The following is a 72,089-nucleotide window of genomic DNA, read 5'->3' on the forward strand; positions in this document are numbered from 1 at the left end:
ACATTACAAATAATGATAGAACATACAACAGAATATTTTCATCGGTTTTTTGCTAAATCTTGTAAAGCCAACTCATGTTTGCAACTGATGAATGAATATAGTTTCAACATGAATATTGGTTGATATTTTTATTTATGTTAATGTGTAAGACAAATGTGAAACAACAAAAACATTTCTCACAACTTTGGTATGTTGGTGAACCAAAGCAATTTACTTGCTGAATCGGGTAATAGTTTCAAATAATGGAACAATATTTCCTCGAGCTTTTGTACTATTCACAATATAACGACTACAAATACGCTACAATTTTACCTTAACCTGCATTAACATTTTCTTTCTTTTTTTTTTTTTTAAGATTTTATTTATTTATTTAACAGAGAGACAGCCAGCGAGAGAGGGAACACAGTAGGGGGAGTGGGAGAGGAAGAAGCAGGTTCATAGTGGAGGAGCCCGATGTGGGGCTCGATCCCATAACGCCGGGATCACTCCCTGAGCTGAAGGCAGACGCTTAACCGCTGTGCCACCCAGGCGCCCCAAACATTTTCTTTGTCATCTTCTCAACCATCAACGAAACAATAAATCAAGCCCTGGTTTGTAGTCTTTGCAAACACTCCCACCATAGCTGATTCCAAGGGATAAGCATGATGTCACTGAATATGGACGTGGAAGGATGTGTAAACCTCAAGAACACAGATAATAGTGAATGTAGTAAAGTAGGAAGTGATGAGTTTTGAGTATTATTTTTGTTTTAATATAATTTCATCATAAAAGTATATAGTTCAATCTCAATAATAGCTGTGTTTACCCACTAGCTTGTAAAATTGCTGAGCATTTAACAATTGTTTTTCACGGGCACTCCACTGATAGTAATCTCGTATTGGATTTGGAGATTTTTGTTTCGCAGCTTATGTCAATTTTCCCGAAGTCTTCAGAAAAGTCTTGTTGTTACCGAAGGCAACTGAAGGCAGTTTCTATGACCAAGTTGGAAGTTAAGTGGTACAGTGTGAACAGTAACTGCCTACTTTTGCTGCTTTAGAGACATGGAGAGGTGATCTGAAGAAGAAAAAGGAGTACTCCAGAGCAAGACCCTGTGAAAGGTTTGTAAAGACCAGATTTATCATTCAAGTCATCGGTCCCAGGGAATTCCCTGAATAACCTGTCATTAGCTTGATTTCTCTGCCATCCAACAACATGTGAAGCTTAGGACTCGTCTCCATAATTATCTGCAAGAAAGAAGGATGCATTTTCATGGCCAGAAATTAATCATTTTTAAAAAGCTTTATTGTGGTATAATTGACATACAATAAATTATACATGTTTAAATTGTACAGTTTAAGTTTTGACATATATAGGCATCTGTTAAACTATCACCACAATCAATATAATAAACATCTCTATCAGACCCCAAAGTTTCTCATGATCCCTTGTAATCCCTCCCTCGTGCCCCACCTTCCATAGCCCTCAACCCTCATCCCTAAGCAACCACTGGTCTGTTTTCTGATAGTAGAGTTTGCACTTTCTAGATTCTTATACAGACATGATCATATGGTATGTACTCTTTTTCATCTGTTTTCTTTCACTCAGCATAATTCTTTTGAGATCCATCCATGTTGTTATACAAACGTATCAATAGTTATTTTTCAGCACAGTATTCCATTTTATGGATATACTACAATTAACCTTTTCTTCATTCACATATCGAAGAACATTTGAATTGTTTACAATTTTGAGTATTAGAAATAAAGCTGACTCGAAGTTTTGTGACAAGTGTTTGTATGAACATATGCTTACATGTCTCATAGGTGAATAAATACCTAATACCGGAATTACTGGGTTACTTCATAGGCAGCCATTTAAATCATTAAACCTTGAAGAAATGGCTAAACTATTTTCCAGAGATGTTTTGCCAAAGATATATGATTTGGAATTACTTTATCACAATCTGTTTCTTGACTTTATACTATTACCTGTGTCTTTCGGAGGGTTGAAGTTTTTAATTCTGCTTAAGTCTAACTTATCTCCGTTTTTGCAGTTTTCTGGTGGGTTGTGCTTTAGTGAGATAACCAAGAAGTCTTTGCTTAATCCAAGGTAACAAATATTTTTCCCTATAAGTTTTTCCATAAGGTTTACAGGGTTAGGTTTTACCTAACAAGATTTCCATTCATATGGTCATTGTTAGTATATCAATTATATACAGACACATTTTGATTTGTAGATATTACTTAAATTTTATATTTAGGTCTATGATCCACTTAATTTTTGTATTTTGTGTGAGGTATGGCTCCAAGTTTATTTTTTGCATAGGGATATCTAGTTATTCCAACACTCTCTCTTGAAAAGATACTTTTGCCACTAAATTGCCTTTACACTTTTGTCAAAAATCAATTGCCTGTATGAGCGTGGGTCTGTTTCTGGAATCTCTATTTTATTCCACTGATGTATGAGGAGTACAGCTCCCAGCCAAAATTCTATGTGTGATCATTCAGGCCCAACCATAGGCAATTACAAGGCTTTGTGCAGCACGTGTTATGGGGGAGACTGTCCTCCCCGCATCAGGCTTGGTGTACAGCCACTTCAGTATAGTCTCTGGAAGGAACTGCAGTTAAGGACACAACCCTCCCACCTTTCTCCTGGCCAGTCATACTCATTCGCATATCTGCGTTACAGCCCTGGCACTTCCATTCCAAGGCTTCCTTATCAGAGCCAGGACTGAGACACTTTTCTCCACTCCACCTCCACTGAGACCTATTTATGGAGGAGTGTGTGGAGGTGTGGGGAGTTTTGGCTGGGGGACTTTTCCTCACTCTGACTCAGTATGTTTCCATTTCCAGCCCTTCCTACCTTCCAACCCTGATTACTCCAGGTCCCTACAAAAGGCAGGAGCCTTTCTTTAGAGCTCCTTAGCAGTGATACAATTCGTCTCCTTTGCGTTGCATATCATCTGACCCATGCCCAGTGCCATCTGCGGGGAAAAACAGACACTGGACAGCCAGCTCTTTTCTCCTTTGCCTCTCAATGCACTGTCACACAGAGTGGATACAAACTCGATGGTTACTTCAAGTTTGTCTCATTGTCCTAATTGGCCACCTTGATAACTGGCAGCCTGACAATCTGTTTGTCTATGGTTATGCCAATACCATATGCTTTTCCATTGCTATAGCATTATAATAAACCTTGAGATCAGGTAGTGTTAGTCCTTCTTTTTCATAGTCACTTATGTCCTTCTTCATGGTCACTTTGGATATTATATGTCCTATGCATTCCCATATGAATTTTAAATTCCATTTTCCAATTTCTAAAAAATCCCACTCTCCAAGGATTTTGATTAGAATCTATAATCATTCGGGAAAGAATTGAGATCTTGACAAAATAGAGATTTATCACCTATGAACATAGTATACCTTTCCACATATTTAGGTCTTTTTAAATTTCTCTCTGCAACTTTTTGTAGTTTTCAGTGTATAGGTCTTACATATCTTTTGTTAAAATTATCTTTAAGTATTTAACACTTTTGAAGCTATTATAATTTTCTTATTTTTAGTTTGTCCATTATTAGAGAATATATATATATATTCACTAAATTATTTATTTTTATATATTATCATGTATCCTGCAACACTGCTAAGCTCATATAGCAGCTTTTTATATATTCCATAAAATATTCTAAATAAATTACCAAGTATTTTTGTAATTAAAGACAGTTTTACGTCTTCCTTTGTAATCTGGATGACTTACTGTTTTGTCTTGATAGCACTGACAAGAACTTCTAGAACAATGTTGAATAGAAATGGTGAGAACAGAGATCCTTGTTTTATTCCTACTCTTAGACGGAAACCATTCAATTGTTCACCATTAAGTATATTACTTGTACGTTTCCCTAGATGCCCTTTAGCAAGTTCTCTTCTATTCCTTCAATGCTGCAAGTTTTTAATCAGAAGTTGAAACTGACTCTTGACATTGCTTTCTCTGCATGTATTAAGGTGATCACTTGGTTTTTCTCTTTTTAGTTAGTTAATATGATGAATTATGAATTATGCTATGTGACTGATAAACCAGTCTTGTATTTCTGGAATATAAATCCCTCTTTGTCACCACGCATCTTCCTTTTTATGTTGCATTGGATTTGATTTGCAAAACAACATTGCTTAGAATTTTGCATCGATCTTCATGGGAGAATATTGGTGTACAGTTTTCTTTCTTGTAACATCTCTGTCTTTGGTATCCGAATAATGCCTGTCTTATTGAATAGGTTAGGAAATATTCCCTTTTCTTTCAAATTTCTGAGTTTGTATAGAATTCATCTTATTTATTTCTTACGTGTTTGATAAAATTCACCAGGGAAGGCATTTGGGCCTGGCATGCATTTTTTCTTTTTTCTTGTGGTCATGTTTTCACTAGAAATTGAATTTCTTTCATTAAATATATATCATGAATATATATATAATGATTGAATATATATCAGGTTATATCATGTATTCAGGTTATGCATGTCTCCTTGAGTAAGCTTTGATAGTTTATATTTTCAAGAAATTTGTCAATTTCATCCAAGTTGTTGAATTTATTGGCTTAAGTTGTTTATAATAAATCCTTGTCATCCTTTTAATGGCTGCCAGAGCTGTACTGATGTAATCTCTCTCATTCCTGATATTGGTAATTTGTGTTTTCTTTCCCTTTTTCCTGATCAGTCTGGCTAAAGGTTTATACATTTCACTGATATTCAAGAATCATCTTTCAGTTTCATGAATTTCTCTATTGTATTCTGATTTTTGTTTCATTGATTTCTGTCTAATTTTATTATCTCCTTTCTTCTTACTTCAACCTTAATTTCTCTTCTTTTTCTAGTTTCTTAAGATTAATGCCGAGGTCACTGATTTGAGACCTTTCTTCGTTTAAAATATATATATACATTTGTGCACCAAGTACAGTTTAGTGATATCTCACAAAGTTTGATATGTTGCGATTTCATTTTAGTTAGTTCAAAATACTTCCGATTTTCCTTTTGATTTATTCTTTAACCCGCAGGTTATTTAGAAGTGTATTATTTAGTTTCCACATATTTTGGGATTTTTCCAGAGTTCTTTCTGTTATTGATCAGAGAACATACCCTATAGGATTCGAATCCTTTAAATTAATTGATCCTTATTTTATGGCTCAGAATATGGTCTATCTTGGTAAATGCTCCATAACACTTGAAAAAAAATGTGCTCTGCTGTTCTTTCGGGAGTGTTCTAAAAATGTTATTTATGTCAAGTTGGTTGACAGTGTTATTCAAACATTCCATATCCTTATTGATTATCTTTTTATCAGTTACTGAGAAATGCAGTAACTATTGATAACTATTTTAATATTTTTTGTATGATAATCCTATCATGCGTGCCACTTTTTGGTGAGTTTTGATTCATTTTCTCTTCTCTCTGGATTGTATTTTCTTGCTTCTTTGCTTGTGTGGTCCTTTTTTTATTATAAATTTTACCTTGTTTGGGTACTGGATAGTTTTGTATTTCCCAGCTACTGAGGCAGGACCTTCTTTGTAGTCTTGTATCCTTCTGAATTATGAGGATTTGCATTCTGCCTTTTGGGAACAGACACTACCCCTCTGTGTAAGCTCTGATTACTTTTCCCTGTAATGCTTTCAGAAGTTTTTCCCAATGGCTTCAAAAAGTTTCCTTACATGCATATGCTAATCAGAGCTCTGGTGGATGCTTGAGGGGAACCATCTGTACCTCTCCAAAGTTCTCTTTCCATGCAGCTCTCTCCTGGCTGGTATTCTGCCCTGTGAACTCTAACTTCCTTGTCTTCCCCAGACTCCCAGCTCCATCTGCTCAACTCAGGGACACGTCTAAACTGTGTGGATACTCTGTTCTGCAATCCAGCTTGGAAACTCTCAAGGCAGTAAACTGGGGTAACTGTAAGGCTCACCTCATATATTTCTTCTCTCTCAGGGGTCACTGCCTTTCATTCCCTAATGTCCAGTGCCTTGATTGCCACTGTCTTATATATATTATCTGTTGATGTTACAAATGAGACAGGAAATTCAGACTCTGGCAAAAGGCAAAAGCTGAGAAATATTCACTTTAATGTCATGAAAGATATCAATATTTTTCTCTATAGTTTGTAATTTTTGTCTTATTTAATGTATCTTCCTTTATTTTCTTCTGTAAGTTTTAAAGTGCCGCCACAAATATTTAAATTTTAAATCAACTTAAGAAGATTTTATATATGATTTGAAGTGGAGAATTAAATTCATTTACTTATTTCTCTCATGGTAAACTTGTTTATTCATTACCATCTATTGAAGGGAGTCTAATTTCCCTACTGATATGCCAAGACAGTTCTGTCATATACCAAGATCTGACATATGCAAATATCTGGCTTTGAAATTTTTATTGCCTCACTGGTTTATTTTTCTATTATTGATGCTCTTTGGTGTTTATTAAATATTTAAGTTTAGAATATTAGAGAAGGATAATATAGGTGGTATGATCACATCTTTTTGGTCATTTGGTCATAGGTTTTATGCTACCAAAAATTTCTAGAATTACTTCACCATATTTCCCTGTGGTCTTCACTATCTTTGTAAATGTATATCTGAAAGTGTTTATTTATTTCCTCTTCTGGAAAAATCCTTAATGGAAAGGATAGGGAAAATATGTTGATCTTTTCTTAAGTTAATTTCTTCAAACTTATCCTATCACATAGGATTCCAATAACAATAAAGTCCAAGAGGCCCATCATTCTTCTGTTAAGAATGTTACCAACTTCCCATACATCTCCAAATGATGGAGTTGTTTACTTCGTTCCCCTCAACATTGCCCACTCTGATTTTCTATTGTAATTTTCAGTTCTATTCTTCCTTCTGTTTTCAGTAAGATGATGTAGTTGGTTTATTTTAATTTCTGTTGTTATTAGTAATTATTTCAAATGCACAGAAAAATAGGGGTATAATATATGAAATATCCATGTACTTTCTATTCAGAATTCTCAAATGTTAAGGTTTTCTCATATTTGTTTCAGATCTCTCTCTCTCCTCTTTCTCTCTCATTTTTATTTAAAATTGAAATCGTATGAGTTCACTTAAGATCAGTCCTCTCTCCTTTCCTCTGCAGAGGAAACTACTGTCCTGAAGTTAGTATATATATTTTCAGACTGTATCCTCTTCTATTAAATGTACCCATCCACAGTTACTTGGTGTGGTTTTGTTTAAAATGTGGATAAACTGACACTAGTCGAAACGAGATCTTGGTAGTTCCGTGTCATGGCAAGATCCCCAAGACACAATAGACAATCATTTTGCCCATTACTGAACACGTGCATTTTTCTCATCTTCTCTCTCTTCTTTCCTTCTCTGTTCCCTCTCTCCCTTTCTTTTTTACTTCCTTCCTCCATCCTTCCATCTGTCCACCCATTTTTTTTCATTTATTCATTAAGACATCCAATTCCCACTCTCAGTTTATGTTCCAGACTTATTTTATCCTACTTCTGTGCATGTGTGCTTTTTACAAAATCCTGGACTAGTCTTGCCTCTCCCCAAATATGTTCTGAACTCATCTCACCAGGTTATTGCTTATGATCTTCCCCTAACTTAAAATTCTCTTTCTCCATGTCACATGCTGTCCTCATTCTTTAAGGGCCAGCTCAAATGTCATTTTTTCTATCAAGTCACTTTGGATCATCTTAGTCATAAAAACTCTTCTCTGTATTCCCTGTAGCTCCGTATCATACCGTGTAAACTGCACACCAATTCTGGATTTGAAGCTCAGCTCTACCTCTTCCTATCTGTGTAATTTCAGAGAGTTAACTTGGATAACTTTGGGTCTTCAATATCTCATGTATAAATGGGGAAAATAATTCCTGTATCACAAAGTTTTTAGGCTGGATCAAAATAGCTAATATGGGGATGAAGAGATTGAGACAAGTAGGAGGCCTAGCAGGGTCCCATAACATGCTCACTGAATTTGAGAAGACCTACAGAAAGAAAGAGAAAGTCTGTGTGATAAATGTGAAGTGAGAGACATGCCTCCGCTATTGCTTTGGTCAGCTTCAGTTCCTGAGTGCCCTGGATTCTATGATCATCTTACCAAGCTTTAAAATTTGTAGACACTTAGTCCCTAAATGCAAATTAACTACTTCATCTGCTATTTAATTAAAGTAACAGCAATCTTTTCCAGCTCTGGATGAAAAAGTGAGTGCACTGGATCTACTGAAAGACAGAAAGCTAATCTCCAATATTATGGGATTTTCAGCATAAGTTTTGACTATGGATGATTTCAGATGTTAGAATATATCCTCTGCCTAAAATGCCCGATCTCTGTCCTGAGTAAATGAGTGTGTGGGGAGAGAAAGATGAGTCCTGTGAATTCTAGGTTCTAGCTTGGCAGCTGGGTGTGGTTATTAAATATAAGGAAGGCATGAAGAGAAGAAGGCTTTAATGATATATTAATAAGGAACAAAAACAGACTCTGGCAGGAACTTGGATAGCTCTGGATTCCCTGCCTGGCAATAGGGGTTTGTTTTCTTGGAACTGCCTCAAAGTGAGTGAGATCCAACCACTTACATTTTTTAGTTTCTCCATTCAGGTTTCAAGTCTCTGGAAAACAGAATGTGATTGGCCCAACCCAACCTATCGACTTTGTTCATTCAGGTGAAAAGAAATGCCATGGGCCAGGCAGTCACTCCAATTTACATCTGCTTCAAGAGAGAGGGTAATTCAGTTTTCAGGCATATTAAGTTTGAGGTCCCCACAGGGGAAACTTTCAGGAGGCATTTGGTTACATGGGTCGGGAGCTAAGGAAAAATCAGTGCCAAAAGTAAAGATATTGGAGCCAACAGCATATTGAAATCATAAGGAATTTTGAATTTGTGTACAGACTAAGAAAAGTGCTACAGACAGAACCCTTGAGAATATTTTAAGAAGCAAGTAGGGGAAGATGCCCAGGGAGACTGAGAACAGTCTAAAAGCTAAACAACAAGGAACATGTGAGGGCTGCAGTGTTTATAGACATGCAACAATGGCCTAGAAATTCCTCCATTCCAGAAATGCATCCTTCTTTGAAGTCTTACAAGAAATATTACAGGTGAAAAAACTCACTGTCTATTTTCCAGGAAATATTATCCAAAGAGCAATCTTCGAAGTGTCATCCTCCGGGGTACAAAATAAAAGATGATGGGAAACCCAGGTTTTAATTTTGTTCTGTTTCCTCAGATTCTAATCAGCCATGGCCATTCTCTTATCATCCTTTCTGGATTTTCTCTTTTGACAAATATTTATAGTGGAAAATCAGAATAAATAAAAAGGTGCTGATAGGAGAGAGTGGAGTTGAAATGTTTCATCTATAGCATTAGTAAGCGGGTAGTAAGAATCTGGGATAGCAAAATAACCCTCCAGTGAAAACCTTCGAGAATTCAAGTAGATATGGGGAAAAAATACCTTATAAATTAAAAATAGCGTGGATTTATTTTTCTGTGTAGCTCTACAGGATGAGAGTGATGTTCCCTAGTAAGATTCTGTTGATTCTTTACACATAAGGGATGGCAGTAGCAATTTTGACCTAAGACATTGTTTTCCTATAGAAAGTGATAGGCATTTAAAAACATTTCTTGCTTTTTGTCACAAATCTGGGAAGAGACAGAAGCTAAACTTTAAAGTTCAATCAATGCATCAGTTTTCATAATAAGTAACTAGCCAGTTGCTTGAGTTTAACCACCTTCATGCTTTTCTTCTTTGCACAGGCTTGTACGTGTCAACACAATCATGTCAGTGGGAGAAAATCTGACATGATCAAAATATTCAAATGGATTAAAAAGAGAACCTGTAAAAGTTCAACCAATCCAAACCCTCGAAGCACAGTATTTATAGTAGAAAAAAAAAAGAATAAATATTAATATTCACTCCTGAATTCTAGGTGAGTGTGGGATGTGTGAAAAACCTGACTACACCTACAAAATACTCAAACAGCAATTCTTTGAAAAAAATTTTTTTTTTCATTTCAGTTCCTGTGACTTCGTTTTCTCTTTAAGAGTTAAAAATACTTTGAGACGTTTCTTACGTTGTTGGATGGGACCAGACTTGTCCTAAAGGTTAAATTTTGCCTCAGAATCTTCTGTAAGAAGTTATGATGTTTTGAAAAGTCTATTTTTACCCATAAGATAACCAAACAATATCATATAATTTCATAATGGGCACTACCATATTACTTTTGACATACCCTAAATAAGGGATTATTGGTATTTAACCTATTAACACCAAAAGAACTTTTGAAAACACTAAGTTTTCAAAAACCCACTGCTAACCAGTAGCTGATACTTTAGGTAAATATTTATTGATTAGGAATTCTGTCCCCTATCAATTGTGAGTTTGATTTGGGGGGCTAATCCCTGATTAGGTCTTTTAGTATATCTTTGTTCTTGGCTACAAATACAAATATTAACCCTTCTCCATTGTATGGCAAATAGTTGGCCCTGGATGCAGAGCCAGGGATTATGGAAAACTCTCTGGAACTCCGTATCATGTTTGGAAAATAATCATTTATATGAGTCAAATGATGAATACATAGTACATTCTTTGCATAAGATAAAGTTCTATAAGTCAAGGAAAAGAATCAAAGAAGAGTTTTGCTTGTCCAGTGTCACTTAACCAGTAAGGGAGAGAATGGGGATGCAATTCCCTGAGCAAGGGACATATCACTAAATCACACTGCTTTCCCCAGCAACTGACATTTGATATTGGCTTACCTTCCAATTATCATGATATAATAGCAAAACAGCATAGATTCCAAAGTTAGGAAAACTTGTATGTGAATCCTCAATCTGACATGTATTAGTCGTTTGGCTTAAGAAAATTCTTTCCGTTCTCTGTGTCAGCTTCTCAGCTACAAATTCCTTAAACTTAGATAAAAATATTTACCTCATAACACTGCTTAAGGATAACCTGAAATAATGCACATAGTGTTTTGTACAGTGACCAGCACATACTAGGTCCTCAACAAATACTCGTACACACACAGTCTCTCCTCTCTAGTGAAAGGAAAACGTATGTTATTCATTAGTCAAGAAATTTGATTGTTGGTGACAGAAACCCAACACAACCCAAGCAGAATAAAAAGGAGCATGTATTGCTCACATCATCAAACTGTGGGAGAAGCAGGCAGCCTCAGACATGAGGTCCTGGAACCAAGAACTTGAGCACCACTAGTACCCTTTCCTCTTTCCAGTCGCTGCCCTATTGGCTCAGTTCATGACACCCCTCCATTTTGTTAGAAATGTAGCTGTTGGCAAATCCTAGGTCACATTTCCCTGCTCTACCACCACAGAGGCACTGAGCCTACTTCCCTAATCTCACTAAAACATCAGTTTCCAATTGGTCACTCCACTCAGGGACTAATCAAATGGGGAGGGAAAGTAGGACTCCATTAATGCTTCAACTTTTGATATTGTGCTCTGCCTCCCAGACCTTGACAAAGGGACTTAAGTCAATATGGAAGCCCTCACTATTAAAACATAACCAGTCATAATGCTGAGCAAAAGAGCTAGCTACAAACAGACATAGAAAATGTGACACCAAGTACGTAAACTTTCAATCACACAATATAATACTTTCCTAGTACTCAAGGAATATTATATTACAGATCCTATTACATCGGAAGAAACTAGAACAATGTTTTTTTTTTTTTTTTTAATTTAGCCAAAGCCTCAAACTTACACTTAAGGGGGAAAAAAAGGAAATGTAATTGTATCTCTTAATAGAAACCATTCCCAGAAGCATTTTCAGAAGTGGTGGGCGGAATGTTGGTCAAACACTAGATGTCCATTACATTTTGGTTCTTATTTATTTTCTACAAGCTGACATAGTTTCTTAAATTCAGCACAGGTATGGAACAGGATAAACTTATCTTACTCGGCTTTAAGCTATTATAAACCCTCATTGATACAGTTGTTCTTCTTATTCAATAAAGAAGGCCCATTATCATCATCATCATCATCCAAAGTACACTACTAGGTATTGAAATAAAGGCTGACTTGTTCAAAAGATGTTAAAATAATTAGTAATCCCTTGAGACAACAAAAAAGTGAGACACTTGGTCATCAATTTCTAAGGAATATAGACAACTTTTTTGTGTGTGTGTGAAAAGATCTAGAGCTGGGTAAATATAAGAAAAGATACAGCCTTCCGATTATTATTATTTTTTTTTAATTAACTGCTGTCTGCCAAAAGAGAAGAAACAAACAAGATCCTTGCTTTATCATGAAAGAAAACAGAGGGAAATAAGAAAGAGGTTTTTATGTGAGTGACACTAACACATCTTTTACATGGTTTAACAAAATACAGAAGGGTGATAGGTGGGTGTAAGTATTGTGCTTACAATTTGCATGAAGGAATTGGCACTCCTCATTTTAAGCAAACATGACATAAAATTCAATATTAGCTACTAAAGAAGACACTTATATTTTCCTTTTTTTTAATGAAAAGACTCAAAGTCAGATTATTTCTAAAAAGACCTCCTTAAGCAAATTGACCATTACTTAAACAATTTTTTTGTCATGTATTATCTGCCCAGCTCCATGGACACATACATGCTTCATGTTCTTACCTTGAATTGAAGGCACAAAACTAAAATATAGGAAACATAAGATTTGAGTGGAGCATAAAAACTGTCAGAACTCACTCTGTGAGGACTCAGATTGGGACAGATACAGAAGGTCAAATGACTACACATTAGGGATCCAGCAGGAACAAAAGCATCAGTGTGGAATGAGCATGGCAGTTGTTCAAAAGCCTATTAAAATATGACTCAATTTACAGGAATTTGACACTCTTACAATGCGCTAAATATACTGATTTTGTCTAGCGTATCTTTAAATATAATGAAAGGATTAAAAATGCATACAACGAGCAACTGGTTCCTTTCTATCCATGTTGTTTACTCCATGCCTTCACATGAGAGAGGGGGTCACGATCCTTCAGAAAATAAGATCTTTCTGCCTGTCTCAAGGAAAAAGCTGCTAATCTGTAGTTCCAACTTTGGAGCTATATTCCGAAGCGACTCACGATAGATCTTTCTAGCACTGCATATCATCAGCCTTGGATAAACTCTTCTCACCTTACAGGCTTCCCTATGATGGTCGGGATGAAGAGATTGTCAACTTCTCAGAGCAGTATCACATCTGTTTTGATTTTTGCTGTCTCTTCAGAGCCTCCGACGGTAGGCTCTGGCTCATGGTAGGTGCTGAATCAAGTTTATTAAATTAATTTATTGATTAATGCAAAAGTAAACAAAACAAAACAAAAAAAGAAACAAGAATGGCTTTTCAAATCTCCTATTGAAAGAGATCTTCCCTTGGCATCTATCATGCACCAAGTCAAGAAGGATTTCATTAATGGACATTACCACATGGCAAAGCATTTTGTAATGTGATTAGGGGACTTTTGCTTCTAAGACACCTGTTTGGATCCATCCCAAGCAGATAGGGGCTGGACATTACTGCTGCTGATATGAAGGGAGCTTGTAATGGATTAGAGTCTAGAGCCCAAGGAACAGGTGTCCTTGCCATAAAATTAGCCATAACTATGAACCAGAGAGGTTAGAAACTGAAAGATCCTCTAAACAAAGACTTGTATGTAATCTAGGCAAGTCCTAGAGAGGAAGTTCATGGTCCCAATGTAGTAGCTAAATATGGTACATAGAAGATGTTTAGAGGACTGGAGTTATTAGACCCAATTCTGTCCTTGAGTATTCTATCCCTCATTTTGGAGTTATTAGACCCAAATGCTATCCCTGGTAATTCTAACCCTGATTTTGACATGATCTGACTTTTTTGCTATGACAGAATATTCCAAGCTCATCTTCTGCATTTCTTGCCCCAGACCTGGAATTACTCATTTCTCTAAAAATTCCCGGTTTCTTTTAGAGGGAAATTGTATTTCAGCATCACAATCTGGGTAATAGTAATGTTCAATACTATTTCATTTGGGCATTGTTTCTAGGTCTCTTCAATGGAAAGAACTAGAAAACATACCTGTATTTAAAACAAATGACATCATGAGATCATACTGATATTTGCAACTCAAATTCGGGATTACAAAATTTTTACTTGTATCCTCTTTTATATTACATCTATGTCTCCTTCTTTCCAAAAGGAGAATCTTCTCAATGACATAGGAGCTGACAGAAATAGTTTATCCCACCGTTAATCATCTCTTTTTTCCTTCATTACATGTATAACAGTCTCAGAATAACAATACTAATGCTATGCCACCAATGTAATTACTGAGGACAGGTAAACATGTTTTGCCTATGCTCTTCCCCATTCTCTCCCATTTTTAATGGTTGTTCCATATCTACTTTGTCTGAACACATGATCATTACCTACCAAATGCTCTCTGTTCAACTCATTTATTCTTAGTTCTCCTGGTAACTATTTAATAGTCAATCCCAGAACTTATGACAATGTTTCTAATCATTTTGACTTTCTGAAGTTTGTTCTCTAGCAATTCCTCAGGTGTCCATGGGAAAAATACTTCCGGAGTTCTTAAATAATTGACAACTTTGTGTTTGCCTTTTTGAAGTTACAGTCAGTTGTGCCAGACATAAAATCCTTGGCTTACATTTTCTTGAGTATCATAAATATGCTACCTCATTTTCTTTTGGCATAACGCATTGCTGTCAAAATGTTTGATGTCGGTCAGATTTTCTATTGTTTTCTTGCAGTGCTTGAAAACTATTATTGGCATGCTCCTGGGACTTCCCCGTTCTGATTCCCTCCCCACATTTATCTGCTTCTTTTTATTCTATGTCTCTCCTGTCCCTATCTTGCTCAGTTTTGATTTTCATTTATTTTCTGTCATTCCCCCTGTCTCTTATGTAAAGTTCTATCCTGGAAAGGATGCCTGGCTGGTTCACAAATTCATGGGGTGCTTGGCTGCTCCAATCTCTTCTGACCCTCCTTAGCACAGTCTCCTTGCATACGCCCCTTATTGCACTAGGCAAACCCTTCCCAGTTTCAGTGCTGTTTTCAAATCAGCCTGCAGTAATTTACAGTGAATACTCATAGTCTTTGGGGGGAATTTTCTTCTTTTTACATATGTCAGATAGATTCCCTCTGTTTTCACCCACTCAGAGGTTTATCTGTTGGTTGGCTGTTGATACATTTTGGCATTTGTAGAGTTTCTCTGTCACCTGGTTTAATTGTATATGTTGTTCATGGTTTTTTGGGGTTTTCACTGTTTGCTTTGCTTTTGCTCTCTAGGTGTTCTCTTTTTATGTGGAGGAGTAACAAGATTGGAAAACAATGCTGCTATCACAGTAGTCCATCCCACTAAGGCATTAATTTTAAGTGACTTATGGGACTTAAAGAATTCTAAAAAAATATTCTTATCCTTTCCATCAAATTATATTGTGGAAGACAGTTGTTCTAAGCTAGAATCAGGATAGAACTTTAAAATGCCTGAATTACCAAACCAAGCTGGAGTTACTCAATAAGCTTTGTACCATAAGAGTTGGGTATCATATCACTAATATCTTCAGAGGCAACAAGACAGAGGAACATGTTAAGTGAGCCCATGTGAAACAAGGCAAACAAATCCAGAATGAGGGGCATTCTGCAGAACTGACCTGGATTTTTTCCAAAGAAATGGTACAAAAACAGAATATGGGAGGGGCACCTGGTTGGCTTGGTTGGAAGAGCCTGAGACTCTTGGTCTCTGTGTCGTGAGTTTGAGCCTCACATGGGGTGTAGGGATTACTTTAATAAAACTTAAAAAAAAAAAAACAACAGAATATGGGAAGGAGGGACTACACTAGATTGAAGGAGACATAAGAGCGTAAGAACCAATAGCATTGGTATACTTTATAAAATAGCTTTTGATCTGTGTAAGGTGTATTTTAATGAGCTGTTACTCCCTTGTGGATGAGAGATGCCAAAGAGAGGAGAAGGGGAAAGGTCTCTATCCGAGATTATTATCTTGTAGAAGGAAACTTTGATTCTCTAACTGCCGTAGATGGAAAGTTGCAAATAGGGGAATTCAAAGGGCCCAGATAGAGTGGGCAACCCCAAGGGGTCTTTTGACACATCTTTCTCTATTGTTCAAAGAGGGGAATTCATCTTCATAAAGCACTTTCTGGGACGCCTAGCTGGCTCAGTTGGTGGAGCATGCCACTCTTGATTTTGGCTCAGGTTATGATCTCAGGGTTGTGAGACTGAGCCCCAGGTTAGGCTCTATGCTCAGTGCGGAGTCTGCTTAAGATCCTTTCTCTCTGCCCCTCCCCACCGTTTGTACATGTGCATGCACTCTCTCTCTCAAATAAATCAAATAAATCTTTTTTTTAAAGAGATTTTATTTATTTATTTGGGAGAGACAGAGAGGGTGAGAGAGAGAGAATGAGCAGTGGGAGGGGCAGAGGGAGAAAGAGAAGCAGACTGCCCACTGAGCAGGGAGTCCAATGCGTGATTTGATCCCAGGACCCTGAGATCATGACCTGAGCCAAAGGCAAATGTTTAACAAACAGATCCACCCAGGCACCCTTAATTAAATACATCTTTTAAAAAATAGAAAGCATTTTCCTTTTTTTTTTCCTGTTTGTTATTTTTTAAAAAATAATTTCAAACTTAAAATTTGCAAATGTAATTCAAAGGTTTTTCCCCCTGAATGATTAGAAAGGCTGTTGCTCACATAAGGTCACACTACCCCCTGAATACTTTAGCTTATAACGCAGACAAAAATGTTACATATACATGTATAACCATGGCATAGTCGTTAAAATTTGGAAATGAACATTTATTCATTATGACATGTAATCGTCAAATCCCATTCACCTTACACCCAATTGCTCCAGCAATTTCTTTATTGCAAAAAGATCCAATCTAGGATTACATGTTACCTTTAGTCTTTTTTTTTTTTTAAAGTTTCTTTCAATCTAGAAGAGTTCCTCTGTCTTTCTTTGACTCCCTAATCTTGATAGTCTTGAAAAATAGAACACATTTATTTCTATCTATGGCTTTTCTGGCTTTGTTGTTGAATAACTATGCTGTTTTAGGAGGGTAATTTCTTCATCTGGAATGGTATTTTATTCATCTGTAAAAGGGTTGAACGTGGTGACCTCTAAAGCCCTTTCCAGCTTTAAAATTTTAAGGATTTGCCATAAGCTTACTCTGTTCCACTAGACTGATTTCATGACTAAATCCAGTCATTCGTCTTACAAAATAAGAGTTTGTGAATATTTAAATGTACATCTATTCATACTGCCAGAAGTTATCATCGATGGCAAATCAGCAGCTTTCCATTTAAAGGATAGCATACACATATCTTTAACAACTTCTCAATTAAAAGAAGGTGATGTCAAAGGCAGAAAGAGACAAAGAGTTGTTTCACAACAAGACTGAGTCAATAAATTTAAGCCCAAGAAACTAAAGGCATTATTGAGAAATCAGAACCTTTTGACTGCAGCTGGATTCCAGATACACCTTTTACATAGCCACTCTACTTTTTCCACCAGAACTGCTTCTAACAGGAAATCTTCATGTCCTGGGGCAAACATGAAATCTAAAAGAAGACAACTCCCCCTTCTTCTCACCATTATTTAGAGGACTCTTCAGATTACATTCAACTTGAATGCCAGAAAGGAAGTTACCCCCTCTTCAAATAGAATGCTTCCATGGCCTCTCACCTTGCTTGGGCACCAGTTTCATATCAAGCAGTGGTGGAGTGCAAACAAAACCAATCCTCAGAGCTGCTGGCTTCGTTTTACCAGTGTGAACCCAAAGCATGCTATCCTATTACAGCTCTTGAAAAAAAAAGGGGGGGGGAAGGGGGAAGAAAAGAAAAAAGTGGTCTAAATCAAATCAATCCCAACCCACACACACTCCCTCAAACCATAACACAGAGTTACAATCTCAAGGTGGTCGAGTGGTTTAACCACAAATATCCTGGCAGCCTTGTGATCGGACTCTTGGTTTGCACAGCTGAAATGGAATGGCTGGGGCCCCTGGTTAACAAGAGGAAGGAAAGATCTATAACAAATGGGGTCCCACTATGGTCAAAAGTGGTCAAAGCTGCCTTCAGATAGAACGGGGGTGAAGGGTGAAGGCAGTCTGTGCCTGAGGAAAAGAAGAGGAAAACCCAGTCATTCAGCAAATATTGAGTATACACAGGAAATGTCTAAGTTGGATGGGCGTAGTAAATGGAAAGGAAATAGGAAGATGAATAAGACATGAATATTATCCTCTAAGCTAGGCATGACACAAAGTAGAAACTGCTAAGTGCAACAAGAAATAGAGAAAATCTTATAGAAAAAGCATGATACCTGGCATTAGTGGACTATTAGTAAATGCATGACAGATGGAAAGAAGGAAAGAAGACCAAATAAAAGTGCTCAGTTCTGGCTTTGGGAAGGGAAATGACAGAGAATTTATACTGAGTGATAAAAACAATACTAAATTAGACCCTAAACTGATGAAGAGGAAACCAACTTGACTGCAATTCTTTAAATATATGTATATATATGTATGCAGCCACTTGGTTTGAAATAAATTGTCTTGGATCTGTGTCACACTGGGTGAAATGTCTCGCCCACTCACCAGAGGAAGACAGACCTGCATATGTGGGTGCCTCTGTCACTCAGAATGCAGCAGAACCTGATTTGTTTCAAGGAGCAGACTTCCTTATCCAAAATGTGAGGTTGGCTCCTATCCTCCAGGGAATCCAACCCCAAGGCATCAATAGATAGATAGATCACTTCAGCAGGCTGGGTAATGCCACCTACCCATCTGGAGCATGCCCTCCTTGCTTTCGGACTCTTCATCCTACATCATACTGTGGGACTCCATCACTACTATCTCTGTACATCCAAATCCTATTCATACTTTAAGGCTTGTTTTATGGTCAAATCCTCTTGGGAGCTTCTGTAATATTCCAACAGGAAGTAATCATTATGAAAATTTCCTAGCACCTTGTCCCTGCTTTAGGACTCTTAATATATGCTGCCTTGTTTCACAGCTTTTGGTACATGTCCTACTTTCTCTATAAGGCTTGGGGGGCACAGGATCTGTCTTACTTGTTTAAAATTTTTTTTTATTTAAATTCAATTTAGTTAACATTAGTGTATTATTAGTTTCAAGGGTAGAATTTAGTTATTCATCAATTGTATATAACACCCAGTGTTCATTATATCAAGTGCCCTCCTTAATGCCCATCACCCAATTACCCCATCTTCCCACCCACCTCCCCTCCAGCCACCCTCAGTTTGTTTCCTAGAGTTAAGAGTCTTTTATGGTTTGCCTCCCTCTCTGTCCCCTTTTGTCTTACTCATTGTTAACCACCCAACACAAATCAAGACTAAAAAGGACTGCATAGAAGTTCAACAGATTTGGTAACAGGTGAATAATTTGGCCGATTATGTAACCAGGATAAGCTAGCTTGTGCTTCTGTACAAATAATTCCAAATTTCAGTGACTGAAAACAGCAAAAAGTTATCTTTCATTTGTAATGCAAGTCCACTGTGAATTTACTGAAGGTTCTTCTCTACATCATTCTGACTCAAGTACCCAAGCTGACAGAGCCTGTGCTTCCCAAAACATCAGCAGTTACCATAGCAAACAGAAGGGAACATGATGAGTCAGGTGACAATTTGTAAAGCCTTTTGCCTGGAGGTGACATATATCATACATCAATATGATCATATTCCATTGGCCAAGGCTAGTCAAAAAGGCATGTCTTATTTCAAGAGAATAAAGAAGAAATACAATTATACTATGTGTCTAGAAATTCAGTAAACAGCTCTAATGATTACAAAAAGGCTCATAAGGAATTAACTTTTAGTCTCCAAGCTTGAGCTTCTCATTCAATAGGTATAGAGAGATGGCAGCTCCTACCAGACTACCAAAATCAAACTCTAAAATAATTTACCTAGACTCCTGAAACAAAAATCACAAGATTCCATCTTACTTTTTTAATATTATAGATAGCTACAGAGTTAGATAGGTAGACAAATAGGTAGATAGAGATACATGCATAGGTACGAAGATTCTTTCAATGAAATGGACCTAAGAATTCATTAACTTTATTGTATATGTAAGTAGTATGCTATCACTGGAAATAGATACATAGTTCTTAGAGAGTGAAACATGAAACCATGAGAAAGCACTATATTCAATTTTCGAAAGGTTAATTAATTAAACATTATTTAATGAATGATGTTATTATTATTATTAGTTTTTTGGTGTGTGTGCCATTTATTGAGAGCGTAAACCTCAGGAAAGGCAGAAGTAGAGGAAAAGATTGTTGATACGGTTTATTGTAAGGCTGAATGATTTAACCTTTGATGGGAGGTCTGTCAAAAGGAGGAGCCTATGATAAAAGATATCATTTTGCTAGTGACCTTGAAGGTAAGTGTTTGAACTACTTCCAAACAAGCACCCAGAAGAATTGAGAGATTTCTAAGATTTTTTTTTCTGTCTTCAGTTTAATCCCAAAGAAAAATACACATAGATACATGCATTTCTGGATCCAGGGATGAGGAAACAAAATTGGAGGATGAATAGAGAAGAGAAAGGAGAAAAAGAGCTAGGAGCAAGGCACTGGACTGACCAAGACAGTTGGTTTAGAATTTCAGACAACTCTCCCAGCGTTACCAACTTTTGGAGTAGAAGAAAGTTCTTATATAGAATCTGGGAAACAAGTGGATCCTTGAGGGGAGATAAATAGGACTAGAAAGTCACTTAACAGGCATGGAGGGGAGAAATACTGTCTTAGTGTTCAAAATGCTTTGTATCATATTGATTTATTAAGTATCATATAAGGTCCCCAGGTCAAAGCACCAAGTATCCCTAAAGCTAAAGCCTCCAAGTTCCTAAAAATAAAAATTTTTTTAATCCACCCATGGATTCAACTAATTCAAGAAGAAATAAGGATGGAATATCTTCAGGTGTTCCCAGAGTCTCTTTATTTGCTTCTAATATCTTTAGCTACATTCATTAAACCAATGTCTTCATATGTGTATCTCCCTCGAGAAGCCTCAGACGCTCCTGCAGGTCTGCTCCGTAGAACCTGGTTCCATGTTAGGACTCATCATCCCCTTTTGATATTCTGATTTTTTCTGCAGATTTATTTTGAAAAAGAAATGGATTCTACTCTTCAAAAAATGTAAGTACCGCAGTTCTAAAATGTTGCTTAGGGCAAATTAATTTCTTGGCTCACAAAGATCATAAGGAAGATGTGGAAAGAAGATGCATCCCAAAGTAGGCTGGAGAATTTAGACCAGGGACCTGGCTCTACTTTCTTCTCTTCTGCTAGACTGAGTTCCATGGATGGGCCTTTTGAGACCAATGCTAGCACTAAGGTGGAGCTGTAGGCATTCTGAATGCCATACTGCTTCAACGCAATGGCTCTCAGACCTTGTGACGTCATGAACCATGGCAATACTGTGGCCACTCTGACTACATACTGCTACTACTATATTGTAGGTGTGGTACACAGCTGTCGCTTGTGGGGCCCAATTATAATCAGCAATACTGCAGGGCTTCAGTCACATAATTTTATGGGTCCCTGCCTATACAAAGAATTTTGATTTCTTAAGATGTATTATAAAATTCTCCATCCCCTGGGAGGTATAGCTATTTATCAATGAAGACAGGATACTGAATACGGAAGAATTCCTTAACGTATTTGTTTATTGTTCAGTCAAGTGTGTTTGGAGATTCTTATACTAATACCTGAATTGCCTCAGAAAAGCTTCCAGCTCCTAAGTGAACGGTTTGATAGTTTTGAATATTGGGGTTGTTGCTAAAAAGCATGTGCTTTCCTATCTTTCTACCCAGAACTTCCTGGGAAGGAAACAAAAAAAAGAGAAATGAAATTCCACATCACTACTATCCTCTTAGCAGAAAACAAAGCCTTTCTTCATCCACAGCTTCATTTTCACCATCTAGACCAACTCAGTTCACCTGCATGTGATGAATTCCGTGTTTTCTATCTAATCACCGCTCTACCTCACTGTTCTGGGTGAGAAGAAGCTTCCAGCTCTAAATGAAATGCTTCCGCTGAAGCTCAAGGCCAGAAGAAATGCTGGCACTGAGCATGTAGCTTTTGCCAGGTGACTTCCGTGGGCTGTGGTCATTTAATTCTTGATAACACTTGCGATGGGCATTATTAACCTCAGACTGTAGATGAGGAATTTGACTCTAAGATAATTTATCAGGCTAAGCGAGGTCTGTTCCTCCCACTTGACCACTGCATTTGTTCAGGTCTGCTGTTGCCTAGAATGTGAAGGGAGGGGTTATAGGCAGCTGTAAATAAACATATATGCAGACAAGATCATAGCAATTTCTTTTGTTTTTTTTTTTTAAAGATTTTATTTATTTATTTGACAGAGATAGAGACAGCCAACGAGAGAGGGAACACAAGCAGGGGGAGTGGGAGAGGAAGAAGCAGGCTCCCAGTGGAGGGGCCTGATGTGGGGTTCGATCCCCTAATGCTGGGATCACGCCATGAGCCAAAGGCAGACGCTTCACCGCTGTGCCACCCAGATGCCCCAAGATCATAGAAATTTCTTAACTACCAGAGAGCAGTATTATCAGGTCTTTGGTTGTCTTAATGTACTTGAGCTTTTGTATAGAGCTGTATATTTCTGTGTGAAAATATGTTTCTGGTGAAATTCTTGGGATTTACTCAGTGGTAAATAAAGCTAGAGTGAAAACTGGGTTATACAAATGACTGAGAGCCCATGTTTGTTCTTGGGAATCAATAACACATATTCGAAGACCCATCACAGAAGATGCCCTATTCCTTAAAATGCTAACTTCTTTCAGCCTGTAATCCTGAATTACTCCTAGACAGGAGTAAACTAAGTCACAGTCAACCTTTCCTAAAGCTTAGACCAACGAAGGGTCTAAGCAGCTCAGGTTTGAGCGCCAGAGAGATGTACTTACTAGGTCTACGTCCACCCTTAACAGACCATCCTTTCCTCTTTTGATTTCCTTAGATAAGATCTCCACACAAGCTTCTCTGGCTAGAGATTACTTTTGAACTACAGCTACACATATACATGTACATATACACACACAAGCACATACACATATATGTGCCCCTCACACATGTCCAATATATCCATGTTGAAATTCAGTTCACCCCTTAGTTTCAATCATCTTTGCTACAACTACCAAGTTTTTTCTCTATGTAGAAAATTGATGTAGGGTAAAGAACATAGAATTTTGGTACAAATAGCTTACATATGGATCATACTTTATAAAGAGATTTTATTTGCATTATCTCATTGGATCCTTATAACAGGCTTACTAGTAGGTAAGAGAGATGTTACTAGTTCATTTTTAAACATAAATAAATGGAAGCTCGGATCCATGTCCAGTATTACATACAATGTAATACAACTGAACTGAAATCCAAATCATCACAATATAAATTCAGCACATATTTTTATCATAATTCTTTCTAAAAAGTTACTGTGGTCCTGATATCGGTATCTGTATCTTTATCCATCTATCTATCTATCTATCTATCCCGTTCCTCTTTGTCTATCAATCAACCAATCACCCTATCTATTTATTTGTCCCTTTATAATCTAGCTGGCCAGCCTTATATTTTACTGTGCTTGAGGTTTTCCCAGGATGCCAGCAATGTTCCTGTTTATCCATTTTGGTAAAGAAATCACCTCATATTTGATTGGATTCACAGACCCCCAGCCCAGTGTCCTACTGATGGCCCTCAGGACCAGAAGTCTTCCCCACTCTCCTCAGCCACTGAGCTGCCTTCGGCCCACCAGTGTTATGCAGAAAAATTAAATACAAGTCTTTAATTTAGCAGATCCACCCACAAGGTTCCAGAAGCTTAAGTCAGCATGAGTCTTGGGGAAAATATCACTCTGGAAAAAATAGTACATGTGAGAAAAATACTGTGAATTTAGAAGCATTTGTTTTACAAACTACAGATGCAGAGTGAAAGAAAATGACATCTCGCTTTGATATTAAGCCTTCCTCCATAACACATCCATCTGCAACATGTTTTGCAGCCACTTCCCCGCTAAACCTCACGGCACACAGATCTGCACAGGAGGTACAATACAGATGACCCCGTTTTACAGATGGAGAGAACAGAAATACGCAGAGACCAGGGGAATGTCTCAAAGTTTCAGGCAGTTCTCAGACATCTGGCGTTGGACAGGAGTAAACTAAGTCGCCGTCACCCTTTCCTAATGCTGGAAAGGGGAACGGTGTTGGTTCCAGGCTTTCTTATTTAAGAGAGGCTTGTTGGCTGAGAGCTGGTTCAAAGGGGACTTACCCTGAAGCCACTATTGTGTAGCAAAACCTTAGTCTTTCGTAGATTGTATGTTTATTTGGGGTAGGTTTGGGGGAAGGTGGAGCAGCGGTTTTATTATGGAGGGAGCCTTGAAATGAAAAATGCGAGACTCAGCTTTTGGTCAGGATCCTGTCTCCTTTGGCAGGTTTCTTTATCGCTCTGTGCTTCAGTGATCTCATCATTAAAATAAAGGGATGGACAAGATCAGTGGTTCTCGAAGTATGATTCTCAGACCAGCAGACTCAGCATCACTTCGGAACTTGCTAAAAATGCAAATTCTCAGGCCTCACGCTTTACCAAGTGAATCAGAAATGCTGGGGGTGGAGCCTGAAATCTAGTTTCTGAAGCCTTCAGGTGATGCTGGTGTGGATGCTAAAATTTGAGGACAACTGGATCAAAACTTCTCTAAAGGCTTCTATCACTAAGATTTCGAGTGCATCATGTTATTGACATGATGAATTGTATCTTATAGGTAATTTAAAGAATATATTTGGCTCAGGGTGCCTGGGTGGCTCGTGGGTTAAGCATCTGCCTTCAGCTCAGGTCATGATCCCAGGGCCCCAGGATGGAGCCCCACTTCAGGCTCCCTGCTCACCGGGAAGCCTGCATCTCCCTCTCTCTCTGCCCCTCCCCACTGCTTCCGCTGTCTCTGTCACTTTCTCAAATAAATAAATAAAATCTTTAAAAAAAAGAGAGAGAGAGAGAGAATATTTTGGGCTTTTCAAAACACATACTAGTCAATTTTTAGGCTATGTGAAGAAAGTAGGTGTTAATATTCTCTCTACTTTAGTGCCAGAGAAATCGAGGTACAAGCTTCCAGAAGCTATAGGGATGAAGATGTGAACAACTACAGTGTAATCTCTCTCTTCTCCCCCCACCCCCAAATAAAATGTACTTAACTTTTCTTTCTGCAACTCAGTTTTCGGAACAACAGTCGACCAAAATAGAGAATGAGCAAGACATGGAACTCAGGGCTATTCTCCCATTTAATGACCTTAGCAAGATGGTACTAGTTGTTACCTTGCAGTCCCTGGGTAAAATCTGGCATAATATTAGTTGCTGGTTTCTACCTCTCTACAGTGATAGAAAGATACCTGAAATAATGTAAACCAAAATTTTTATAGCTCCTCAGAGGCAAGATATAATTTAGCAACATTTCATGTGCACAGGTTTTGCAGTGAGGCACCTGATTCGGGCCTTTGAAATTTCCTCTTTCCTTTAAGAACATAGCCTGACAGGTAGTAGGTGATGAGCAGATGCGTATTGAATCACATTGGTCTTTGCAGACTTCTGTGGGGTATACAAAGACCAGTGTTCCATTCCACATGTAACTAAAGGAACATGGCAAATTGAACCATCAGCCAGATACTCCAAACCTTGTCAGAGAACTAACAGTGAAAGAAATAGCAAACATTTAATCCAAAGAATCAATGGTATTGGTGGAAAATGAATGGGCATATTCAAACAGAAGAGTAGAAGATCTTCCATCTAGAACATGGAACAATGGATATAAAGAACAGGAGGGAAGATGTCTGACTCTTCTCAGTAACTGTGAGTTTACAGTTACCAACGTTTGTGCAGTGGGAGCAGATTGGAGATCAATACAGTAGAAGTGATTTAAAATGTTGGAAAGGTAATGCTGGCAGTTGAGTTGGAGGAGAGGAGAATCTAAGAGCTTGGGTTATATGCTTGTGACACTTTGCCTTCTGTTATTATGCCCAATTCATTCTCTTCAGCTCTCTGCCCTATTCTGAGCCTTGGAAAATTGATATCTCAGACTTTATCACCTGGGCATAGTTCCCTTTTGACTTCAGATTGGGTTGCAAAGTGGAAAATGCAGGTAAGAATTTAGGGGGTGAGAGAAGAGAGCACATCGTGTATTTTTTCCACCTCTACCACTGACCCACCACATAGGTGAGGATCAGACAAGGGCGGGTCTTGTTGCAAAAACCCTCTGCCATCCACCAAATCTTGTCAGATCCTTAGAACATCATTCGTTCCCTGTGCCCCTTTGGGTCTGGGGAGGTAACTCCTTCAAATGTGAACTGCTTTCTGAGCTAATCCTGAGCTGCTTTATCCTTTGCTGGTCCTTCTAAACTTGTCCACATCTAGACAAACAGTCCATTCAGCAAACTCTCTTCAGTTACCCTGTGGGATGCCATCTGATGAGCTGGTTGGTGGCCTCAGAGCAAGGGTTTTGAATCTTTAATCTGCATTGGAATCATGCGGAGGGCTTGCTAAATAGCAGATTACTGGACCTCACCCCCAGATTTCTGACTCAACGGATCTGGGGTGGGGCCTGAGAACTTTCACCCCCCAAAATTCCCAGGCAATGGTCTGGGGACTATGTTTTGAGAAGAACTGCCTGATAGTCCTTCCCAAATGTGGCCACAAATAAGAATTACTTCCTGAACCACATAAAAATATAGATTCTTGAAATCCCCTCTGGATCTCCTAAAATGGAACCTGGAAATTTGGAGACCCGCAATGTGTATTTCCTAAATTTTCTCAGATGAATACGATGATGTTAGATTCGCTCTCCAAGATGCTTTGAAACTCTGAGATAATGAGAAAATGAGCTGGTGCTTACTCTCTGACCTTTGACTTGAGAGTTATGAGAAGGCTCTGACCCTGCCTGAGAAAGGAACAGGAAACGTGTTCCTCCCCTTCCTCCAAGATCCAAGTCATCAACTTCAACTTTGGAGAGGGGTGGCTTCTCTGAATACCTTAAGGAGGCGTGATCACCTCATTCTCCTTTGTTTCACATCAGAACATGGCACACACCTTTTGAGTGAGTGCACCCATCACACTGCATTGGCGCCGTTGGCTCTTAGAGCTGTCTCCCAGGGAAGACTGTGAGCGCCTGGAGCATAAGGGTTGAATCTTACCAGTTTTGAATGGCCAGCACTTAACCTCTAGCACATCTTTGTACCATTAAGACAGCTGGTCTGGCACAGAGTAAGTTCTAGGAGTGGGGATGGGAGGGAAGATTGTTGAATAAATGAATGAAATGGTGGAATAAATGAGTAGACGTTCTTCCTCGTCTTTTCTATGACGTCAACACAAAATAATGATAAACCTTTATTTTGCCCTCCGAGGCTGAATTTGGCAAGTAACTTTGCTAATGCAGAGGGATATGGAGTGAGTTGGATGGCCTCATAGATCTTTTCTGTCTCTTAACTTCTTGGTTCAACAAATAATTGAAAGGAATCAATCTCCCCCTGACTGACAGTTTTGACAGCTGCTGTTATCGGGATGTCAGTGGGTAATCTGTTACTCTCCTCGCCAACTAAAAACTGAACAGAGACATATGCACTGTCAGTCTCGCTCCTCTGATCTCACTCCTGGTGCCCAGTTCCCCCACTCCTGCCCTTCGGGATTCTTCCCTCCCCTCATGTCAGGGAAGTGCCTTTACATTCGGAGCAACTCTGAAACTCCTCCGCCTCCAGCTAGAAGCTGGATTAGAGCTCGTCTTCTCTGAGTATTATTACAGTGGAGTCTCTGGCTTCGCAAACGAATAGGGCTTCATAAATGTAAAGCTGTTCAAATAATAAATGCATCTTTTCTCTATGCTTAGCCAAGGGAAGTGGATATTAAAATGAATAAGAGTAATGATAAAAAGGGAGCTAGCAGCATGGGTATAATTAAACCGAATAGCTCACATACACACACAAAAAGCTCTGAACATTGACTTCCTCTGGGGCACACCCCAGTACACCCAGACCTCGCCTCAGAAAGGTATGCACCACCTGTCATCCTAACGTAAAGCAAACACCTACACTTACCCTCCCGTCTGCAATCAGGAAACAAATTTGACTTCCTGAGTCAAAAACTCTTTCAGCCCCTGGGAGAAATTTAAAAAAACAAAAACAAAAACAAAAAAAAACTCTTTCCTACCCTCAGTATTCAAGACACCCAAATGCAACTCCTTCCATTGATGGGATGACAGGTACTAAAAGATGAGGGCCTGATGCAGGAGTATTTGATTTGTATTCAGTGTTATAAGCGCATTTCATCTGTGCCAGTAAAAGTAGCCAGCAGCATCATAGGGGCATTTTGACCCTCAGAGCTGCTCTACAGATCCCCTGGGGGGTCCTCTTCTAGAGAATTCACTGGGAAGTATAAGCCTTGTGCAGGCTCAGGCACTCTGGGTGGGGCTGCTACCATCTCCACTTTCTCCCCGGAGCCATTTAAAACCCTACAAAGAACCAGTCACTCAGACTAGGTTACACCTACCTCCCTGTCTCAAGAGCTCTGGGTCCAAATCACCCCTAGGATGAAAACTGGGAAGCATTTCCTCATTACCCTTCGTAAACCGATCCTGTGAGAACACAGTCTCTAGGTTATTTTTTCATTTGGAAACTTCGTGCATTCGTGTAACCCTTTTCCTTCAAAGAAGTTATTTACACAAAGGTCTTTCCTAAGATTCTTATTTTAGGGAAACAACATATTCACTAGAAAATTACCATGTGTATAATGTGTATGACTTTGTTATACACTAAGGAAGTCCTTTTGCTCTTTATTTTGTTTTTCGGTACTTTCAAGACCCATGTATCTTCCATCTAGAACAGCACAGGAGGAAGCCAACACATTTCCAGGGACCTCGGGGAGTCAATCTCTGTTTCCAGCTGGCTTCTTTCATGGCCCTTCTCAACCTGGGACAAAATACTGCTGAGGTCGAGCCTGGCTTGGTAAGGATTTTCCCTTCTGTTCATTCAGTATTCATGGTCAATTGCTTGGTCTTCAAGCTGCTAGTTTTATAGAAGAGAAGGTCCTTCGGAAAAAGACAGTGCTTTAAAGGCCCTCATTATAATGCCGCATTTGACAGCAGAGTCGACAAGCAGAGATAAGAGATTTGTCTGATATCATTAAAAAAGCTCAAGTCTCATTATTTCACCTTTTGTTAGTTATCTCCTTTTCTCTTGTCATTGTTACATCTTTTGTGTCATGCTTGGTATTCACAATAGTAACTATATGTATCGTGGACTTGTGGAAATACTAAGCCTAAAATGAAGCAGAATTAATTGCTCAGAGTATAATGTGATCTTCCTTACCATGTGAGTGATCTTGAGAATGCACTTGCCTTCTCTAGGTCTATTTGTCTCAGTTAATAGGACAAGTGGAGCAGGGGTATTGAATGTGCCTTCAAGCATGAATTCTCTCTGGGTTATGCTCTCAAAGACTGATAATTATCAAGGTGGTCGTTGTCTCTAGTAGCATGGATAAACAAGAGTTAAACGAGTGTATTTAGCACTAAGGATTAGTATACATGTGTTATGCACACAAAATGATCTCTGAAAGCATATTGCCTGAACATTTAATTAATTTTATATTATGATTTATTTCATTCTATAAGGGTGAAATAAATAGAAATCTTAGACTTGGAAATTTGAGTCCTGTGTTCCACTCCAGCATTCCTATTTAATTTTACTGTAGGCAAGTCACTTAACTTCAGTGAGCTTCAATGTCTTCATCTGTGAAATGACAGCAGATGTACCAATCTAGGGATACATCTATCAGGGAAAGAGGAGAAATTTTATACTACCTTTCTCCAAGTGTTCTTCTAATTCCACCATTCAGTGAAATCTGATCTAACTCTCTAAGTACACATACCTTTACATATGAAATATCTAGATTATTTGAGCATAAAGGTAAAGGGTGGGGGTACAAAAGAAGACAGAGAACATGATAACAACAGGAGAAGTTCCAGGGAGTTCCCTCCTTGGTTGATGAAGAGGAGCATTTGTTGAGAACACAGGGAGAGCATGATGGAGGCAGAAAGAAGCCAGTGTTAAAAATAGACAAGGCAAGAAACAACAATTGTTGGAGAGGATGTGGAGAAAGGGGATCCCTCCTACATTGTTGGTGGGAATGCAAGTTGGTACAGCCACTCTGGAAAACAGTGTGGAGGTCCCTTAAAAAGTTAAAAATTGAGCTACCCTATGATCCAGCCATTGCACTACTGGGTATTTACCCCAAAGATACAGACGTAGTGAAGAGAAGGGCCATATGCACCCCAATGTTCATAGCAGCAATGTCCACAATAGCTAAATTGTGGAAGGAGCCGAGATGCCCTTCAACAGACGACTGGATTAAGAAGTTGTGGTCCATATATACAATGGAATATTACTCAGCTATCAGAAAGAACGAGTTCTCAACATTTGCTACAACATGGACAGCACTGGAGGAGATAATGCTAAGTGAAATAAGTCAAGCAGAGAAAGACAACTATCATATGATTTCTCTCATCTATGGAACATAAGAACTAGGATGATCGGTAGGGGAAGAAAGGGATAAAGAAAGGGGGGGTAATCAGAAGGGGGAATGAAACATGAGAGACTATGGACTATGAGAAACAAACTGAGGACTTCAGAGGGGAGGGGGGTGGGGGAATGGGATAGACCGGTGATGGGTAGTAAGGAGGGCACGTATTGCATGGTGCACTGGGTGTTATACACAACTAATGAATCATTGAGCCTTACATCGGAAACCGGGGATGTACTGTATGGTGACTAACATAATATAATAAAAAATCATTTAAAAAAAAAAAAAAAAAAAAAAAAGAAAGAAGCCAGTGTTAATGTGAATCTTCTCTTCTTAGGACTTCTGCTTCCTAGAGTCTGAATCTGGTTCGCTTTAGAGGCAAAGAGCCCCTGGACAGCTACAGTTGGGTTCCTCATCAAAACACTGTTACAATCAGAGAAAGCCATATTCTTATAAGGTCGAGCAATAACTTTATAAACCCTGAATTTAAACATTGCAAACTCTTCATTTAAACCAAATTAATTCATTTACATTAATAGTGATTTTATCTAAATGACTTATTGACTTTTTCAATAAAGGAAAAACATAGAAGGGAAAGCCTAGTAAAGACTTACATCTACACACCGAATTATAGTTTTGTGGTACTGAAAGATATTTTTTAATATAAAACCATTAAACGACATTGAAAAGGTAGAAGAAGTTATTACCAAAAAATGATTATTTCTTAATGAACACCACATAAAAGTAACAAAATTTGTCTTGGTTTCTGGCTTCAGATACAACCACACACCAATAAGCTGAGGGCTCTTGGGCACGAGGTCGGCACTGACATAAATTAGTTTGCTTAGAAAGTTGTCACAGTCTCACACTGGGTGACACGTACACACCTACCCAAACCATCAAGAAGTGGGGGCAGAAGTACCGGGCATACTAAGATAATTTTTTTCACAAGGCCAGTAAGGATAAATACACTAAATTACCCAGGAGTGCTCTTCACCACTGGAATAAGTCACCTTTCCAGTATAGAAGATACATGTTGTTGGGAAGTGTCCTTTATGCAGAAGGGTGTGGCAGCATAGTCTACTTCTCCACTATTTTTTTTCTCCTCCCCTAGCCATAATCCCACTCCTTATGGCAAACAGGCACATTCTGATTTGGTGCAGAGGGCAATGGAAGTCAGCATCCTGTATTTCAGGACCCAACTGCCATAGATTACCTATTTACTATGTGAACAGCCTGAAAATTATTTAGATAATAACAGAGCACAATTAACTACACAGAGGTATTTTAATCAACCACGAGTCAGCATGTGTGGTCGAAAGACAATCTACTTGCTTAATGACCTTGAGCAGGTTACTTCCTTCTTCAGAGTCTCAAAGGGATTGAACCAGCTCAGGGGTGCTGAACATTAAAATCCCCTGGGAACCTCTGAAAATTGCTGATGCCCAAGCCCTGCCACCACACCCCCAGTAAATCAGAATCTGGTGGTGGGGTCTGGGTGCTGGTGTGTTTTGAAAGCTCCTCAGGGATTCTGATGTGCTGCCCAGGCTGAGAGGCACAGGTTTCTTCTCAACGCAAGCAGTGGAAGGCATCAATGACAGGAGAGAATCGACCTTGCAGTTCAACTTTGAACTCTAGGGTATAAACGAGAAGGATATTTGGAAATGGACATGTATCTGTTGGGCCTACTCATGGGGCGCATACCGCACAATCTTGCAACTGGGCAGATGGCAAGTTGAAAACCCAAAACCTGGGGTGCCCGGGTGGCTCAGTTGCGTAAGCATCTGACTTGACTTCAGCTCAGGTCATGATCTCAGGGTTGTGAGATCAAGTCCCCCATCGGGATCCACGCTCAGCATGGAGTCTGCTGCCAATTCTTGAACTCTGCCTCTCCCTCTGCGCTCAATCTCTCTCTCTAAGATAATAAATCAATAAATCTTTGAAAACCTAAAAACTAAAGTCTCAAAAGATCACTTGATATGTTTGAGGAAAACCAAGATTGCTGCTTCCGATGGTAATACTCAGATCTTAAAAGTCCTTTTTTTTTTTTTTTTTTAGCTTTTCATAAGTGAAATTGCTTGAGAAATAATACACCACCCAGCAAAATAGCACCCCAAAAGTGCTATTGCCTCATTCTGGCAAGGAAAACTGTGTTTTCCCTTAGGCCTTGCTTCGTAGGCTGGAGTTGCCATGGGAAGCAAGGCTTTATTGGGATGCCAGAACAAACAGGCTCTGAAACCACCCCAGCACAACGTAGAGAGCTGCCTATAAATCAAAGAAAGCCCTAGGGTCAAAGCCACTTAGACACACACACACACTCACACATACACATACTCCCAGAAAAATATTACAAAGGAGAAGGTGTGTCAGGGAAATCCAACTAAAATTACTGCACGTAAGTAATAATAACCGAAATTTATGTGTCCCTTTCATCCACAGTTCTCAAAAGACGCAGAATGTGCTAATATCACTTGTCTTTTGAAAGTTTTCCAACGTTCGGAGGGATAAAAGAGGAGGGATTCTGCATCTGAAGTCAGGCAAGTAAAAGTGGCTGCGAGGGGTCATCTACTCCTTTCTTCTGGTGTCAGGCACAGTTACAATGAAACCAAGTCATTTCTCTCCTTCCCATTGGCAGCGTCAGTTCTCCACCATTCCAGAGTATCATCTTCCACCTACTCTATTTTTCTCCAGGGGACTTCCTACAAGTAATCATCCTGCTAGGATGAAATTTTAATGCAATCTCTCCTAACACAACACTCATGTGCCAGTGTGAGCTTTAGGCAGGTTAACAGCAAGCCGGCCACCTCTTTTCTCCATTCTTCCCATTTGCTCAGTTTCCTTTTTAACCATGAATGCCCATGATTCCACTAAAGAGTGAACTCCTTTGACTCTAGGGAAGAGTACTTTATTATCCTTAGAAACCTGGCAATACCCAGATAGCCTTGATATTTAAAAAAAAAAAAAAAATTCTATACCTACCCCGTATTTCTGACATTTGTGTTTAAGATCACATGATTCTCCTTTACCACCTATAAAAATGTGGATAGCTCGTCCCTATCCCCAGCTAGAAGGAGCTCAGTAGATATCAGTTCCCCCCACTTCTTTCCCTGGGGCAGCTCATTTTTTTTATTTTAATAATGCTAAATTGAAATGTAAGATTAAGTTTGGAATCTGTACAAGAAAAGTTTTAGACAAGAATCCCACTTTTCCATTTAATGAGGGATTATTTTGTTGCTTAAAAGACGAAGACATTTGCAAGAAGGAGATCTCCCCACATTGTAAAGCTGCCTGGATGGTTTTGCACTCACACGTTTGCCCTGTCTGTCCCCAGCTTCTGCAGCTGCCGCCCCCACCTAAAAAGTACGGATCCAGTCCTGCTCAGAGCTCTGGGATTGGGGCTGACTCTAGCCATGTGGTTGATTTAATCTAATTCAATACCCTGGAGTATTACCTCAAAAGACATTCATTGCCAGCCTAACCCTGACATCAAGCCCTTGTGTTAATAACTTGCTTTCTGTCTCATGCCTGACACCCAGTCAGCACCAGAACCCAAGTCTCTGTCACCGAACTCGTGCCTGATCTCCATTCTTTGTAAATCTCAGCATACCAGCCTCCCTAGGATTGCATTCTTTTGCCATCTCCCAAATTCAATACCTTCTAGCTGATGTGAAGACCATAGAGAGCTAGTGATCATGGAGGAATTGGACGGATGGGAAGCAAACTTGGAATAATTCCTGAGTCCTAGTGCAGACTCTTGCAAATGCCTTCATTCTATTCTCATTGTGCCTGCCTTTTGATTGAATATTAGTCAACATGGAACTTAACCAGAATATAAACTCTCAGGACTAGTGTGTGTTTTTTTCTTCTTTAAACTCTTTATTCCTCCTTATATCATCCATGATCAGAATTGTGTCTCCTGTCCCTCCTTATTCTATCTCAATTTCTCCCACTCAAGAATAGAGGCAGCTATGCTGTCAAGAAAGATATCCCGCACTACTTGTCTGAGTGAGTTCTAATTTCTCTATTCATTGGCAGAGAGAATTCGGGCAAGTTCCTTTACCTCTATGAGCTTCCCATAAATATGTCGGCTGTTTTCTCCTTCTTCTCTAATGTTATGAGAACAGAGTGGTAACACATGCAAAATCTTCTTAAATATTTCCTCAGAAAAACTTCAGAGCAACTTGGTGGGGGGAGGGGTTCTTTCCTGCCCAGTACTGCTTGGCTTTGTTTTCGTCACCGTCTTTAAACCACAGTTTGATGATCACTCATATAATGCAAAAATTTGGTACCTGTATTTCTTCCTCTGCTGTGCATTTTTCGCAGGTCTTTGACCTCAGCACTTTAGCTTAAACTTCAAAGAGGTCCTAAGCTAGTGGGAGAACTTCAAAGTCTTCCTACAGGGTCAATTAGCACCTATAAAATTTATCTCTGTTCTCCCTGATGACTATTAAACCCAAGTAGGGGCTAATGAGGACTGATAACCACCATCTCCTAAGATTGCTGTTTTTCAGTGGAGAATAACCCTTAACTCTCTACATGGACTCTCCAGTGTGTGATTGGTTTAGGATTCATTGACTATTTTAGATTTGAGGTTCTCTTCACGATTCTTTCAAAGAAGGAGCTTTCCTGGTTACCTGTGTCTCTGCTAACAAGCATAGCTTAGGTGCCTGCCTGGCCCTTAAAATAAGTGATTAAGACTTCCTGATGAAATGAGAACTCACCTCCCAGATGTAGGTGAAGTCCTAAAATCAAGTGGGCACATCAACAACAGGCACACTGTCTAGGTCGTAAGGCAAGACTGAGATCAAATCTTACCTCTGCCATTTTGTAGTCTCTTGATCTTGAGCAAGTTCATTGGCCCATCTGTGCCTTTGTAAGATGGAGCTAATGAAAATACCAGAAGCTGTAGTGAGTGAAAAGGATGAATACAAAATACTCAGGAATCACTAGCATTTGGTGACCCTGTGAATGGATTTTTTTTATTAACAATGGCAAATGATATTTAAAGCCAATGGTAAAAATGTTCTTAAAGTTTGAATTGTTATTATAGTTAAGGGATCTTTCCTTATATGAATATCTCTCTCAAATTATCATGTAATTATAGGTATATATTTCTATATAACATAGATAAAATGATTCAATGCAGAAATTTGCTTTGGGTCTTATTTATACCTTCTAATTATAAAATTAGCACATTCTAAATCTGTTTGGGGAAAACCAAAAAATATAAAGGAACAGGAAAAAAAAAAGAAAAAAGAAAAAAACAACTCCACCTATATACAATTACCCAGACATCTGTTATTTTGTCACTTTCTCTTTTAAACAATTTTTACCATCAGGAATACTACTGAAATAAAAATAAAAACAAGTGTTTTGGATATATATGGAATTTCTGATAAATGTAAGAAAATTACTGGTTATTTTGTTCATAAATATTTGGCTCTTTTTATCATCATTTCAACTTTCTTTCGATTCTTCAACCTCTTCAGAGCAGGTTTCTCACCCCTGACCATACATTAGAATCATCTGGGGAGCTTCAGCAAGGGACTGAATTGAAGGTCAGCCTTCACCCCGACCTAATTATGAGAGGAGTTGACAGAGGGGTGGGCATTTGCATTTTTTAAATTTCTCCAGGTGAGTCTAATTTACATCTAAGTTCAGGAAGTCCTGCTTCAGAGGGACTGACCGAATCCTTCACAAAGGGAACCCATCTTTCCCATCTGAAAACAGTGATGCTAAACCTTCCTTTCAGAGCTGCTGTGCGGCCAAACCAATCTCTCCTTAGGGTCAAAACTCCTGGAAAAGCCATCAGAACTATAATCCTTGGCTCCTTTGCTTGGCTTCTCTATACCCTTCCTTCTTTATCACTGTTCTTTGGAAGGTTACAGATTATCACCTATCAGTATATTTCACAACTTAAAAAAACAAAGCAGTTTGCACATTCTTTTTTTCCTTCACAGCATTTTCCTTTCAAGTTCTCCACCCCCAAACTCTTAATCTTCATTTAGTTCCTTTAACACTGCTCTCTCCTGATTTACAAGGCAGACTGATATTAGGAAGAAAAAAAAAGAAGTGTTCTGGAAGAAGCCGTGGTGAGTTTGGGTCTCGGCCCTACCAGCCACCACATGATGGAAGGACTGAATGAGTAACACACTGTAAGCCCGCGGACCCTGTGTAGTGCATCCTGGGAGGAACTGTTGTTCACTCCCTCTTTTCCCTCTCCTACCTCTCTTTCTGATTCTTTCCTAGAGAAGATGGATACTTTTATTCACCAGAGTGCTGTGAGAATGTTTCCTAGAGAGAAGATTCTACTCCACAGGGGGAAGCTGACTGCAGTCCCTGCTCACTCTTCTGTGAGGATAAGCCACATCATAGAGAGAAGGAGGACATGGAAAAACAGAGAGTGAGAGAGTGATGGACTATGGTAATTTCTCAAAGTCCTCTTCAAGAGAATGTAGTCTAAAACTGCATTCGTTTTAAAGATTTCTTCACATTTGGATTTTGGTTTGGTTGGTTAGTTGCTTTGGGGTTTGGGAAAATGTGTGGATGGGCAGAAGCTGTCCTCAGGGCAGCCAAAGTTTATTCCTCTTCTTTCTGAAAACAGACTTATTCCAAGGGTAGCAATCAAAAGAGTTTCCTGAGGGCTTACTATATGCCGTTCTAGATTGGTAAACCTCAAAATGGCACTCTAAGGGAGGATGTATTCTCTAACAAAAGAAAACTACTTGTATTTCCCATGTATGGGGCATCATTTTCTACCTCAAATCCTTGTTTATGCTTCTTTTATAGACTTTCTCGTCATCATCTCCTCAACACTGAATTCCAAAAAAACTTCAAGTCTCGATGGGAATACATTTCTCTTCTAAATGCTCATAACACTGACCTATAGTTCTCTTCTTATCTAATCTCTTTTTTTACTTTCATTTGAGCTCCAATGTCTAAGAATGTTTTATAAGTTCTGTTAGACTAGACTATAATCTTCATGATGTGATTTTATAGCTATGCTTAGCTTAGTGCCTGGCACATAGCACGTACTCGATAAATATTTTTGAAGTGGGTATTTTATTTATTTGTACTTAAACCTATAAACCAACCAGCCAAACTGGTACTATTATACATTAAAATACAAAACATCTTTCTACAAATACTAGAATAATGAACAAAGGAGCAGTTGTAGTAAAACAGCACGGGGGCAGAGGAAATCAATGAAGCACGTTGTAGTTGAACACTTTACCGTAACAATTGAGGTTATTAACAAGTAAAGCCTCACAATCTCAGAAAATATAAATAATCCTTCCTCACACATCTTTGTATTTTTACTTCCTAGTCTTAAGGTTAGATTTTAAAACCTAAAGATATCTAAATTAATATTATATCTAATTACCTCTAGCCAGAAACATCTTTTATCATGTTGTCCGTAGCAGCCAATGTTACCGAAACCTCTTTGATTAGACTCCAAACTTACCCCCTCAATGGACACAGTAAGCATAACAAGAAACAGAATATCAAGGCAGAGATATGAGACCCTAAAAGACAAATCCTAGAAGTAATACAGCCACTGCCCAAATTGAGATTGAATAATATACTCATCGTCACACATCTTTAGGCTATAGGTTCACAGAGTAATTTGGGAATAAATCCATTATTTGCGGGATACTGAAATACTTAGTGGATTACTTTATTATACTAAGGCTGTCCCCAGCAGTTTCTAAGAGGGACTCCAACTCGCTGACAGAATTTTGCCGAACAGGGTCTGGCGCTGCAGGGATTCCTGTCCACGGTTGTGGAGCGGATTGTTCCAGGTCTGATTGTTCTAGGCTTGGGGGCGGCAGGTCTGACTGTTCCAGGAATGGTTGCTCCAAGACTGGCTGTTCCAGGTCTGGTTGCTCCATACTGGAAGGTTTCCAGAAGTGCTCATCAGGCATCCTGGTGAGAAGAATAGAAGCCTGGGTATTCTGTAGTTGCTGAGCTGTTCTGAGTCACAGTCTTGCTATTCTTTGGCCAGTTGTTTTTCTGCCACCTCTTAACATTTTATTCTCTGGTTCTAGAACCAGGTCTTAACCTGCATATAGTTAAGGTTCAGAATGTTGGAAAGTTCTTGCATCTTCTGGAGACTGAGGTATTTCTGTCTCTGAAATCTGTCATTGAGGACACATGGCTGGGTTTGAGAGAACACTTTTTTAAAAAAAATATTTTATTAATTTATTTGAGAGAGAGGGAGGGAGAGAAAACACAAGCAGGGGTGGGAGGTGGGACAGAGGGAGAGGGAGAAGCAGACTTACCACTGAGCAGGGAACCTGATGAGGGGACTCAATCCCAGGACCCTGGAATCATGACCTGAGCCAAAGGCAGATGCTTAACTGACTGAGCCATCCAGATGCCCCATGAGAACAGAGTTCTGATCTTCTCTTTCTTGCCCTGGGCCATATCTTCCTTTTTCACCATGCTCTCCCCTATAGAAGTGGGTAGTAGTTTTACTCTGGGACTGGTGGAAGAATCAGGGCTGCCCTGAATAAGCAGATCCATGGAGAAGGAAGAAGAGAGATAGTCCCTGAGTGGGGTGTCTCAGCAAATGAGATTTGCAAGGATGCATAATTTTCTTCAGGCCCATAGATCTCAGGCATTGGAGAAGAGTCCCTAGAATTTGGTGCTTCGGGCAGTCAGGCATTGGTGCTGAGCTGGACGCACACTCATGTTTCCTTGTGAATTCTCAGTTAATCCTGTCTCTCGATAAATATATTTTGAATTTAATGATACTTCCAATACCCCATAGTTGTCATCTTTTTCTCTATCCCTTTAATGAGATTTATAAGGGTATGAGTGAAGTGTAGCTTAGACATTAGCATTTCTCCTGGTAATAATGCTTATTATTATTATTATTCTAATTCTTATTATATGATATGGAACAATTTTTACATAGCATTTCTTGAAAGTTATGAAAACAAAACATTCCTCTTAACTTTGGCTAAGCCATGTTGAAAAAATAAATAAATAACTTGATTAGAGGATCATAAGAGGAAAGCTCTTTTTTAAATTTTAAGATTTTATTTATTTACTTGAGAGAGAGAATGAAAGAGAAAACACAAGTAGGCGGGAGGAGCAGAGAGAGAAGCAGGCTCCCTTCTGAGCAGGGAGCCAGATTCAGGACTCGATCCTGGGGATCCTGGGACTCTGGGATCATGACCTGAGCTGAAGACAGACGCTTAACCGACTGAGCCACCCAGGTGCCCCAGGAAAGCTCTTGATAATTCCTAAAATAGTTGTCTAACACACTGTTGTATAGATGAAGAATAAATACGCAAAAGCGCAGCAACTTGGGTGGAAAATGAAGTTCCGACTTCCGTCTCCTTTGGTATTTAATATTGCTCAGACATATGACTAGAAACTAAAAATTTCATTGTTGATTATTATATTTAATAATGGTTCTTAATACTGACAGAGTTCTTTACACTGATTAATCACCTCTCACTCATGGATTAATATCCAGGATAAGAATGGAGGACACAAGAACATAGACAGGTCCAGTTGTCTGAGTTTATCCAGAAGTGTCATGCTAATATTGCAATAAGAAACCAGTATGAGTATGCTTGATGGCATAACCATTCATGAGCTTTTTTTTTTTCCATAATAGTAATGTTGAGCAGAACAAAAAGCAAAAAGAAAAAGATACCACTATACTGTTACTCAGTGACTAATACCTCTAAAATGTGTGTAAATGTCCTTCTATTTTTTCTATATTCATACAGTCTATTAATACAATGTCCAGTCATATTTGTTTAAAACATCAGGATTATTGTAAACATCCAATTTTATATTCTGCTTTTGCACTTTAATAGCATGTATTTTTCCTTATCAGTATGTATTATTGGAAAACATAAGTTGTTTTTTTTTTTAAGATTTTATTTATTTACTTGACAGAGAGAGACAGCCAGCGAGAGAGGGAACACAAGCAGGGGGAGTGGGAGAGGAAGAAGCAGGCTCCTAGCAGAGGAGCCTGATGTGGGGCTCGATCCCAGAACACTGGGATCACGCCCTGAGCCAAAGGCAGACGCTTAACGACTGCGCCACCCAGGTGCCCCAGAAAATGTAAGTTTTGATGGCTGTACTGTATTAGAATGTTTGGATAGATTATAAAATTATTTATTCAGTTTCTCCACTGGTCATTTCAGTTGTTCCAGTATATTTTAAGTTTCTGTCACAAATGATGTCTCAATGACTATCTATGTGCCCAGATTTGTGCGTACTTGACTGATTACTTTCTTAAGTTTTACTTCTAGATGTGAAATTACCAACCACTATTTCCTTTTCTGTTTGGTAAACCTACAAAACTAAAGGAAAGATCATGTGAGCAGTGATCTTTAGCATCGTGATTCTTTACTGGGATTGATGTTCAGAGCATGATATGATGTAAAGAGTTGTGACCTAGAAGCCAAGAGAACTGGCTTCTAAACCTACAATGACCTCCAGCCCACAGGTGGAGCAGGAGTTCTTGCTCTGTGCCACTCAGGTGAAGTGTGGGACTCTTCTGAGTTCCTCATTTTAGACCCATTTGAGACTCATCCGGTGGGACTTGTTAAACAGAAATTTCTGGGCCCTACCCCAGGAGTGCCACATTCAGAAGGCCTGGCTGGTGTATTTGCATTTCTAACAATTCCCAGATGTTGCTGATGCTCCTGGCCTGAGGACCACATGTTTGAAAGCAACTGAACTAGATCACCTGTTTAGAAAAGGGACCAGGATGGTGAGGATGCAAGGGAAACGCTTTCACTTATTTAAAATAAAACATAAAATGTAAGAATCAAAGCAAAACCTTTATCTGGAAAAGTACAGATAAAAGGATCACCAGATTCTCTCCCCTTTAGTCCTACATGCCCTTGGGACTCCTGATGATTTCTTTGCCCATAATGCTGCACCTCAGAGATGAGGAATGTGTGCTCCATAATAGAAGAAGCCTTGCCTATTTCATTCGCAACAGCATCCCTAGCGCCTCAAGTACTGTCTGGATGGAAAATAGGGGGAAAAAATAGAAGGAAGGGAGGAAGGGAGGAAGGGAAGAAGATACAAAAAGGCGTTAAAAGATTTCTTTCAGCATTTCAGTAGCCAGGACATGTTTTACCAGCTACTGTACATTTTAGTTTTTAAAGGTTTCGTGTGGATTTCAAAGGCCAATAAACTCATATGTAATGCAATTCAGATCCCTTCTCCTCCAACCAAATTGTTTTCTTCAATCACTCTGTTACAGAGATGGAGAAAATTGAAAGTTGGTGAGGTTGACTTGCCCAAGGTCATGTGGCAGAGCTGAGACAAGTTCTTTCCACTGCATCACGCTGGAATTTCTTAAACACTCCAACCAGACTTACACCTTTTCTCTAAAGAAAGCAAGAGAGAGTTCAGAGTCCTTATTTTTAAACCTGCATTAAATGGAAACCTTTGGAAGAGCAGGTGCTGGTAATGTTATGAATCTGGCTCAGCAAGGGAACACTGAGGTCATGATATTTTTCACATTTAGTAACTTCAAAAATATAGGGATGATGTAAACTTCCAAAGACTTGTTGCCAACCTAGTGATACTGGTAACTTTGGGCAGGAGGTTGTATCATTGGTCAGGGCAAAAACATGTGTGGCCAATGGGCTTTCTCCCGTCAAGAGAGATGCTCCGGTAATGCTTTCAGATGGCTGTCTTGGATTCACATCCTGCCTACAGTAACACTAGCAAGGCTGCTTAAGTTTCCTATTAGATACAAGACAAAAATATCCTATGATGTGAAGAAGTTGCTAAGACCAAATAGTACCTACTTCATGGAGTTGAAAGATTTAATGAGTGAACACATTTAATAATGTGCTTCGCACATACTCTGGCACTTAGTAAGTACTCATTAAATGTCACTTTTAAAAAATGAAAAAAAAAAACAGATTGAAACGAGAGTGAATTTGAATGTTTGATTTTCTGAGTGACATTGGGTCACTCATAATTCAGCCTATTTTAAATTCTGCTTCAAGTAATTCATCCTCAATGGAAGAACCACACGATCATAGGTCAGAACTTCAAGGGACGTTCATGGTGATCACCTGGTTACAAATGAGCTAAGTGAAGCAAAAAACCACCACCTCCAACAGGGACAGAGAGACTCACCCGAGGCCAGTGAAGGACTGCAATTCAAACCCAGATCATTTTTTCCCCAATCCATTGCTTTCTTCTCTGGCCCAGACAGCGATGTTTATTGCACTTTGCATCTGGCCCATTTTTATTTTTTATTTTTTTTAAGATTTATTAATTTATTTCAGAGAGAGAGAGAGCGAGAGCATGCAAGCGCATGTACACGTGTTAAAGGGGGAAGGGGCAGAGGGAGAGGGAGAGAAGCAAACTCCCTGCTGAGCTGGTAGTCCAAGGATGTGGGTCTCTCCATCCCAGCGCCCTGAGATCATGACCTGAGCCAAAATCCAGAGTCCAGTGTTGAACTAACTGAGCCACCCAGGTGCCCCTTGCCCATTTTTAAAACTTCCTTCTACATTAAATACTCTTAGGTCCCTGAGGATAAAATATCTAGCTCCACCTTTAAACCAGAGGTCCCCAGTAGGTTTGCATTCAGTCTACCTATCCCACTGGAAGATCTCATGACCACACTCTAGATATTTCATCACATGGGGGATCAAAAACAGCAGATCCTATCCAAAGATACTTCCAGACGTAAGATTCTGTGGTTCTTATTCCTTATGATGATTCCAACGCAGTTATTCTTGAATTGTTCCCAAATATACTGTTTAAGATGGAAGGGAAATAGGTAAAATGGTTATATCTAAATTGATTTTTTAAACGGCCCTTAAAAAGATAAGTATCAATGATTTAGAACATACAAGATTGTATTCCCAAGAAAAAAAGGGTTAATGATGAATGTCTATAAAGGAGAGAGAATTTTAACCTTAAACGTGTTTTAATAATAATTCTGTTGCTAAAATACTCCAAATTTGGTGGAATTAACATTTTCCATTAGGAATGATTCTTGGGTTAATTCTAATTGGTAGCCTGTCGTTCATTGTTTTGTAAACAAATCCCCATAGATTTGTAATCAAAGCTAAGAAAACTAAAAATTATTTTGCCTGACTTTACTCCAGCAATGTGGCCTTGTAGTTTTTTAAAAATATTTTATGATATAAATCAACTAATTTTTACTATTAATTTGCATAGAAACTACAAGGTATTTTAGCTCCATTTGATTGACCTTCAGCTAGCATTTAAGTTTTAAAAGGAAAGTTAAACAATTCACTTCATTTCTGTGCAGATGGAGGTAGACAAAGTAAATGCTCACCCATAGCGATTAGTGATGTCTGCCTGCATTTCCAGCAATTTCTCACAAGGATGTAAAAAAGAGTGCAACAGGCGATGAATGAAAATCCTGGGTTTGAATTCTGGCTCTAGTGTTTTGCACATCCTCTGATTCTGAGATAAGTCACTTCCTGCTTCTGAGTTCAGTGTCTTTATCTGTAAAATGAGGGTGGAATCTACTAGATGATTCAACCCCCCTCACAATAAGTCAAGGATCTGTCGATAAACACCAAAAGGTTTAGGAGACGGTACAATTAAATTCCTTCCACACTCCCACGTGCTGAGGAATGACTTAGCAGCAGAAAATAGTCATGTTCCTCTCAGTGTGGGTTTAGCTTCTTCCAACTCCAAGCAGCTGGACGAGTAAGCAGATGTATTTGTGCTACTGCAGAAGAAAATACCAAGCCTCCTGTACTCCTTAGTGTTTCGCTGAGAGATAATTTAGGATTTTTCACTTTCACACATAGTAGTCCCCAGACCCCGCCAATTTGGTGTATGCTTGTGCATTACATTTCTTCTGGGGGTCCACTCCTTCCCTCTACCACACAGCCAATGAGAGTTCAAATCCTCAGCCTCTCTGACCTGAGTCACTGCAATAGCTTTCCAGTCTATGCTTAGCTTCCCTCTTTCTCTGTCTATTCTCATCCCTGTCCCAGGTTGACCTTTCTAGAACAAAAATCTGACCATAGCCAAGACCTGCTTAAAAAGTCAATGGCTCCTGATTGCCCTCAGAATAAAATCTAAATTACTTAGCTTTACTTTCACATGATTTGGTCCCAACCTATCTTTTCAATCTCAGTACCCTCTCCATTCTTACCCAGACACTCTATGTTCCACCTCAAGGAAAGATGTATTCCTCTTGAATAACATCAGACTCTATTTACTGAGCATGTTCAAGGTGCCAGGTGTTTTACATACGTTATCTCATTTAATCGAAGAATATACTTCAAGACAGGTATTAGTCTCTCAGTTTTCAAGAGAGATTGACTAACTTGCCCAAGGTTCCTCAGTTTTCAGAGCAGTGAGCAGGCCTCAGACACAGTCTGTCTCTCTGTGCTTTTTCTACTTGCCCATGCTCTCTTCCCAAGACACTTTGCACTTTCACTCCTTTGCACATGCTCTTTCCTCATTCTAGAATGTTCTTTCCATCTTCCCACTTATTCCTTAGACCCATCTAAAACATCATATTCTCTGTGAATATTTTTTGTTTTCTTCTAATGGAATAAACATTCTCTGTGCTCCAGTATTTTGCTTATAGACACACATAGTATTGTAAATTATAATAGAGATATTTTTGTGCATAGCTTAGACTCCTATGAAAATGTAAGCTCCTGGAGGGCAAGGGCCATGTTAACTCCACACCTGGCATTTAGTACAATGCCTAGAACATAGGAGGTAGGCATTAAATGTCTTTTGGAATGAATGAATGAATGAATGAATGAATGAATAGATATTTCTATTTTATCTTTATTTTTCTCATGTATAAATTTAGATCTAAGAGAGATGTAGCAAAATCAATTGCCAAATACTACCCAGTACTAGGGGTTGGCACAGAAAGAAAGCTCACAAAAAAGCATAGCTTACACTTCAAAAATAACTGATTTGTACTAAGAAACATTGTACTACCCATGATAAAACTGATTACTCCTAAAATAAACTGCAACCATTTTCTTGTAAAAGACTAAAAAAAAAAAGAAACCTCTGTACTGATACCATGGTTAAAAATAGCCATTTTGTCTAAATTGCTCAAGCATTAGTTGTCTTCCAATCTTGGAGCAAAATAGAGCTGCAGTCTTTCTGTAAGGATAGGTAGTGATGTTTTCTTGCATGAACTCACATCCAGGCAGAGGGTTGGGTGTGTTCCATAGTGAGCACCACATTTTTAGTGTATTACAACAACAATAACAATTACAAAGACACAAGGACATGGCTCAGTCTAAGGCTTTTGTGGAAGAATTCTTGCAGTCACACAGCAAGACTTTCCAGATTTATTCAGGCATGCCTATTTACCCACCGAGGGAAGAAAAAGTCTCAGCAATTTAACATGCCAAGTAGTTATCATTTGTAGGGGAACTGCCAGCTATTTTAGAGAAGGTAAATAAAGGCAAATTAATGCCAACAAACTGTGTTTCACATCTTTGAGATGGCATTAATGAAAGAGAAAGCTTTCTTTTGGTAGCATTTGTTACACACAGAGAGGCTCACAGGCCTCTCAGTTCCCCTATACATCACTGCTGTCTAGGCCCTCCCACCTCTGCCCAAGCAAAGAGGGCACAAGAGCAACCATGATGTTTCTGCCTCTTATCTCTCACTTTGGGGCCAAAATAATATTCCAAAACATGGGTTGTATCATGTGTCACAAGTTTTCATATGAATCTAAAATAATTTACCCTCACTGCCTAGAATAATGAAATGAGGGTTTTAAGACCTACCTCACTTCAAGCTGGAACACCCTCCCCATCCCAAAAAACTCCTACCATACTACATTCTTCAAGGCACAGCTCAATTATCACTTTCCCAAAGTGGCATCCTAGCTTTGATTCAGATGAAGTCTTTTTCTGAATAGGCCTATTTTTTTTTCGTGCTTTGTATTGCATTCCCTGGTTATAAATTGTAAAAGCCCCAAGGTCAGAAACCACATCCTAATGACTGAACAAATGAGTTTTTTGCAGTTAAGCATAAGAAAGACTTAGGCACAGCTGGATTTTCCTCATAGAAAAATTCCAGATTTCAAAGTATAATCTCAAAAAAGAAGATTCGAGTCAGGTTGTAGAGAAATATCATGAAACCACAAACATTAAGAGACAAGAATTCACATCATAACAATGGACCACTTTCATGGTTCCAAATGTACTTTTAGAATTCTGCTGGTTCTTGGTGTCCCATCCAAAACTAATTTTATAAATTCAGTAAGCTAGGCTTGTAAAGATTTTTTTTAAGGATATGAAAAAAAGATAAACTTCTTGGCTTGTAAAATCATTAAAAGTGGTTGCTGGGAAGTTTTTCAAATGGTACTTTCTCTTCCTGTCTCTCAGAGTCTTTTGGAAGCACAGCATCCTCAGTGTTTCATGTTACAGTTGAAGAAACAGGTGCAGAGAGATTAGCTCACCCAAGTCCATGGGGCAGTAAGTGGTGGAGAAACAATATGAAAGCAGGAGTTTGACATTAGAGTTTGACACTGGACCTGTGTTACGATGCCTTGTCTAAGCTACTGTTTCCACTGCCTCCCTTTTGAAACAAGACTATTCATCTGTTTTCTTTGCTCCTCATGGAAGTAATCTAAGAAGGAAATTAAGACCTTTCCCCAAACTTAAAGCCTGTTCAAGAGCCTGTAACTCCGGAATATATTCTTGGGATTTTAAGATGTATCATTCATATATGTGAGATCTGACTTATCTAAGATATATTTTAGTCTAAAATATTTTTAAGTTGAAATAGCAACATTCTAATTTTGCAAAAGCTCACTATATTTATTTAATCTCCAAGGTGACTTGCATATTTGTGGATTATTAAAAAATCAAATCACTGATATAGAGTCAAGTAAGGGAAGACAGAAATTAAGGCCAACTGAGAATGTTCCCCCACGATAGTTGTCAATGGAGCTGGAAGAAGGATTCACACAGTCTAAGACTGAAGCCCAAAAGTTGTTCATTTCAAAGAGCAGTGTTACCAACTCTATTTATTTATTGTGAATTGCTTTTGTTTCCCAATCCATTGGTCATTGATTTTACCTTCATTTAATCCTTTCTGCTACTTTTTCCAAATTCATTTTATTAGTGTCTTTCTAATTTCTTATCTTTTATGCTTGATGACTTTCTTTCTTGATTGGTAATGCGAGCATTAAGAAATAGTCTGCTTTGAGTATAGTTTTGCCTCCGAACCATAAATAAGTTATTATAGTTACTGTCAGGTATGAATAAGTGATGGTATATCTATATGATATTATGCAACAGTTAAAACACTTCTAAATGATTTTATCACAAGCAAAAAAAGTTATAAAGCATGTTATACAGTACTGTACCAATTTTTAATGCCCTTTTATGCTTAAAATATACTTCAAGGATATTCACTGGTGCTTATCTCTAAATGATGGTATTATAACTGCATTTTATTTTTTCCTTATGCCTTTATATTTTCATTTTTAACATGATTGACAGTTATAATCACTTAAAATGTTTTCTATTCAATTTTCTATCATGTTTCTAAAAGATGATTAAGATAATAATGAATATAGGGGCACCTGGGTGGCTCAGTTGGTTAAGTGTCACTCTTGGTTTTGGCTCAGGTTATGATCTCAGGGTCATGGGATTGAGCCCTGCGTCAGGCTCCATGCTCAGCACAGTGTCTGCTTGAGATTCGGTCTCTTCCTTTACCTCTGCCTCCCCCAACCCCCATGCTCTAAATAAATAAATAAATAAATAAATAAATAAATAAATAAATAAAATCTTTAAATAACATAAAGATAATAATGAACATATGTGGAAAATGTTTATGGCAATAAATTTTTTTAAAAAAACACTTAAATGTGTGTTATAATCTTAACCCTAAAAAATTTAATTACACAGATAAAAAATTAGAAGTAAATAGATACAAATAGAAACTACTATGTTCTTAATTGGGAAGTCATCAATTCATTTTATTTTCTTCAGTATTTTTCTAACTTTCTGCAATGAAATAAAATGAATTTTATAAGAAGAAAACAAGAAATAGATGTTACTCATTATAAAAGTTTACCCCCAGAAAGTTGTTGGGTTTTGTTTGTTTGCTTGTTTGTTTTATTGGTACATGCCCACATGAATTCCAGGCTGTTCAAAGAGAATTCCAGCTGCTCTCCCCACTTCTTTCCTTGTCTGCCTCATTCTATTCTCCACACTGCTGATAGGTTCTTGAGAATCTCTATCATTTTTTAATCACAGGGCTCCCCTGATGGGAACACTTCAAAGATTTTTCACCACCTCTGAAATGGAATTTGAAATTTTTGACATCAGCAACCAAGCTCTCCATTTCTAGACTCTGAGTGTATGTCTATGCTTATACTCACTTTTTCTCTAAACAAATTCCATATTCAGGTCAAAATGAGCACTGAATTCAACTCTCTGCTTGCAAGGACTTGAGTCCTTGGAAAAATAACCCATTTTTTAATAACACCATTCCCCAATCATATCAAAATGTAACAAAAATCTCCTAGACCCTTCCTGATTGCCTCTGCTGGAAAGCAAACTTCTTATATCTTTTTATGGCCCTTACATCATACTGCCTTCAATTATAGTCATTCATGTTAATGTACATGTTATGTATCCAAATAAATTATCTTGGATAGAATTCAGTACATGTGTATTTCCTTATTAGTACTCTTTGAAGTTCTGCATCTTATCCAGCTGTATGGAGTCACTATTACCATTATATGGTGAAAACTTGCATGTAGTAAGTGCTTAGCAAGAGAAGACTGGAAGGAATTATTAAAGGCATATTTTCTTTTCTAAGTCATGCTGTTCTGATATACCAAAAATCTGGGTTGTTAATTTTGTTTTCTGGCTTTGTTTTTGAATCAGTTGCAAATTAGAACTTTCAAACACCAGAATTGTATAATACTCCTTCCCCTGCTAGAGGGCTATGAGGAATTGAGTCCATTCCATGAAGCTGAAACTGATAGAAGACACCTCTAAGTCAGAAGTATGGGTGACCACAAGGGAGAGAGCTGATTGTGTGTTTGGGGGAAGGATGCACCAGGAGGATGTCCAGTGAGACACCCTGAGCAAGTCAACATTATAAGGACAGAAGACACAGCCGAGTGATAGAGGCTAGAGAGCAACGAATTGTAGAAGACTCGTAAGTCAAAAGTCCAATCCTCAGCAAATATATGAGAGAAGTGTTTTTGCCTATGGCTGCCTTTCATTCATATGCTCCCACGGCATGATGTATAGGGGACTTGGTAGCACTTGTAGGACCAGTAACAATGTGTTTCCTTTGCATTTATTTTCCCCTTCTTGCATATTAATAATCAGACACATGTACCTCTCTCTAAAGTGAAACTGTTTTCAATACTTAATGAGCCTTTCCAGTTGAATTAAAGCTGGTCTGTTCTTGGGATTCAGAAATGTCTTGTAAAATCTTGAAATCTTGGGGTTGGGCATAAGAAATAAATTACAAGGGCATTTGGTGCAAAATATCAGACACCAAAACAGAAGGGGGTGGCTGAGTAGCACACTTCCTCAGGCATGGTCCCCCTCACCTGTCCCACAGGCTGTGTCTGGCCCTGCAAACAGAAACTGGAGGAACAGATTTTTCTACATTGCTTAAAGACACCATGGAACTTCCTTAGAGCTCATCTCCGAGAAATAGTAAGAGAGAGATTCTCTGTACCTCGGCATAGAAGCCAGCATGAATTTAGTACAAGAAGATTCCAGACCTCTGGAGCCCCTTGAGACCTCAGCTTCCCCCTTACATCACACTCCACTCTCTGACCTCATTGGATCCCTCCGAGGGAGCAGGAGTTATTAATCTAATTGGCTAGAACCCAAGAGGGTCATTGTGAGAAACAACAGTGTCTTAAAGTTAGATTCCATGACCCTTTTTTTTTACTCTGGGTATCCCTTTAGGAAGCTGACCATGTTCTGTGGTTTGTCCTAGCCTCTATGCAAGCTGAGGGCTGGATGAGTGGATGCGGGGACTGCTTCTCCTAAGCCTCAGGCCTAAGTTGTGCTCTCCTTTGTGGGCTTTCCCAGACATTAATAATATCAGCACTTTCTTTCCCATTTGGCTACTGATCCTTTGGTGAATATGCTCTTTGGCTAGGAACTCTGGAGAAGAGGAGGGATGAATGGTAGGATTTGGGCAACGAACCAACCGCACCCTAAACCACACCCAGAATGCATCATTGTGGCTTTTTATAGGATTTTGGAAAGATTAAATAAGAGAAAGCATGTAAAATGCTAAACACAGTCCCTGGCATATAGTACCCACTCAATAAATGTTAATTATTGTTAATAATACATACAGATCCTAAATATTTGCCATCGGCTATTCGTATCAGATAGCTCCCAAGTTTTGGGAAAAGTGCTCTAGGGCTGAACACCTGAACATTTGACTGATAGAAACTGGAACAAAATAGGTTGTTTTAGCTTCCTATGGTTTAATAAAGAAGTAAGAATTTCCTTTGAGGCACATCGCTTTCTCTTCTGGGAGAGTTCACTCTGTGGAATGTTCTGGTTATGCACTTAAGTACCTATACTTTGGTCTTTGGGTAGCCAGTACCTGTGAAGGGAAAATGCAAATTCCTCAGACCTGCCTTGACAGATTCTGCTTAATGAATCATCAAAGTAGGGAGTGAGCTATATCTTCTCAAAGATTTTTCCTCTCTATATTGAAAGATACTTTTAGATTTTTTCTTGCAGGACTAAAGACCAGAGTTGGGAGTAAGAAACTGAGACCTAGGAAAGGCTCTGGTAGAAGCAGCTCTGAAGAAGAGTAGACCCATGTAGCGTGTTGGGAGGCCAGAGGCGGAAGAGGTACACAGGCCACCCCAGCACCTTTGTGATGTGATTTAGTGGGGAGGCTCCAGGAAGCACTGCTGTCTAATAGCCAATATTTAGTTTTCCCCTTCTGGCTTGGCAATTCCCTTTTGCTATCTTCATGTTTTTGATTGAAGTTTTCAGGCCTCATGCTCAACGTTTAGGGAGTGGCAGAAGAGGCGCGCCCATGCTTAGGGAAATCAGTAAGAAGCAAGGACAAGTAGCTCACCAAAGAAGCTGTGAGACTGCAGAGAGTGAACCAAAGAGCTGGTGACGGCTGCAGTCTGAATAATACAAAATAGAAGAATGTTCAGAGGTACTTCTGGAGGGGAAGACTCATCCAGCAATGTAGATTGGGGCATCCTTTATTAACTTTAGCTATAACTGAACAGGGTGATTTGAAAAGATAGAGAACTTGCATAATACAATAGAAACCCAGAACTGAGTAGCACAGACCAGCCTTTGGAGAAGGATCCTGTTCCTGAATGTTACCCTTTCTGACCTTGAATGTGCCCTCTTTAGTGTCCTCCTAGGTCAAATGAGGGCCAAGGTATATCACCTCTAGACACCTTTTGACTCTCAATACCGTTGACTTCATTATTTTATATTCGATCAACCATGCAATCAAGCATTTGTGTTTGCCATGTTCAGGCACCAGAAAATACAAAGATGAGTAAGACATGGTCCCTCAACTCAAGGGTCTACGGGGAGAGACAAATGTAGAAATAGGTGATTTACATGCATTGTAAATATGTGAGCAGGGTGCTGTCAGAGCATAAAGAGGAGAGTGGGGCAATCCCAGACTGTTGGTTATATCGTCCTGAAGATGACCTGATGTACAAACTGATTCTTGAAGTACCTCAGATTATCCATTTGAATCGTGTACTTCCTTTCTTCAATTTCATGAAATATAGTGAGTACAGGAGAGAGCTCTTCTTGATCGTAGCCCTTCTGGAACAAATACAAATTAGGGAAGAACAGATTGCTAAGCAGTAGGAGCCACAGAAATACATCTGTGGAATTGAAAGCCAGCATAGTGATAGTCAATAGGCTGGTTTTCATTTGACTTGAGTTCTAATTCTGGTTGCCATTTACTTGGGATAATTCAGGAGACCACTCAGAACCTCATTGCCTTCACCAGTGAAAAGGAGATAATACCTTTACTTGGCTTCCCCAGAGGGCTGTTGAGAAACAGATGAAGTACTGGTTATGAACCTGCCTCACAAGTTATATGGGAGCTTCCTCCACAGTGGGGAATAGATTCTGAAGAGTCTGGCCCTCCTTTAAACGAACCAGGAGAATGGCTGGTGTGGGGAGGGACCCTTGCAGAGCAGCAGGCAGTGTTTTACTGGAATGAGAGCTCCCATCAATCGCCTAAACCACTGGGAGATTGCTGTGCCAGTACCAGGGTAACAGAGAATGGGATTTTCCTCCAAGCAGCTCCACGGACCTCTATGCCATCAGCCAGCGTGATGTGGAAAACAGGGACAGCCGTGGGTGAAAGACAAGAAGGAAGGACGGTGTCAGCAAAGGTCAGGGTGTCGCACATCAGTCACCGTGACAGCTGCCGGGGCTCAGAGGGCTACAGAGCATGATGAGGACGGCCCCTGGGTTGGACTCGGACGCATTCCCGAGGCCTTGCATCACACGCCCAGGACGGTGGTCTTTGCTCATCCCAGCTCATCCTCCTGTTCAGCCTCCCCGAACGTGTGCTTTCCAGGCTGCCGTATCTGCTTTCCTCCAGAACGGATTACTCATCTGCACTCTCGCAGCCCTGCCATCAACACCACGGAGAGCTTCTGCTTCCCCCCTGGGGCCGAAGGCCCTCCGGACCACGGGTTATGAAACACAGAAGCTCCATACGCAGATTCCCTGGAAAGTGGACAGGGCTTGTCCAGCCTGTGCCTCCCATCCCAGTGTACCTAACACTCCGCATCTCATTTGTATGTATGTGGAGAAGCAGAAAAGCATGCTAGCAAGGCGGCTGGACTGTGAGCCACTTACTTCAAATCACCTGAAGGGAACGGATAGTAACTTAGAACACTAGTTGCTGGGGGTGTGCTAGGATTGTTCCCAGGTTCTTACAATGGACCTCAGAGCTATTTTTAAGATGGATATTTTTAATACTACATTTCAGATCAACGAACTGAGGCAGAGAGAGGGTAGGTAACTTGCCCAGGGTCACCTGGTGATTAAGTGTTGAAACTAGAAATCCAACCCAAATCAGGACCATGACAAAGTCCATGCCCTTGGCCTTGCCCTCATCTAAAAGAGGAGAGCACTGATGGTATCTGGGGTCTCTTCTATGTCCAAAATGCCATGACCTTTTTAGCTATGTGCTCTGGGAGTAAATTATTTCATTTTTTTTGAACTGTAACAACTCTTTGTATCTTACTATCCAGTATATTTTCTCTTCCTGGAATACATTAGGTACTTAAAAAATATTAGTTGAATTGAATTGACCTGAATTTTCAAAGCCTCATTTCCTTCTTGTCTAAAATGATGATAATGGTCCTTATATCACCAGTCCCAACAGGTTGTTACAAGGCTCAGATGAAATCCTGGATTTAGAAGCATGTTTTAAAAATATATAATTGTGATACAATATGGAATATATTATTGTACTATTATATACAATGTGCATGCATACAGATAAGTTTATGTGTCATAACTGTACTCAAGGACTATAATAAAACAAACACTCAGCAACCCGAAGGAGAAAGAAAATGTTGCCAGAATTCTGGAAGTCTCATGGACCTTTCTTCTAGTCACTAGCCCCTTACCATAAGGACAACTACTTCCTTGACAGCAGAAGCAAATATTCTCTACTTTGCACGATACTTAATGGCATAATCCATAAGCCTTCTTATGTCTGGCTTCTTTCACTCAACAACTTGTTTGTGAGATTCATTCCTATTTATTGATATAATTTTATACCATGTAGATGAAATTTCCGGTACAGTCACTGGAAGTACGTTGAAACTCTCATTCCTGACATTAAAGAAACAATTGAAACATTTAGTACAAAGAAAACAAAATCACAAATTCCCAGAATAATACACATAGTGACTTCCTTTGAAAATAGTCTTCTTCCTTGATGCCTTTGTTATCATCCACATTTTCAGAAAAACCTTGGAGGGCAGGTATACCAGGATTGATATTTGAAATGGTATGAATCCCTTCATCAAACAAAAAGCAAAAACTTAAATAAAATACGGCAAAAAATGTCTTTTAAAAAATTGATCACATGTAAGTTTGATGGTTTGTTTCAACTGTTGTTCATTTCAATTGCCTTTAGCCACCCCTTAAACCTGAGAAGGAATTTATATTCGGCTACTTTGTTGAGCGTTGTTTCTACTGTTTTGATAGGGACACTGATGTGAAATTGCAGAAAATCAGATCTAGAAAGAACCCTAGATGTCATCAAGTGCCATCCTCCACTGTGCAGATGAGGAAATTGTGACCTACATGATGAAGTGGCTTGTCAATTCCAGTCGAAGGGCTGTGAGCAGAAGTTGGACTACTCATTGTACCTGGAATTCTTGATACTTTCCTATTAAATTGTCTAGAGGAATTTAATAAACGGGTATTAGTGGTGTATCAGCATTAGGTAGAGGACAAAGTTTATTGTTTAAATGAAAATAAAACTGATTGTAATGGGGAAAATAGTTTTCCAATATACTAATGTGCTTTTTTCTTCAGTATTATTAATTTGTTTGTTTGTTTGTTTGTTTAGTGCACTGATCCTTTTACCTACTTTGCTAGGGACATTCATTTGCCTCAGGAAGTTATGGAGCTACCAGAAGAGTAAAACAAAGATTTTTTTTTTCTCATCCTCACCTCTGAAATAAAATCACTTTAACCAGCTTTATTGAGGTATAGCCTGATGACAATAATTTTGCATGCGTTTTTACTGCACCGTTCAATGAGTTTTGACAAATGTATATTCTCCTGTTAACACCATCATCTTCAAGATGCAGAATATTTCCAACATAATGAAAACTTCCCTAGGGCTGAGTCATTCACCCCCACCCCAAGCAGGGCTCAAGCAACTACTAACTTGCTTTACGTGACTAAAAATTTGCCTTTTATAGAATATCATAAGAATGGAATCATAAAGTATATAGAGTTATATTTTACTTCTTTCAATTAGCATGATGCTTTGAGATTCATTCTTGTTATGTGTATTAATATTTTGTTTTATTTATTGTTGCGTAGTACCCCATATATAGGTATACCATAATTTGTTTTTTCATTCATCAGTTGATGGAAATTTAAGTTGTTTCCAGTTTGAGGCAATTATATATAATGCTGCTAAGAATATCTGCATATGTGTTTGTTATTTGTGTGAAGATACACTTTTATTTCTCTTTGATAAATATCCAAGAGTGGAATTCTTGAGTCATGATAAATATATATAAACACGCATATAAAATATATAATTATAATGCAATTACAATTATTAATTATATATAATTATATTATTTGTATATATTTTTTACTTTATAAGGTAATATCATAGTGTTTTTCAGTGAAGCTGTACTATTTTATATTCTCACAAGCAATATAAGAAAATTCCAGTTATTCCACATTCTCACTGACACTTCATATTTATCAGTCTTTTTAACTAGAATTTGTCCATTTCATCTAAGTCATTAAACTTATTGCCCTAAATTAGTATTAGTAGTTAGCATTATATGATATTTGCAAGCTGTAACTTTTCTTTCTTTTTATAAGTGGTGCTAGAAATTGCTCAATTTTATTGATATTTTTAAAGGCAAGTATGTCGTCATTGATTTTTTTTTTTTATTGTTTGTTTCCTAAGTCACTACTTTACACTGTTTATTGTTTTCTTCTATCTACTTAGTTTTGGCTTCATTATTATTATTTTCCAGTTTCTTTTAGAAACTTACTCATTGCCTTTAGACCTTTCTTTCTTCTTTTATAATTAAAGCATTTTGTGCCAGAAATTTCACTGTAAGAACTGCTTTAGTTAAATCTCACACATTTTACGTTGTATTTTCATTTTCATTCAATTTAAAATATTTTCTAATTTTCCTTGTGATTTCTTTGTAATTAATGGTTTATATAGAAGTACATCATTTAATTTCTAGACAGTTGGGAAAATTTAATATGTCCTCTTGTTGTTATTATTAATTTTATTCTACTCTAGCCAAAGAAAATGATTTTATGCTTTCAGTTCCTTTTATATTTATTGACACTTCGTTTATGACCCAATATATCAAGATGAATGATCCTTGCATACTTGTTGGCATGGGGGTGGGTGGGTAAGTATTCTGCTGTTGTTGGGGAAAGTATTTAAACATTAATTAGGTCAAATCGACATATCATATTTTTGTTCAGTTTTTCTATATCCTTATCTGTTTATGTTTTTATTACTCATTGGAACAGGAATGCTAATCATCGAGTGTAATTGTAGACATGCAAGAATATGAACTTACATACTAATTACTACTAGTAGTTTTGTTTTCTGGCATTACTTCTATATTTTTTTTTTTTTTTTTTGCTTGTATTTTAAGGTCTGTTATCAGGTAAATATACATTTAGGCTGTTCTGTCTTCTAGATGCATTTACCTATTTTTCTTTATGAAATATTCCACTTTGTCCCAGGTAATATTCTTTTTCCTAAAGTCTGTCTGAAATTAATACAGCCCCCTCAAAATTTTTAAGATGCGTATTTATGTGATATATCTCTTTTTCACCCTTTTATTTTTGTAGATTTTTTAAATAAATTTGGAATGTATTTTAGAGACATAGAAAAGTTGTAAAAATAGTACAATATATTCCTATACGTGCTTCACCTAGTTCCACCTAATATTAACATCTCACATAACCATTGTACATTTATAAAAATTAAAAACTAGCATTGGCACATTACTATTAACTAAATTCCAGGATCTTATCCATTATATGGCATTTATTAATCATTACTCTTTTGTTTCTTCTGGTGTCTAAAAATTTCTCACTCTTCTTTGTTTTTCATGATGATGGCAGTTTTGAAAAGTACCTGTTGGGTATTTTATAGACTATCTCTCAATATGTGTTTGTTATCTGGCTTTTTTATGATTATGGTATGTTTTTTTCATGATTATAAGGGTTATTGTTTTTTGAGAGGAATACCACAGGGGTCTAGTGTGTTCTCATCACATTATATCAGGAGGTTAATAATAGCAATGACTTATCACTGGTGTTGTTAACTTTGAACACTTGAATAAGTTAGAGCCTTTCAGGTACTCCCCCATTAAGTTACTATATTTTGACTTTCATACTCTATTATTTGAAGCAAATTCTTAAGTCCAGTCCACAGTCAAGAAGAGGGGAATTAACCTCCAATTTCTATAAGGAGGTGCATCTACATATATTACTTGGAATTCTTCTGTAAAGAAGATTCGTCCCATCTTTCCCAATTATTTATTGGTTTAATCATTTATACATAACAGTATGCACTCAGCATATTTATTTTATACTTTCAGTTATAATCCAATATTACAGTACTTGATTTTTTTTTTCAGTTATAATCCAATATTACAGTACTTGATTTTTTTTTATTCTAGTTTTGACCATTGGGAGGTCTTTCATACTGGCCCCATGTCACTTTGACATGTTCTCCACACCCCTTTTTTAAGCATTTCTTACTTCCTGGCACTGCAAGGTGCTATGGGTTTACTTCGTGTTCCCTGAATTAGATCTCGAATTAGCAATCTGCTTAGGAAATTTGGTTCCTTTTTTTACGTAGATCTAAATTTCTTACCTATGTCTTTCCCAATGCCTAAAGAATTTCTCTTATTTTTTTCTCCCCCCAGGGAAGATCTGCTGATAGTGAATCACCTCAGTGATTGTTTGTCTGGGAAAATCTTTATTTCTCCCTCACATTTGAAGCTTTATTTCTCTAGATATAGAATTCCAAGTTGGTGATTTTCTTTTGTTTTGTTTCTCCTTTCAACACAAAAATATCACCCCCCTCTCTTCTAGCTTGTATGGTTTCTGATGACAAGTCTGCTGTAATTCTTATCCTTTTCCCCTCTATAGATGAAGTATTGTTTTCCTCTGTCTACTTTCAAGATTTTCTCTTTTTCTTTGGTTTTCTGAGTTTGACTATAACATGCTTAGAGGTGTATGTAGATGTATGTGCGTATGTTTGCTTGTTTATTACGTATCCTGTTTGTCACCCTCTGACGTTCCTGTGTCTGTGGTTTGACATGTGCGACATTAATTTTGCTCAGTTCTCAGTCATTAGTACCTCACTTTTTTTTTTCTTTTCTATTCTCTCTCTTTTTTTTTTTTTTTTCTGGTATTCCAGATAGTATCCCATAGCTCTTGGTTGTTCTATGTTTTTCTATCTTTAGTATTCTTTTCTTTCAGATTTCAGTTTGAAAAGTGTATATTTGCCTATCTTGAAGCTCACTGATTCTTGAGCAATGTTGTATTTACTGATGACCCATCAAAGGCATTCTTCATTTCTGGTACAGTGATTTTTTTTTTTTTGTAATTTCTAGAAATTCCTTTTGATTCTTCATATTTTCGTCTCTCTGCTTACATTTCTCCAACTGTCCTTGCAAGTTTTCTACTTTTTCCTTAAAGCCCTTAATGTATTAATAATAATTATTTTAAATTCCCTATGTGATGATTTCAGTATCTGTGTCATATTTGAGGATGGCTTTAAGGATGATTTTTCTCTTCAGGCTATGTTTTTTCTTGCCTTTTGGCATGCTCTGAAGGCTGGATATGTTTTATTGGGCAATAGAGACTGAGATAAATAGGTCTTTAGTGTGAGGATTTGTGTTAATCTGGCTAGAAGTTGGGCTCTGTTTAATGTTTGCTATATCTATAACTGCCAGAAGATTCAAATGCCTTTAGTGTCCTTCAGGCTTCCTTATTTTTTTAAAAAGATTTTATTTATTTATTTGACAGACAGAGAGACAGTGAGAGAGGGGGAACACAAGCAGGGGGAGTGGGAAAGGGAGAAGCAGTCTTCCCACTGAGCAGGGAGCCTAATGCAGGACTCGATCCCAGGACACCAGGATCCTGACCTGAGCCGAAGTCAGACGCTTAACTATGGAGCCACCCAGAAGCCCCAGGCTTCCTTAAATAGTCCTCTGTAGAGAGAGTCTGTGTCTTGCAGACATTTCAGCTGTAATCTACTGTTATTATGCTGGAACCCTATTGGTGTGATGGTAAGGTGTGTGGTAAAAGAATTGTTTTATAATCCTCTGGCTAAAATTTCAGTCTTTCAGTGGACCTATGTCTCAGGACTGTGACCATCACAAATGTTTCCAGTGGCAGAGTTTTTTGTTTTTTGTTTTTATCCCCCCAACCCCCATTAAGTATGTTTTATTACTTTTTCTCTTAGCTGAGACAGAAGGCTGGACGGAAAAAGATTGGAAGGGATTCCCTTGCCTGAGTTAGGATATGGCTCTGGAAAAGTCCTTCCTCCTGAATAGTAGGGTTTGTCATGAAGGTTCTAAGTATATTCCACAAATGATTACTGGTATGAATTGAATTTTGCTCCCTCCCAAATATATGTTGAATTCATAGCTTTCAATACCTGAAAACATAGATCTTACTTGGAAAAAGAGATCTTTGCAGATTCAGTCAAATTAAGATAGGATCATTAGCATAAGTCTTAATTCTCTGTGATTGGTATCCTCATAAGAAGAAGGAAATTTGGACACAGATAGGCAGAGAAAATACCATGTGATGACAGAGCAGAGATTGGAGTGATGCAGCCACAAGCCAAGAAATACCAAGGACCACTGGCCACTATCAGAAGCTAAAAAGAAGCAAGGAAGGAGTCTTCCCTACATATTTCAGAGGAAGCATGGCCCTGCCGACACCTTAGTTTCAGACTTCTGGCCCTCAGAAGTGTGAAAGAATAAATTCCTGTTGTTTTAAGTCATACCTATCTGTGGTAGTTTGTAATGGCAGCCCTGGAAAACTAACAATTACTCTCCTCCCCGATATACTCATGAAAGAACCTTTCTTGAAACTTCACCATGGTGATCTGGCTGGATTTCTGGATGTAAGGCTCATAAGGGGGCGGGGTCTTCTTAAGACTGTACAGCCCAGCAGTTTCTTAGTCTCATGCTAGTCCACAGTTAATCTAGCAGTTCCTCAAAATTACCATTTAAGTGTTCCTATAGGTTTATGGCTCCAGGGACCTCCCTTTAGGTAAATGGATCTTAACTGCATCCCTCGAACGCACATGTCTCTCCAAATATCAGAGTGGTAGATTGTCCTGTTCCCTCAGTTCTCTGATAGGTCCAAGAAAATTCACTGATGTCCAGTTTGCACATCTTTTTCTTGTGATAGTGATAGAATGAGAACTTCCAAGCTCTTTACATATCAGAATTGAAACAGAAAGTTGAGAAAGTTATTTAGAAACCAAGATCTGAATGCTAGGTGTGCTCATTGCTACTGGTGTGTCATTGGCTCTAGGTCATGTCATTGGGTAGAGCTATGAAATATATATATATTTTGCCCTAAGTATACACATATGCCTGTAATTATTCATTTGTAATATTTTTATTTTTAACTTACATATGTCTTTACATTGAACATATATTTCTTATAGACAGCATATACTTGGTTCTTATTTTTGTATCTGGTTAATTAGACAATCACTGCCTTTTAATTGAAGTGTTACATCATTTGCTTTAATGTAATTATTAATATGATAATTTTAAGTCTACCTTGTTATTTGTGTCTTCCCTTTTGATTAATTGAATTCCTTTTTATCTGTATTATTAGTTTGCTAGGTATACCTCTATTTCTGCTTCTTTGTTTTAATAGTTGTCCTGGAGGTTTCAATGTACGTTTTTAATTTAATAGTTTATCTTTATATTAGACTCTCCTGTTGCCTAAGATCTAATGACTAAGAAGAGTTGCTTCATGCGTTTTGTCTTGTTTTATAGTTGTTTATGAAAGAAGGGTAAATACACTAATTACTTTGTTGGAGCTGGAAAAAGAAGTCTCCAAAATAGAATTTTGAGGCAACATAATAGTGATAAAATCATACTTATTTAAAGAAAACATTTAAGTTTTCAAGATTCATTCAATAATTCTGACAAACATCATGACTAGGCTTAGACAATTTTTTTCTAGAGTACTGAGAAAGTAACTTTTCATCTATTTCATGAGATATAACGTCCTACTTAGAAGAAAGATAGTATAGAAAGGAGAAAGTTTTCAACCAGAAGAATTTTGAGAAGGGAAAGAGCAGAATATGTATGAGTTCAGGTACCAATATTCTTGTTTGTTGTTGTTGCTGTTGTTTGTTGTTGCTGTTGTTTGTTGGGGTGTTTTGTTTTGTTCTGTTTTACTTTACTATCAGAACCTGCAACTTAGTGGTAATTATTAGAGGTTTTAGAAACATTTCATTAGGATGGAGGAGGCTAAGAACATGGGAACTCCTGGGATATGCCTTTAAAGAGCATGGAGGGATAAAGGTCTCTAGAACAACCTTAGCCTTCAGGTAAGCACCACTTTCAGAATTGCAATATAAGCGTAGGAGCAATAGCAATGGAAACGGTGTATGGTAGTATGAAGGAAAAAGGTCCTAAGCAATGACCTTGCTTCTTTAGTCTCGGTGGGAAAAATCTGCCTATTGGGAATGGGACCCAAAGGTATCGAAAAATTAAACAGAAAGAGTCCTGATCCTCAGACCCTAGCTTGTTTCACAATTGCAAGAAAAAAAGATAAAACAAGTTATACTTCAATTATTACTTGTCCAAGGAGCAGCGGAAGCCACCTGACTTCGCTGACCATATCAGTGGAAAATATAGAAGATTCCACATCAAGTTGCATCACCCTTACAGCCATGAGGTTACTTACACAACTTTTTTCCCCACCATCCATCCATATCACTTTGGGGAGAAGCCAGGGTGGGAGTGGCAGACTAGAAATCTGAGGAACTACGCATATCCCTTAGTCCTTCAAGCAAAGATTGAATTATCTAGAAAGAATGCTTAAATTATTAAGTCTGTCTAAAATTATATAATTGGAATTGAACATGTTTATGATATGTCTCATGCACAGGTATTATAAATCAGGTAAGACATACTATAGCTTTGTATTTTAACTTAGGCACTCTTGACAATTTCATTAATTTGATGCCAAGTTCAGTTACTTCTATGCCAGTGAAGATGTGTATGTGTCGTCTAGCTGTTCTACAGTACGATACACTCGGATAAAGTCTAGGTATTTTGTTCTACTTATAACTCTGATCATGATACCTCCACCAATTAGATATTATTATCTTTATTTTAACACTGAGGAATTTGAAATACAAAGAAAAGAAGTTTTTTTATTCTCAAGGTTATTCAATTAGTAAAGGATAGAGTTGGAAGCCAAATCCAAGCCTGTCTATTCTCAAACATTACATTTCTAAATATTATCTTTTTTTAATGAGAGAGAACCATGCAACTTGACCTTTAGGATAATTAGTCCTGGAAAGATGTTAAACAGGCACTGGCTATATGAAGATATAGGCTATAAGCTCCACAAGGACAGAAACCATGAAGGTTTTGCTCATCACTGAGTCCTAGGTGCAATGTGTGGTATATAACAATTTTCAACAAATATATATTAAAGGAAGTTAGGAAAGAAGGGAAACAATAGAAAAAAGAAGAAAAAGTAGTAGTTATATGTAGCAGTATGAGTTGTTTAGTAGGACATGTTGATATAGCTCATTTTGACCAATCCTAGGAGGCAGAGTTCACCAAAATCTAAAATCCTAGTTTGAATTACTAAATAATATGCACAATTTCTTACTTTACTCCAGTCTAGGTCCCCACTTTTGCCCTGAACCTCATCTATCTCTGATATGCTTTAAATATAATAATCAGAAAGGGAGTAAGTCTGCAATATGGGGGCGGGAGTGATGGAGACAGCTAGCTGCATATCGAACTTACATCGTTTTTTATTCCCTACCAATAGAACTCCTATATCATACGCATTGATGATATGCCCAACCAAAAGATAAAATTTTCCAATTTCCATAACAGCTGGAGTGGCTATGTGAATAAGTTTTAGTCAATGAGGTATAAATCGAAGTTGTTGAGAGAGATTTCTTGGAAGTTTCCATAAAGGGAGCAGGACAGAAACCTGTGAAAAGCCCCTATTTCTCCATTTCTTTTTCCAGCCTACAATATGGTTGGAAAGTGGAAATGCTCATGGCCTCATTGGCTATGAAATTGCCTTGATGAATGAAGGTCATGGGTAGAAGTCATGCCAATAGAGTCTGGATTCCTAATGATGGTGGAGACAACATGCTAGCTCTGAACTTAATTCCAAGCTATATTCCGAATTTTTTTTACATAAAAAGAGAGAGAGTGTGAAATAAATTTCTACCCTGTTTAAGACAGTATTACTTTGTGGTGGTTGTTATTTATAGTTCAATCTCATTCTAGCTGATTTAAGATAAAACTCAGAGATGGACTGAGAATCGTGTATAGGCTAGGGGTATCTATTACAAAATATACTTGCCAATTTCTAAAATGTTCAATATTTTTAGGCCAAATATTTCTGCATCGAAGTATGTAAATCAAAGTGGCCATAGCCCATGTAGGTATTTGAAACATCTCTTTCCTAGTCCCATAGCTAAACCATATTCTCAGCCTCCCTTGCAGTTAGTGTGCCCATATGACTGAGGTCTAGTCAATGAAAAGAGACGTGTACCACTTCCAGGCTGGCCTATAAAAATTTATCAGACAATTCCATGCTCCCTCTTTTCCTTATTTCACTGATAGGAGAGGACTTTGTGGACAGAGACTGGTGGAAGTGCAAAATGGAAGAAGCTTAGGTTCCTGAATGACTACACAGAAGATCGTTAGATTTGAATTTTTACATAAGAAGAAATAACCTTCTATTCTTTTGATCTTTTGAGATTTAGGATTGTTATTACAGTAGTTTGCCTACAATGACTAATTCAGCTGAATTCAAACACCAGTGTCAGAGTCAAACTACCCTTTAACCATAAGCTTATCAAGTGCTGTAATGGGAAGTCTGAGCTCTGAAACCGATTAACAATATAATCTAGGGGAAATAACTTAATCTCTCTTATCTTTGGTTTTATCAGTGGTAAAATGGGGGAAATATCACCTACACTAGAGGGTTATTGAAAAGACGAAATCATATGATTTTTATGCAAACCTTGAGGAAGATTAGCTACTAACGATATAAGTAAGAGGAAACGAGCGTCTGAGAAAAGTCCAGCTTCACAGGTAGTGGTAAAGAGCTGGTGCACAGAAAACTCCCCAGAGGCATTTTGGCCTATGGAAACTATCTTGAGGTGACTTACTCACAGGTTCATTCTGTTTAAATTCGTATTGGGAAAAAAAATAATGTTCTGCCAGAAAGCCTTCATTTCTCTGGCTTTCTCCTGAAAAACAGAGAATAATTCAAAATGATCTTACATGAGGCGGCTCCTCAGGAAAGGATGCAGGTTGCAAGCACCAAGGCATCCTTTGGCACAGGCACTCTGATGGTTAGACACTGCAACCTAAAATGGGTACGCACAGGTACTGATTTCCTGGTAACTATGGCAAAGTCACTTCTGTTTGCTAAATACTGGCAATGGCCAGGGAAATTAATAACAGTCACCAAATCTAGGGTACTGTCTCCTGTCTTTGGTGACAAACTGCAATGTGTCAAGGCATGGTGTTCAGAAGGGGGATGGTGGCTGTAATGTTGTAATTTATAATAAGAGATACACATTTGGTCTTCATCCAGTTTCTGGTGCAGAGTTTCTAAAACCCTTGGTATTTTCTAAGTGTTGAGAGCAACAAAGATGTCTTTTGTTATGTTAATGAGGTGAATATGGAACACGCCAGAGGACAGAGGCTTGTTGCCAGGCAGCCGAACAGGTGATTAGAGTGTTAGAACTTCCAGTCTCACGCTCTGACCTTCAGGGATGGGTGAGTGGGTAGGGGAGGGGCTGTGGGGTGGGGTCAAACACCGAAGGCCAGTGATTTCATCATCATACTTAAGTAATGAAACCTCCATAGAAACCCAGAAAGATGGTTCAGAGAGCTTCTGGGTTGGTTAGCACATGGAGATGGGGGTAGAGTGGCAAGCTTGGAGACAGCATGGAAGCTCCATTCTCCTTCCCACATACCTTGCCCTATGCATCTCTTTCATTTGGCTGTTCCTGGTTTATATCCTGTTATAATAACCAGTAATCTCGTAAGTGAAACATTTCTCTGAGTTCTGTTAGCTGCTCTAGCAAATTAATCAAGCCCAAGGTGAGGGTCATGGAAACCTCTGACTTCCAGCCAGGTGGTCAGAAGTTCAGGTAATAGCCTGGACTTGAGACTGGTATCTGAAGTGCAAGGAGGGAGTGGTGGAGTGGGGAGAAGGTAGCCTGCAACCCTTACCCTGTGGGATCCCTGGTAGATAGGTATCAGAATCGAGTTGAATTCTTGGATACCCTTCCGGTGTCCAAGAATTATTCAGTGTGTTGTGGAAAGACCATCCCCCCAACATATGTTGGAACTGAGTCCAGGAACTAAAAGAATCACCAAGAGAGACATTTTAAGTATGATTTTGCTTGGAACAAAAGATTTTGGGTAATGAAAGTAGATAGAATAGCACATAAGTTCCCACTCTATAAAACAGCATAAGGAAGGTTTATCAGTCAAGGTTCTCCAGAGAGCCAGAACCAAGAGGATATACATATACATATGTATATGTATATATATATATGTATATATATATCTTATTTATACACATTTGTATATGTATTTGTATATACAAAATATAAATTAATATGTATGTGCTGTAAAAACTACAATATATTATAATTTTTGCCTTAAACAGTTAATAGTCCTCTAATAAATTTAAAGATAAATGTTTATATAGTAAAAATATATAAAGACTTTGTGAAATATTTTCCTAGATATTTACCTTTCTGATGTTTTTCATTCCCTCCTGAAGATCTAAGTTTCCATCTAACATAAGAGTCTTTACTCCTGAAGAATTTATTCTTTTATCATTTCTTATACAGCCAAAATAATGATAATGCATTGTAGGTTTTATAGCAATTCTTTTATTCTCCTCAAAGAAGGCATGAAAATATTGAGAAAATCAAGAACAGATGACCAAGATAATAGACTTACGCACAACTATATCAATAATTATATTAGCTTTAAAGGAATAAACTCTTCAATTAAAAGGCAGAGATTGTCAAATTGAATTTAAAATGTAAGATACCTTGTTTTCTGTTTACAACATTATAAATTTTAACTTTATCCCAAATGTCAATATATGTAAATATATATAAAGATCCTTGGAAAGCCAAGACAGTTTGAAATAAGAAATGTGAGAGATATACCCTATCTTTTTTTCTAGCTTATTGAAAGCTACAAAGAACAATGTGTTAGTGTTGGTTAATTAAGCCAATTCTGAGCAAAAACTACATAAGAAGAAGTCTTATGCTAGAATGGGGATTAGGCACCTTTTCTTTGCTGATGAAAGGGACAAGATTCATGAGGAAAGTCATATGAGCCATCCCTCCCCTTGCCCCCTTTTCTATTGATCATTTAAGTGATATAGTGGCAATCATCTTGCAACCATAAGATGATAAGCATGAGGAGGAAAAGCCAACATACTTAGGATAATGCAGCAGAAAGATGTCTGAGCTTAATTTTCTTGATTACATTAATGATCTGCAAAACCAATGCTAGCAACTGCTTAACTCCACATTTCTTATGTGAAAAAAAAATAATAAACCTCAATTATGTAATCACTGTTATCAAGAATTCTTTTGATTGCCATCATACCTATTTCTAACCATCCTAATATCTAAAAACAGACGTGCAAATTAAACAACAGTAACTTTCAATTCCCCTGGCACCATATTGACAACATTCACAAGATGGATCATTCCAAAGAGTAAGGCAGAGAAGGCAAAGGGATTCTCATGCTGAGCAAGTGGTTTGCAAACTGGCACAACCATTTTGGAGAACAATTTAACACCAATTTAATAAAGAAGTTTGGAGTCATGTATATCCAGCAACACACAAATTAATCTTTAATTCACTAGAGAAACACTCTCATATTAATGTGAGGAGATATGCAGAAGGATGTTTATTGTAAATGATTGGAAACTTATAAATCCACCGATCAAAGAAATATTTAAATAAATTGTGCTATAATCTTGCAGTATGATAGTATTCAACAGTTAAAATGAATCAACTAGATTTGTATGTATCAGAATATATAAATCTTGGAAACATAATTTGAGCTACAGAAATGTAACATGCAGAAGGATTCATGCGGAAAGATACCATTCATGCAAATTCTTAAATTACACAATCATTTTATATTGCTTATGAACACACAGATTGCACTGAATTGCTAGTTGTTCCTCCAAATTCTTTCTCCCTTCTTCATAGCGAAAAGAATTTTAGCTGAATATAGCTACCAACCAGACACTACATTTTTCTACTTTTCCTATTTAGGACTCCAAAGAGCTTTTATTTATGTTGGAATATCCATTGATATTTATCAAATTCAAATTTAAAATTGAGGCATTAAAATATAATTTCATTATAAAAAGATAGTATATGTTTATATTAATATATTCCTTTACGAAAAAGAACTTTAAAAATGAATTTGGGGGCGCCTGGGTGGCTCAGTCGTTAAGCATCGGCCTTCGGCTCAGGGCGTGATCCCGGCGTTCTGGGATCCAGCCCCGCATCAGGCTTCTCCTCTGGGAGCCTGCTTCTTCCTCTCCCACTCCCCCTGCTTGTGTTCCCTCTCTCGCTGGCTGTCTCTCTCTGTCAAATAAATAAATAAATAAAATCTTAAAAAAAAAAAAAAGATTTTCAAAAACATAGGAGTGCCTCTTTTTCACCAAATTCATTTTTATTTTATTTAAAAGATTTTATTTTTATTTATTTGACAGAGAGAGACAGCCAGCGAGAGAGGGAACACAAGCAGGGGGAGTGGGAGAGGAAGAAGCAGGCTCCCAGAGGAGAAGCCTGATGCGGGGCTGGATCCCAGAACGCCGGGATCACGCCCTGAGCCGAAGGCCGATGCTTAATGACTGAGCCACCCAGGCGCCCCTGAAAATCTTTTTAATGTATGACTTGATTCAAGAAGAATCTCATCTGCTTCTGCATTGTCTATACTAATACTGTTTTTGTTGCTGTACATGAAGAAAATTTGGCCTCACACAGATATGTAGTTGGAAAGAGGAGGAGATTACAGACACCTTGAAAAAATCCCAGTGACCCCAGGAGCCCTCAGATTGCACTTTCAAAACTGCGGCCTTAGAGACGACGGAACAACTAAGTCTCATGGTTCAAAGCAGACTGCCTACCTATCCCTTCCACCACCCTATAAACTGCTTTGAGGGAGAGATATGCTCCACCCTCCTCTGAACCACTGTGTTTGGGGACTCCTGATTAGAGTGGCTTAGTCAATGCCTTATGTAATAAACAGATACATAAGCAAAGTAGAAATGTGATCTGGAAATATACACCCACCACAAACCGTAATTAAGAAAGGGTACACAAGGACCTTAAGTGTATACGTAATATTTTCTTCATTCGAAAAATATATTTGAGAAAAATATGGCAAAGAATCGAACTTTGTTAAATATGCATAGTGGGCACTTGGTAATTATTATGTTATCTTCTGTATATTCAGACATTTTTATGAAAGGAATTGAATGTTTTTTGGGGATCCCAGCATAAGACACCTGACTGTATTTACTGCCCTTGCCATTATGCTCTCAAAGGAGGGAGGTGAAGGTGAAGGGAGGTGACGGTCTTCATAAGGTCTCAAAGAAGGGAGGTGAATTTTTCTTTATAAACATAAGTTCATTGAACCTTATTAAATAATTCTAATTACACATAGATTTTGAGAGAAATAAAGACAATGAAAATGAAATATGTATGCATAAATGAATGCACTGGAAGTCTTTTACACACTATTATATTTACTTGAATTTTCTTGAAGTAAAGCATATTTTCCCAGGGTCGACGTATTAGCATACACTGTCATGTATTACTGATATATTTATGTATCAGTTTTAATCTTAAGAGTTCAAGGTAATTTACAATTAGTAGTAATCATTTATGTCTTACAGACGTTTAAAATTTGGAAATTGTGTTAAAATCCATGGTTTTCTATAACATTAACAATAATCTTGTTAATTAGATAGGGCAAGGGTTATTAACATGATATAGTGGGGAAGCGGCGCCCTGGGGGGTAAAGTGATAAATGCCCAAGGCCACAGAGCAAGGTATTTTCTCCATGTAGAGATCAACCACATTTTTTGTATTGACCTTAATTCTCAAACGTCTTCATGTGTAATTTCCCAACATATTTTCCCTCACTTTCCATTAGCCAGAACAGGGTTGCTTGCCACTCCAAACCAATTACTGGCAAAGGGAGAGACCCTAGCAAAAATGTTAGCTCTAAACTAATCGAGGTCCATTTTCTGGGATTATTGAAGGTTGAGAGCCACCTTTCCCGAGCACACTGTTACCTCAAACCAAAACGAAACAAATTCTCTAAACAATAAAGAAATAAAAATGGCCTTTAGGGGAACACCTCGCAGTGTCTTCCACAACAATCCAATGTATTTTTACTTTATTTAAACTCATCTTTTGTGCTAAGTGACCCTTAAAGTAGAAAAAAGATCCATAATGGAAGTGCTGCCCTATTTATATGTTAATGAGGAGAGAATATCCACCCTTCCCTGAAACTCCTTGAATTTTGTTCGACATTCTTTAGCTCCTTTGAACACAGACCAGTTTGTGTTATATACGTACTAGAGTGGCTAGACTTCTGCATAAAAATGGGAGACTCACATTCACTTAGCTCAGTTAAGTTTCATCCACTGATTGTGAATTCTTTGAGAGCAGGGCTGTAAGCTCTTTTCTTTATCATTTTATTCCTGGAGTCTCAGCCAGTGCTTTGCACATAATATGTGTTCAACATACCTTCTAAACTGTTAAATCTTGTTATTTCCTACCATTTCTCATCACCTCCTTTTTGTCTCCCCTGAAACTCTCCCTTCTACCTAGAAAGTTTTATTCCTCCATAGAGTGTCACAGTAATAACCAATACTGATCTAGTACTGATTTTGTACCAAACACCCTCCTAAGGATTTTATTTATACTGTATGCATATCCCCCCAATTACATTAATCAGAGTAATCACCCAGAAAAGCCCCAGTCAGTCTGAATGTTATGAAGTCACTGTGTTCTGTGCATCCTTAAAGTTGAAACGTGCAGTCACAGAGAGGGGAAAAATAAAACAAATACCCTGCCAAAAAAATCCTACATATATGTTACTGTCATAGTAAACAGATAGAAGAGAGCCAAATGACATTGAGAAAGCTACCCTTCTCGCCTTAATCCATAAGCCCCGCAACGCCGCCCTTCACCCAGTGACTTGTGTCCAGAGAACTCAGTGGGTCAGGCAGTTAGCTCACACTAGACACAGGACACCCATGGCTGTGGGAAGTCCCCTGAAGTCACTGGAACATACACAAGAGTGTGTGTCTATGGATATAAATATAAAATGCTTCACTCACCTCGGCCCCCAAATCTGACCTCATTTGTCAGTGCTACCTTGGCTGGGTCTGGAGGGCAAGGAAAGAACATCTTGACCAGCTGATGCTCCAAGAGATGCGGGAGAGGCACGTGTGCTGGAGACGTGGAGAAAACTGGCCTGCTGAGCCTGCCTGCATCTTCACCTTTGCTGCCCTCTGAGTCTGGCCGGCAGGTGCCTCTTGCCCCAGGAAGCTCCCAACACTTCCTGTTGTTTTTTCCACTAGTGTAGTTTGCTCCTTGTAAAAAGAACAGGATCTCAATTGTTAAAATGCAAATTGGAGAAGAGAAAGAAATTCATCTTCTTTCCCACCTAGCATGGTCATTTTAGCACTTCAAAAAAAAAAAAAAAAAAATCCCTTACAGTCTTTTCCCTATGTTTTTAAAAATTGAACTGTATTTTGCCTCTAGCTTTTGTTCTGGAGATAAAATAGCAATATGGAAAAATGTCTGTGTGCTATCTATAGGAATCATATAATATGTTTGAGTCAGGGCAATTTTGAGAGTAAAAGGGAGCTAAAATTAATTACATAAATTTTTGAAATTTCTATGTGTTGACTGATAAATTAGTTCCAAGACATTGAGGTACCTTAAATAGTACCATTCAAAACCTATTTTCAAAAATAAATTCACCCTAAAAAATTTAAGTAACATGTACTATGTACATTGAAGTATTTAAAGTTACATTGAAATATTTTTTAAAAACTTCTTTATATTAATTACCTGAACTCAACAACCTAACTGAATAATTATTGTTTAAGTTCATAAGCTACTAATGTTTTTAGTTGTACCTTTTTGAATACCATGAAATTGGTGTTTCTTAAAGAACATATTTTTTTCAATATGATATTATTTTAATTTTTTCAGATGATTGACTAAAATATTTCTTCAAAGTTGCATTTAACTATTAATACATTTGAAATTGTTGACATTTTTAGTTGAATCTTCTCTATAAACAATTTTTTTTAGACAAACCACTCTTCATAGCACTTGAAATATTCCTTGAGCTCAGTGCAAAACTTGAAAAATGAGGGACATATTCTTTCCATTTCATATAAAAATGTGTTAATATTTCAGCCATGTATCTTCAAAAATATTATCTTTTCT

General features: G+C 38.1%; 1 pseudogene; it reads right to left on the bottom strand.

The window, feature by feature from the left end:
- Positions 1-38,203: 38,203 nt before the first annotated feature.
- On the bottom strand, positions 38,204-52,948 carry LOC103676027 (annotated as a pseudogene).
- Positions 52,949-72,089: the final 19,141 nt, after the last annotated feature.

Source organism: Ursus maritimus, unplaced genomic scaffold (genome assembly GCF_017311325.1).
Source record: "Ursus maritimus isolate PB19 unplaced genomic scaffold, ASM1731132v1 scaffold_4, whole genome shotgun sequence".
In the NCBI taxonomy this organism is placed as follows: Eukaryota; Metazoa; Chordata; class Mammalia; order Carnivora; family Ursidae; genus Ursus; species Ursus maritimus.